We start from the raw sequence: 58854 nt of genomic DNA on the forward strand, positions 1-58854 counted from the left end.
ACGGTTACATTGAGTTTGGGACGGTTTCAATTTTGCCATGGATTTGCCGTACCACAGTTTTATAAAAGAAACCAGAGTACCTGAAAATAAATTGCTGCTGTTCGTGCTTCAAAATTCTATCGTGATGTGAATTTTAGGCCACAGCGTCTATAGACAGGTACGTATAGTTTGTAGCAGCCAGTGACGAAGTAGGAAGAGGTTGGCGATACTATGACGACCAATCGTCACAGTTTAAGCGCCCTACATAAAGGAATCAGCACTCTCTCACTCCAGTCCCTGTGTTAATCTTTAAAACACACACACACACACACACACACATAGACATGTACGTGCAGAGGAACCCGCTCACAGAGGGTTAAAACAACTGCCATGAAGAAATCAGATTAAAATGAGGTTGGATCTCATTTCAGTTTTTCTCTGTCACTTTTTTCTTTGCTCATGACCCATTTTTCTGTGCTGTTGCAGAAGAGACAGAGACAAAAAGAGGAGGGGGAGGAGGGATAACTTCAGTCCTCCACCTCGACATGAAGGCAGAAAAAAAACAGACAGACAGACAGGTAGGAAAAGAAAGTGGCAGACAGACAGCTTCTGCGAGTAAACAGCTCTGTATTTTGAATTGTGGAGAGGAAACACACACGTCTGAGCATTGTTTGTTCATTCAAGTCTGAAGATGTGCGTGAGTGTGTGAGTGTGAGTGTGTGTGCATGTGCCCGAATCTGCCAGATATGAGGTAGCAACTGAGCAGCTGATGTCCCCTCTGCACAGGTCAATGACTAAATTACTGAAGTGCACCTGTAAATAAAGTGTGTGTTTGTGGGGACTTTTACTTCCCGCTACTTTCAGCAACTCACCACCACTGATGAGTCCTGCTGTTTGACTCATAAACGCATAGCATTCGATCTCAAACGTCTCAATCCTCCTTCCATCAGAAGTCATTGATTCTATCTGAGGCGCGTCTATTTCAGGAAGTGACAGCAGATCATCGAAATACAAACATCCCGCCACACGCCGCCATTCAAACAGGTCAACACGGTCCATCATTCGGCATGTGAGTGTGTGTGTGTGTGTGTGTGTAGGAGAGACAAAGATAGTGCGGGAGTGAGAGACAGTACCTGTCGATGATAACAGGGTCTGAGGGTGTCTCATTACGGTTTCCGCAGCTCTTCTTGTCACAGCACCGGCTACGAGAAGAGAAGAGAAGACAGCAGAGACAGTGAGAAAAGAAAGTGAGAAAAAGTCCGACACAGGAACACACAGTACTTTACACAGCAGTTCAAATTTAGACGTTTAAATGGGAGTGCTACAGCATATCATGTGCTTTGTCTGTACTGAGCTCTGACTAAACTTAACACCAGATTCACCATAGCCATGTCGCCCAGATGCCCCGACCAATCAGCAATCAAGGAGTTGCTCGTGCGGTCAGACTGTCCTCCAGAGAAAAACAACACAATCGGCCGTTTCAAGAAGTGCCCCAAAATGACATCGTTTAACATTCAAGTGACAAACCACCTACAGCGGCTATGATTATGAAATCTTTCCCTTCGGGAGCAAAAGAGAAGGTCAGAGTGGACGAATGAGTCGACAAAACTTCTGACTTCAACACTGTCTGTTGTTTGCTTCCAGTTTCCCAACAACAGTCAACGTTGGTCTGTTTTAAGCACGACCGTTGTTGTTTCCTAGCCTTAACAAAGTATCTGTATTAACCCAAAGCATGATCTCTCCTTCAACCTTACCCAGAAGACTTTGTACCTAATCCTAACCAAACTTTTACCAAAGCATTGACGTGTCTAAAACATAACGGTCAGTGAATAACAGACAGAGGTCATGTTGATGTCTGTGTTCTCACTGCCTCATGGATAAGACGACCAACAGGACAATCTCCTGGAAACTGGATCTATTGTTTTTGGATCTGGAGCAAATCATCCTGTATTTAACCCCTGAAGACTAACCTAAAGGAGGCTGTTCAACTTCATTTTGAGATAGGACTTGCCACCAAAAACTCTGTGTGACAACTTCTACTCCATCCTAACTGTACTGACACACGGTGGAGGTGGAGGGTGGAGAGGATTGAAGAGGCCTGAGGCTCAGAAGAGGAGGAGAGGGTGGGATACACACACACACACACACACACATGTTAAAAAAGAAAAAGAAAGAAAGAAAACTGCCATGCGATCCACAATTCACACATATGTACTGCTAGTCTGTCAAAGCTTTCTTGCGTGCATCAATTATGAATAAAGGTGTAAGCAGGAGGGGAAGCATAAAGCCGGAGGGGGGGGAGGGAGGGGGAGTGGAGCGAAGATGAAGAGTGAAAGGATGAGCGTGGGAGGGAAAGCTAAAACAAGAGAGTAAGAGCGAGGGGAGGAGAAGGGGAAGGGAGAGGTTCGGGTGGGAAGAAGAGGAAGGGGAAACGTCTCAGGTTTCCCACCGTCACAGATGGCAGAGGTGGAAAGAAAGAGGCTGATACGTTACACCTCACACATTGTCTCCTATCGGCCGCTCTGCCTCTCTTTCTGCTCCCTCTGTCAGTTCCTTTCTGCTGCTCTATGAACTGGGTCAGCACACGGCCCCAGCACCAGCGAGGGGTTAGACGCGGGGAATGGGAGAATGGGGGAGCACGGGAGAAGAGGAACGCTAAGCCTGAGGAGGGGGAGGGCTAGGAGGAAAGGGTGCGATGAGGGTGAGGAGAGGAGGAGGTAGATGAGATGGGGAGATTAAAGGAGGACAGTAGAGGAAGAGGAGACGGGAGCGGAGTGGACGATGTTATAAATGGAGTTGGGGTGGGGAGGAAAACGAGGGGTGGGACGGGGGTAATGTAGCACTTATTGCTCTGGATCCTGGTGATCTAATCATCTGCTCTCTCCCCCTGCATCTCCCCTCTCTGCACACACACACACACACACACACACACACAAGTCTCAAAAGTGATTTGGAAATGCCATTTTCAGCGGTTCTATATGTGAAAATGTAAGTAAAAAATGTCTGCAAGCACTTTGGCTGAGGTAAGTTAACTGAAACAATTGGTCAGTTAATCAATTCGTGGATCAGTAGAAGAGGTTCCAGCTTCTCAAATGTGAGAATTTGCTGCTTTTCTCTGTTTTGTATCATTCATTCATTATCCAAACCGCTTATCCTGTTCAGGGTCGCGGGGCTTTTGTATTTGTACTGTTTTGTGTCAGTGTAAACTAAATATCTTTGACACGGCATTTGCAGATGTCATTTTCACTCCGTGTCAACGTCATGTAGCTTTCAATAAAGAGCTGGAAGCAGCTGGTGCAGAAACTGCAGCGACGCAGTGGGAAAGGGGACAACACTTTGTTGTGTACAAAGAGATGGATTTCAACCAACTTTTGTCCCAAACACATGGATAAAAACATCTATCGTCCATGACGCAGTGAAACCTTTCACGTATTCGTGCCAGAGCTCCAAGCAGGTTTGCGACACAGGTCTGCGGGTTGGCAGATTGGCTGGGAGCATATGGCTAATAGCACCACCATGACAATGAGCCACACTGATTAATGGACGCCCTGAGCTCTTTGTGTGTGTGTGTGTGTGTGTTTCACGTTGCATGTTGTGTGTGAGGCCCCTGCTGCAGAATCAGCATGTGAGAACACGAGGCAACGGCCGCAACTTTGACCTCAGCGGCTACTGCAGACGAGAAAGTGTTTACACTCGCTGCAGAAGTCCTACTTTCTGCACTGCTGCTCCCCCAGAGGACGGGTTTGAATATTGGAGGCCCTTCCACTGTACAAGTTCATACTGTACATGTTATTCAGAACAGTTTATTCACTGCTTCCCCCCACATGATGAACAACAATAACTTACGATAAAATCTGTATTTATTTATAAATTCCTTGTAAATCAAATCAGGTTTTCCAAAGGGTTTTTCCACAAAGCTGTGCAGCTGAGCTGACTGCCGATTATTCAGTGCGCTGTAGAATAAAATATTAGTGTGCCTGATTTCACGGCTAAAATCCCTGCTCGTGCATATAGATGAACCCCAATTTATATTGTTACGCTTAAAGTTGTTCAGTGACAAGGTCAGGGAATAAGAACAACTTAATTCATGTGCTAAATTTGAATTTTTATAACTGTGGTGCGCAGGAGGGAGCGTGCATATGCATACTGCTTTGTATATATGCATATGTGTGTGTGTGAGAGAGACCCTGCCTATATTTTATAGTCAGATTGTGGAGGAAGGCCCATTTGTTAGCCATGAAACAACAGGAGGGTTCAGATTGACAAATGAGTTGCTCTGTGTCCTAATTAACCAGGCGTCACACACACACACACACACACACACACACACACACACACACACACACACACACACACACAGACCACGCATGCATCCACACACACACACATTTTCTATTGTATAAGATAGGTTGGTAAAATGCCTCCATAAATAGATCCCTTTCCTCCCAACCTACTTCCGAAGAAATTCATCTTCAGATTATAATTAAAGCAACGACTCCGATAGCTAAAACTCATCTTCCTCAACAGATATGGCTTCATGTGTAAGTGTATGCACGCGTCTGGGCTTGTATGTGTGGGGGGGTTAATGAGGGTGACAAAATAAGAAATGTATGGAGCGCAGAGAGTTGACTGGTGACAACTTTCTGCAGATGAACAAAGTATGTCGCAGAAGAAAAAGAGGAGGGGAGCGGAGAGGAGAGAGGATGGAAGAAGTCGGACCTGGAACGACTGTGTGAAGACGGTTTAGAGGAGGAGGACGATTCGGGAAGAGGAAACAGATTTCATGCGCCCTTTCTCACCTGCACATGATCTCATGCGTCAGCAGCACTCTGCACATCTCTGGGTTCTTGTCTTGGCCCTCATAGATGATTGCCTGTTAAGAGAGACACAGAGATGTAGAGAGGAGAAGACAACACAGAGTTAGCTCACAGACGGCAAAAACTGAACAAACACTGAGCTCCAACCCAGCAAGTCGTCGACAGGCTGTTGGTTTCAAGTGGTACTGCCCCCTCGGCTGTTTTGGTCTTGGGAGACGACGATTCCTTCAGGCATATATTCATTTTGTATGCTTTTTCATGCCGAATTACTTATTTCCAGGAAATTCATGAGCACTTGTCTGTAAAACACAAGATTTAAAGGGGTGTTTTTGTGTGATTTTTTGTGGAGAATCTGTTAGTCGACAGAATCTCATGAGTGTTAGTGGACTAAGAACTTCTTTGGTCGAGGACAGCCCTTGTTGTGTGCGTATTTCATCATGGCAGACGAAGAATTCAGCTGTGGTAACAAAAATAAGTATTTTGGTGATTTAGAATGTGTGTGTTGTACGATTGACTCAAAATGTCCCATTTTACAGGAAATCTTGACGTGTGATATCCAAAGCTGTATGATTAGAACTGTCTTGGTGTTTAAGGTCGGGGGAAAGATAGTGTGTGTATTGTGTCGTTGTCACTGTGAAGGTGTTTTAACAACAGCTTTACACTGGGACACCTCTGTTAAAATGTTGTACAGCAAACCACTGAAAGAGGAGTAAATGATGCATTTGTTGGGACTTTTTAACTCTGAACTCTGATCTGAGAGAATAGAAATGGCAAATGTTTTTACGTGGGATTAACTCAAAATAAACTGCCCATGCTCATCCGAATGAAGGAACTTGTCACCAGCAGTTTGGCTCATTGATGTGTTTTAATAGACAATACTGGATCTCTATAACACAGAGGAATAAGCAAATGTTGTGCTTTTGCGAAACAGACAATTCTTGTTCGGATCAATTCATTGTTGGTTTTGATGTTTTCATGGAATTTGTTGACAACAACTAAAATATAAAACATCAATAAACACATCCTTCAATTTCTTTTGAAATAAAACCTAACCTCAAATCATAATTATTACAATTCAAAAGGAACATTTGTTTATAATCGAGCTTGAGGCAACAAAGCGCTGGCATTCAGCCCCTCCGAAGGATGCCCGTCATTGTCTGCATCAGTGCATGGATGCATGAAAACATATTTGCATGTTTTCAGACCACTGCGCTCTACATCTACCAAACTGGTGAGAGGAGGTGACTATATTGTGCAGCTGTGTGCTGTGGGAAAACACAACGCCGATGACAAACCGGGAGGAGTCCGATTCGTTTCACACTGTAGCTGCGGCGTAGCCTTCATCCGCCATGTTTTCTTTCACCAGGTGATGTTGTGGGTAACGGGGTAACAGGTTAGTTCCCACATCACCTCAAAGAACATGTCAGTGGTAACACCTCTACCTCAAATACACACCGATCGTCTCTGCACACACACACACCTTGTTCACACACGTTTTAGCAAATCCAAAAACACAACAGGAACGATATCTCCTCTGCTCTCATGCTGCTCAGGTCTAATGTTAAGCATTATTAAGCTGTATATTCACAGAGCAGTGGCCATAGTTTCTGCTCCTCGTGAGTCATTTCGGCTGCTTCCGTTATACAATCTTCCTGCTTCTTGCATAAAGCTCAGAATAAAGCGAAAGCACAAGTCACACACCACTAAGCTATCCATCAATCAAGACACGCGCCCCGTCTGTCTTTGGTCTATTCCAGTCTGTTTGATCTGCCGTTGCAAACTCTAGCAACGTCTCACCGAGTGACGGGCTCACTTCTCTCAGGGAGCGGTGAGGAACTTTCACGGTCCTCTCTGATAGTCTTCAGCTGAAGGTTCAGACTACCTGCTGCCATCAACTGAGCACTCGTTTGAGTCTCAAATGAAGGTCATGTAGCGGACAGTGAACGCTTAACAACTTGTGCTGATGATCAGGGATGACCCAAATTCTACATTTCAACAGTCCCAGACTCAACAATCAACGTCCTAAACTGATACGTTCTACACGTGGCTCTATTAGAAAGTATTTATTATAAAGTATAGCAGTTAACAAGCATCACTTCATTGACTCACTCTGGTCTGAGAGGTCCTGCTAGTTGTTCCCTGTACTTATATCGAGATCACCTGAGGTGTTTGGCCACAATCAGTTCAATTATTCAGTCAACATTTAACATTCGTCATCGGACAAGTGACTGTCTCTTGTTTATTTGATCAATAAATGCGTCGCTGCAAACCGCAATGCAAAAATGTCGGCGATTTAAATTGGCATACACACACTCTGAACATATCTCATTGTAAATTTGAAATCAATAATCATTGATCATCCTTCAGACGTTTGATATTGACTGAGACACCACTGTGGTAATGGTTTACATGTGCATGTGATGAATTGATGCTGTGGGAGCTGTATATTCACAGCTCTTCTTCTAATGTTTTAGAGTCCGAGGAGAGTTTCCTGGTCCTCTCTGTCTCTCCCTTTACTCATCACAAATCTCCTGAACTTCTCACGCCGAGCTCGTTTTGAGCTTTACACATTATAACGTCAACACATGCCACCACGCAGTAACATCAGCTGCTTATATGTTGGTGGTAATATCGCTCGCACGCTTATGCGCTAATGATAATATATGGCGCCGTGGTACCATATATTACATGGCGAGACTCAGTTAAGACTCAATATATCTTTGCATTCCAGTGGAGAAGTTTGACATTTGTAAAAATCAGATGATAAAGTTGTGCGAAGAAGTAGAAGTCTTTAAAAGACGAACTTACAAAAACATCTTGCCTGTGTTTAAGCTGAGTCCCACCAGGGGCCCCGGGGCAAGCATGTTCCACACGGGGCCCCAGCGTGAGCCGAGATGTAGACTGAGCCCCTCATTTGTAGAAACTACAACAGAACATGGTCCTCAGAAACTTGCATGGAGCTTTGCGGCATTAACAGCGGGCCGTGACAGTGGCTGTAAAGTCTCAGGGCCCCATTACAATATTGTTGTAGCCTAAAGCGTTTCACACTAACAGCTAGTCCTGGACCCTCTGTGTTTTTCTGGAATTGGAGCCCCGATTCGTTTCAGGGCCCGGGGCCCCTACCAGTTACAATCCTGGTGGTCCAGGACTGTACAGTCAATGCAGGCATGGGCTGTGTCTCTGTCTGAGACAGAGCTGCTGCTAAGCTAACATTTATAAAAGTTCTCCAAAAGAAGCTGTAGCTCCTCAATCCAGAGAGCAAAATAAACTGGTATCCATTCTGAAAACACTTCAACCGATCGAGGCTGAAGCGAAGACGCTCCGCTAAACACACCACTGATGTTGATCCAACAGACTTCTGATTTCTTTAATCCCTCTCCATCAAAAATTGAACAGTAATAATTCCCCTTTGATTATGGCTTAATGAAAGCACATGTGAGCGTGTGAACGGTGGGGAACGATAGAACAGACATAATCTGAAGAATAAATGTACTTTATAAGCCATAGTTCTGTCTATGATTAGACCCGCTCATTGTGCCATGGGAAAAGAGTGGGCCAGGCAGCTTCGTCTGGACCAACATGCATCAGTGCCATCTCAACCTCTATCAACTCCTTTCTTTTATGCACTTTTGCTCTTTTGTTCTCTCTCTCTCTCTCTCTCTCACACTCTCACTCTCACGCATTTATCTTTATGAACAGAATCAGGTCTGATGTCACTGAGCTTTCCTTCAAAATCACAGAAGATAAATCCCTTTATACCTCGTGTTTTTTTTTTTGCCTCTGCAAGAGACATTGACTGTAAAAAATAAAAAAAATAAAGCCAATATTGAGGAATTATCACATGAACCATATTGATACTAGGTATAAAAAAACAAAACCCAGACATTAAAACTGACATCTGAGGTTTCTAGTACCACTCGGTCTGCCCTGTTCGCAGCTCTAATCAGGAGCAAAACAACACAGAATAATTTAAAGAGAACATTGAATCCACCGTCTGTGGCAGGCTCTTGCGTACCTGTGTAACTTCCTTTTACCATAACTTCTCCAACCATCCCAGCCCATGTGTGTCTTCATCACACTGTCACCTCGCTCCGCTCTTGCCTTTCATCTGCCTTTTTCCCTCCTCTGCCTCCTCCCTCTCTCCGCCTCACCAGGCCTTTCACACAGCATCTCTGCCGCTCTCTCCTCCACCTTTGAAGTAGCGTGACATGCGCGGCGTGTAAACAAGGAGCCGCTAAGCAGGGGAACACACTTCCTCCTGCGTTAGTGTCAGGTCGACTCGCGAGCTAGTGATCCGACGGGGCCGCAGTGACAGACGCTTTATTCTCCGGGACAGAGTCGAGATCAACCGGCGCTCCACGCTCTGCTTCTGAAGACTAGGAGGTGCTCTCCTCCTCCATTTAACAGAATCAGTGCTGGCCCTCACACGCAGCAGGTAGACAGGCAGAAAGAGCAGGGTAACAGAAATGAGTGCCAAACGTTGGGGAAGGGTTTACTTTACTGGCAGAAGAATCACAATCAGAACTGTGACATAAACAGAATCCAGGATATGAGCAGTGGTACCCAGTACACTCAACACTGTTCAATGAAGAACCGATTAACAACCAAAGCTACAAAGTCTCCACTGTAAAGGTCCCATCTGACCATACTAAATAAACCCATGAGTAATTGATGACTTCAATAAAATACAGAGAGTCAAACTCTGCTGCAGGCTGATGTTGCACTAAGTTTAAGTTTACGTTTTAACATAATGTGTACCTGGAATTCACTATCCATACACCTCCAACCTCTCTTTTTTTGGGGGGGGGGATTATTATTATTTTTTTGAAGTAGGTAAATGCTATTGCTGCAACCAAACATAGGAAAACTGACCCGTCCATTCTCGTACTTTTAGTAACTTGCATGACGACAGATCTCAATGTGATTTGCAGGTTTTCTAACTTCTGGATCAGAAGAGGACGTTCGGGTTTCTCCTCAGATATCCCCAGGCCTGTTTGACTCCAAAATAAACCTTCAGCAGATATTCTGAAAACAGTAATAGCTTGGTTGTTGGGTAATGATGGAAGAATCCAGTTGGGATTTGAATTTTGGTGGAACTATACTTGTGTTTTTTGTTTTAGATCACAGTGTCTTTCACGGTAGAGTAATATAAGATAGACTACAGACAGTGTGTGTGTGTGTGTGTGTGTGGTTAGAGAGGCAGTGGCCATGACATCACTCACCAACTAAGCCAACCACACGGCTGTTTTGGTTTGACCACCTGTTAATGTTCCATTCCTCTACCGCCGGGAATCACACACACACACACACACACACATACACACACACACACACTTGTGAGCATGCTTTATTGCTCCATGTGCAGTTTTGCCGAAGTGCCTAAACACATATATAGATACAGCACTAAATACCTGAGCTGTTTCCCATTTGTTCATCTCTCCCTCTCACTCATATATAAAACCTCCACAAGCACACGGACACACACACTCTCTCTCTCTCACACACACACACACACACACACACACACACAAAAGCCTGCAGACGCCCACAGCTGCAGCACACACCTGGCTGCGTCAGCGTCTCGAGGAGAAATTACTTTTCCTTTTCAAATTTCAAAATCTCTTTATATAGGCTAAAAAAATGAAATAAAATCAGCCGTTTCATCTTTCAGACAACGCCGAGCATGCTGTATTTGTGTGTGTGTTTCAGAGGTCAAAACTCCCACTCATTCTTCTCTGGACTTCCACCGCAAGGGCCTACTGAGTGTGTGTGTGTGTGTGTGTGTGTGTGTGTGTGTGTGTGTGTGTGTGTGTGTGTGTGTGTGTGTGTGTGTGTGTGTGTGTGTGTGTGTGTGTGTGTGTGTGTGTGTGTGTGTGTGTAGCTGGCTCAACGCACCAAGCTGAAGCTTAACATTGTTATTAGGGAACAGTGTGGTCTCTTAGGCCTGCCAGACACACGCACACAAACACACACAGTATGTGTTGCAGCGTGGTAGCAATGTGAGACTATCAGAGCCTGCAGTCAAATTAGCAAGTGCTCAGTGCGTAGCATGACTTCTTGGCTCCTCATACCACACACACGACTTAAATTCTGAGGGCACTCATTGACATAGTGCATAAAACTCACACAGGCCTTTGGAGCTCTGTCCAAAAATGTCCTCACTCTCAAGGTCTAAAACTCAAATTGGTTCTGACAAAGATCGATGTACAAGCGTGCACACACAGCATCACAAACAAAAACAATAACAACAACAACAAATCATTCCTCATTCTAACTGTTTACCTGAGGAACATTGAGAACAAACACTCCAACTGTATGTCTTCTATGAGTGGTTCACTCTCTCTCTCTCTCTCATGAAGGTATACGCTCAAACAAAAACACAAACATTAAGAGAAAAATTGGATCGTATCAGAAAATGCTTGCTACTCGGCAAACCAAATCCCAAAGGTGCTGTTATATCTTTCCACTTCCTACTGTGAGCAGCAGAATTACGCCCGTTTCTCAACACCCACTCGCTGCCTCCTCGCTCTAATCACAGCGAGAGAAGTACAGGCAAAAAACGCCTGGAGCCATGTCGTGTGTGTGTGTGTGTGCCCCCCCACCCACATACGCTGTGGAAACACCCACCCACAGATTCTCACACACACACACATAAACACGCGTTTTTGTGTGTGCAAGTACATGCAGATAGAGGAGGGCGGCGGAGTACAGGCGGATCAACGGAGCAGCTCATTGTCGGAGAGGTAACAGGAGACCTCGGTGAATGAGCAAAAGAGAGTGTGTGTGTGTGTGTGTGTGTGTTAAAACATGTGTTTACCTGTTTGGTCATGGAGTCTATGAGTCGAACATAAAAGTCCTGCTCTGTTCTGATGCCTGTTGGGGAAAAAAATTTGAAAATCACAAATGAGAATTTGACAAGCAGAACAACATACAACACTGCATCAGACAATATGCCAAATGATAGACTCCTGCCTTACGCAACAAGCAGCTCCCCATCTATAAGGGTCGCAAGAAGATTAAAAACATATTTCCAACACAAAATTCCATGTTTCATTATTTTTTTTGACTTTTTACTAATCTTGATAATTATTTTTATTTCATAATTTAGAAAAATGAATTGAGGGAAAAATCATATTTAGTTGAACTGCTCACACATGCAACCTGACAGAGTTTAATTTGAATGGGTTTTAAGTTGGGGAACACCTGGAGCTTGTGTATGTGTGTTTTATGTCACATTTTGAAAATAAATGTTTCTTAACAGCTGTGGTTTTTTTCTATACTGCGTCTCGTCAATTTTGGATATTTCCAAATCACATTTGACTCAAAGGCCTTTGCAGTTTGGACAACATAAGATCCATCTATAGGATATCTATAGACCAAAACACTCTTTTCCAAACAACTGTGATTCAATCACCCAGCCCCTTACACGCCAATTCATGGTTCCTACAGTGGTGTTCAATGTCCATACCTTACAGCCAATATCACTGAATAAATGGTTTGTATATTACTTGCAACGTCCATTTCCACATGCAAATGAAATTAAAATCAATAATTCACAAATAGTAGCTGTAATGCACATGTCTTACTCTCAGAGGAGGCTGGGTGTCGTTTCCCTCCCAGCTGCAGACTGAGCTGATAGGCCTCAATACCACAATCCACAGCTTCCACCACAACAACATGCAACTGTCAAACAGCCCCCTTCAGACTGGACAAACTCATGTAGGGCCAGTGACAGTGATGAAGCCATAAAGCTGGCATAAATCACCCACCACGGCTGCTCTGAAATTGTGTCATTTATCCAGATATTGATCAAATTACACAATTGTGAAACAATACACTGCAGTTTCTGAGACAAACAAATTCTGCCTGTTAGCCCTCTGCTGCACATTTTTCCATATTAAATCGAAAAAGTCAGCTGCTTCCTGTGTACATTTTGTGTATTATGTTGCAGTAGGCAATCAAGCGGATTTGGTCTGATATTGTTAATAACTTTATATGTGTGTGTGTGTGTGTTGCACTCACCGTTACTGTAAAGAAGCTGCAGCCGGTAATGAATCCCGTTATTTGTCTTCTCTCCGCTAATCTCCTTAACACACACAGACACAACAAACATTGTGTTGATTGAATTTTTTAGGGGGAATTCAAATAAAAAGGCATATCTCTGAACATGCAAGCCCGTGAAGTGTACTTCCACGTTGTTGAATTATTTGCACCGGTCATGCGTTAAATGAAGGTGTGATTTATGTTCACAGCGGACATATTAAAGCAGGGCAGCCCTGTAATCTCCCCACGTGTAATCATGGGGTTATTGTGGCTTTTTAATTCCTCTGTAATTATCGGTTATGTTTGGAGGGCAAATAAACCCGGCACTGAATTCTCCCACTGCCGTTCAGCTAATTTAAACGGTGTCATAATTGATGAGGAGACCGGGCGGCCCGCCGTTGTTTATAGAGCAAGTGGTTGTGTTCAATCCGTAAATTAAAATAAATTCAAATGTCAACATTTTTTTTTCCCTGTTTGTCAAATATCACAAATAGATCGAAATACGTTTGTGAGTTCTAGAATGTGTATTGTGTTTCATCTGTGTCCAATTTTATCCTGAATATTACAAATAATAACAATAATAATAATGATAATAATAATAATGCATCATAAAGACAGCAAATAATTTGTTGATGAGTTACGGAAGCCTCAATATGTAAATGTGACGTTAAAAAATGTATCAGTAATATCAAACAGCACAACGAAATAATCAGGCCTTTAGAAAATCGATGTTAAAGTATCTTTCAGAATATTTAAAAATAGAAATAAGCGGAATACTCTGCACCGACCTTGTCTTTCTCAATGAAACCCACGAAGTTGGTCCTCTCGATCTCCACCGGCTGACCCTGCCGGTCGTACAGAGCCAGGACGAAGTGGAAGAAGTTGGACTTGCGCAGGTTTGAGGGCGGCTGCTTCTCAAAGTGAGCCCGGGCCAGACCCACTCCACTGCGGACACACATGCGGGGATGAGTCGCTGTTAGATGCTATAACGTCTTGACTTTGTAAAGGTAGAGAAAAATGAAGATCTATATGCAGTGAGTACATTTTTTTTTCTTCTTGATTTGACAATAAGGCTGATCTTTGTTGATCATGAAAGGCAATTTTATGAAAAAACAAAACTCCACGAATATTGGAGGCTGTTTTGAACCGAAGACAGGAGGTCATGATTGATCCTTCTCTGAAATAGAGAACAATGTTCCCCTTGAATGTAACCATGAGTGTGTTTAGAAAAGAGTGAAGATGGACAGTTATTGTTTTTTTCTCATCATTTTAAACCCCATTCATCTAGAATTATTCATCCGTACCTTTGCCTTCATGCTCATTAAACCTCATGGACAGAAGGCACGAGCATACAAATCTGTAGCAGAAACACATGTTGCCAGTAACTGTTTAGTGCGTTGTCTTCAAATTAAACAGGGCATTCAATGTGTTTGGGGTTTTTATATACTGCAAAAATAATCTTAAATTTCCCAAATGATCCTAGAAACACGTTAAATCCAAATATCTTCCTCTGGATCAACACAGCCTCGTGTCCTGCACGGACGGCTGCAGGGTCCAGACAGAAGGAAAAAAAAAGTCACGTTGTGTCGGTGTATGAGCAGGCACGTCCCCTCCACCCGGGATAGAGCTCACCTTTGGGCGGCCGTGTTGGCGTCCAGCACGCCGCCCCCCTGCATCCAGCTCCGGACAGAGTTCATGCCTCCCAGCGGCTCCTCCTTCAGGCTGCTGCCGCTGCGCTGGATGCTCTCCTGGATCCCAAACATGGACAAGCCGCCGTAGCTCGATTCCTGCCCCGCTGGTTCTCGGTCTCTCTCCGCCGGCCGGCTGCGCACTTGCTCTCCCGTCGCTCCTTCGCTCTGACTCAAGAGGAGCAACGTGGTTGCGCTCTTCGCTCGCAGGCTGCCGCTCGCGCGCACTTCGCCAGAAGTCCACGCAGTTGACCGATTATTCCTGTAATTCTATGTCCTCGTGCAGAAAGTGAGTGCTACAAACGGAATAGCGGGCTCCAAAAAAGAAAAAGTCCAAACACGTGTGTGAAACACCAGAAGAACGGAGCCCGGTGGGAAAGGTGTTTAAAAAGTCACTCCTGCATCTGCTTTGAGATCCACAGTTCGAGCTGTCAGACAGAAAAAGAGAGATCACTGGCACCCAGATTAGGTGTCATCACTATGTGACCCTTATTTCTTCCTCTTTTACGCACTTTGCGTTCTCTTCTTCTCCCTCAGCCCAGCAGTCCGGGACGTGTTGGGGAGGGTCGGTCGGTGGTGTCCAGAGCAGCACTGCTTCCTGCGGATGACTGCCGAGCTCTCGCCTCTCCGCTCCCTCTCTGAGCAAATCGCTTTGTGACTCTTTCCCAAAGGACTCTCTCTCTCTCTCTCTGAGAACCAAACACGGGCTTCTCCCGCCCCGGGGAGAGAGAGAGAGAGAGAGAGAGAGAGAGAGAGATGGGAAGGGGAAGAGGGGAGGGGACAGGACGGGAGGAGAGGAGAGGAGGGGAGAGGAGGAGAGGAGACGCCCCCAAACAAAGGCGAGAGCTGGAGTCAGGTCCGCCCCATGCAGCGGCCACGGAGCTCCTCTCCTCCTCTCCTCCTCTATCCGGTAAAGGGATTTTTTTCCCGTCTCTTCTCTGTAAATGTGGAGATGAATTATTGTGCGCACCACAACACTGACAATCGACCGGGAAAGTTTCTTTGTATCTCCATGCAGAGCAGTCGGCTGCAGACTGGCGCTCACCATGCTGGAGTAAGCAATAAATTGCTCAGTGGCACTTCAGCAGGGTGGACACTTTTTTGTTGTTGTCTGCAGAACAATCACGACTTCATTCACTCAAACAGTTAGTTTGCAAGAGACACCGAGTATCATGAAATATTAAATAAGGTAACACAACAAAAGAAGAGACTTCTGAATTTTGCAGTATTTGATTGAGGGCGTGGGAATATCATTTTCTTATTTCTAATATTATATTCATAAATATAGCATACAATACTAAACATTGATTCTGGGTGACAGTGTTCGGGTTTACTGCTTTAAAAAACTGCAATTGAAAAACAATTGATGTCTTTTGAATTGTGTATCAAACGGTCGTTATTAGAGTCAATAGCTGCATTTGGTAAATGTGATACGGAACCTCCGCCTGTACATTTAGATCTAAGTTGTATTTAGAACAACTGCAGGCTCAATTATAAAAGCCATATTTCATCGCCACAACATATCCCTGCTCCCCATTGTCTTCCCCGGGCCTGCTTATTGCAGGCAGGCGCCGCAAGACTCGCAAACAAAAGTGACAATAACAATAATTAGCTCAAAATAACAATGAACATAATTGAGGATAATTGCTACCAGATTTTCCTCCGCTTTGTCTCTCCCTCCAGCGACATCTGTTATTTGAAACTATTTATCACGCCGCCGAGAGGGAATCCAAACCAAAACACAAATATTAATAGATAATTCCGTGATCTCTTTTAATACAAATAATGCTCCAGCGTATTGATCCGTCGAGGTGCAAAAGGTCAAAACACTTTTGTATTATTCAGCCGGCTGTGGAAATGATTGGCAGGGCGAGCTGGCGCAGATCCAGGGTTTAATTCCCAAAGGTTATTGAAAAACGCTCTTGACCTTGATTATGGAGAATACGAGTCTTTTATGCTCCAGTTTCCTGCGTATAAAAGGAAGAGAGGCAGAGGATCAGCCGCATAGGACTGAAGCGGGCTCAGCTGAGGAACCCAATATATGTGAACGGAGGAGTGTTAAGAGGCTCTGGTGTTTGGATCGATGGGAGTGGGCTGAAAGCATTTGTATCAGTTTAATGAATATATATATATATATATATATATATATATATATATATATATATATATATATATATATATATTAATCTCTGCATGTCAGCTCTCATGGGCAGGGAAATGATGTGTCAAATGCAAATGCTTAAAATCGAATGAAATTTTAAAAAATGGATAAAAGCATGGAATATTAGAATGACTCAAAACAAACTGTCTGCTAAACTGTCAGGAAGGGAAGTTATCGATGTATTGACACCCTGAAATATTTGTTAATTTAAGTCCCATCAGGTCAGACTGAGGTGTGTGATTTTACAGGATGTGTATCAGCTAATAAGGGAAGATATTAATGCTCAACTTAACAAATACCATTAGTATAAAAGGGACACTTTGAAGCTCAATTGAGCACCATAGATATCCTTTAATCTACATTAATATTAACGTTTTAATATTGGAGATGTCAAACGCGAGATGAAAACACAGTAAATAAGAAGAAGAAAGCATAATTAAGGAACCTATTAATACAGAAACATGCACGCGCGCAGCAGTAGCCCCTTGAAGAGCAGGAACAACATGGCAGATTAAAGAGAAACACGATATAAAACCACTACAAACTCACGGTTGTACACAGTGAGTCCCCTACTCCTCGATGTGTGTGTGTGTGTGTGTGTGCGCGCGCGTGTGTGTGTCTCTCACCGGCGGTGGTTGGCTTCTGTATCGCTTCACACTCAGTCTAAAAACGAGACAACAGCGCCATCATGTGTGTGACACATCCTACTACACGCGCACTGATGCGCCACCAGAACGAACCTGGTACATCCCAAGTCTCTTAATTGCATCCCCGTTTCCTTCACTTGGGTCCTTTCCTTGCGTCTTAGTCCCTCCCAACAGGAATGCATGGAGGAAACCATGCGAGAGAGGAAGCGAGGTAATTACAATTAAGAGACTTGGGATGTACCCACTAGAACAAATTATTCCTAATACAAAATACATGCATGGTGAAATGTTACTCCATTTTTTTTTATACCTCTGTAAATATGAACGACATCACTAAGATCTCCTTCCTGTTAAAATGCTATCACCTTTTTAAACATGATCCATATTTGATGAACTGCATGTCATTTTACCTTGTATATAATACTAATATACAATAGTAATAATACTAGTACTGATTACCATGTCACACATGTCGACAAAAGTGCATGTTCATGCAGTTACACAATACATTGTAAACTCCAAATGAAATAAAGGCTGAATCCAAAGTGGATGGTTCATTTTATTTCTGACATTCAATTTTTGTAAAATAACCAAGGCAATGCCAGGCATAAAAAACACCCGTGGAGTGTTCTAACAGAATACACCTGGCATTCAGAGTCTTACAGAGCAGGTCCTAAATGTGAGCGTGGAAAAAATGAATTAAGACAAAAGAAGTAAGAAGAAAAATGAACAAATCTCTGGCGGGCATCTCGGTCAGAGCAGCCCTAAACATGATCAACGAACACAGTTTCAGATGAGGGATTGACTTCTTTCATATCGACTACAGGGATTTTTTTGTTCCTCCTGGTTACTCAAACTCAATGGAGGCAATTTTAAATGAATATACATTAACCGTTACAGTGTAAGAAATATCGGGACATTTAGGTCATATTGGCTTGTTTTTATAATGTTACTTTAAGTCAATGCCTTGTAATGCAAATAATGCATTTTAAAGACTGAAATTCTTTAGTTTGAAAATATGTAACATGTTAAACTGTCCTCGACAGTATTAAAAGATATGTCACAGGTCATTGCCTGGGGAGTGACGGCAACCGCTGCATCCACGTCTGGAATCAACAGCTGAACAGGCTTCTCTGCCAGTTATTTCCCGATTAACACCGCAATGCAAAAGTCCCATACGGTCGCCAATGGCGCTGATAAGAAAATGACAACGACTCGTTCAAGAATACAGAAAGTCCTTATGTTCACCTTTCAGAGGAACATGTGCAAAATACATCAAACTCTACATTTCATATCTTAAAAAAAGAAACGCAGTTAAACAGCGTTGGCCGGGTTCGATCCTACATTGATTATGTATTCATTCTCTGCCCTGCGGCCAACGCTTTCCAAACGTCAACAAGTAAGTCATTCATAGTAATAAGACCTTTAGTAATAGTGGTAGTAAGTAATACTTTGAGGGTTAACTAGTGCGTCTCCTGTCCGTCTGCGCCGTTGCTGATCCCACTCCTAACAGAGGGCACCGGAGCGATCACACCAGCTCGAGGACGCGTCATACAGACCGGAGACGCAGTAACACTGGCTGGTCTCAGATCAGGAGGGCTTGGGTTCTCCGAGAGCTTCTTAGAGAGAAGTTCCTCTTTGTTCACAGGCATGTAAAGTAACAAAGAACACCGAACCACTCGGGAAGCTTTGGAGGAGTCAAGCCCCGATCTTATTCATATATCAACACTCCTCTGGTTTAATATAGATGCCATACAGAGAAACATATATACATATGTGTGTATGTATGTATGTGTATATATACATATATACACATACATAGATATACATATATACACACACACACACACACACACACACACACACATTACACACAAACAGATTGGGCTGTTTCCTCGTACACAAATGCACATCAGTGGGTATTTGGTTGCTCACAGCCACAGAACAGCTGTGGAGCGTTGCTAGTATAAATGACATTAGTGCAAAGACAACCCCCCCCCCCCCTTTCCTCCCAAGAAAAATAAAATTGGTAGCAAGGATAGAGCACATTGGCGAAAAACAAAACAAATGAATGCTGTGGTTATAGTGGCAGCGTGCAAGCTCTACATATAAGCGTGCATCAGGACTCGGCATTCTCAAGTTTTAGTTTTCAATAAACTCTTCAACACACACACTGCTCCCGGTCCGGCTTCATTAGCTGAGCAAAGGAGTCGACAGAACTAGTGTGCTAACATGTGGAAAAAACCTAAACAAAAAGCTCTACTATCAAGTGACTCAATCTGCTGGTGGTAACATTTCATGGAGTGAAGTGACTGAGCAGCAGGAGGATAGTGATGGTCAAGGTGCTTCGATGTGATTCGTTTATAATCAATAAAAAAAATGGCTGGAGCGAGGTGATTGGCTCCTGCGATGATGATGAGAATGAGTCTCAACCATCGCTGGCTCGTTGGGAAACTTGAGTGTGGACTGGTTAAATGCGTTTGTGAATCAGCCGAGCTCAGCAAGGTGAGTGCGGGCGAGTACCATGAATGTAAAGTAAAGCAGACGACTCAATAGTTTGTGGGCTAATTCTCCCAATGCTGAAAGGTTCAAATACAAACTGCGGCCTCTGTTATCTCCCTCCTCCGTCTTTCTCTCCTGTATTCTCAGTCCGTCTGCAGTGCAGGGCTGTCCAATAAAGCATAACGTATTAAATGATCTTAAAAATAGCATCTCTTTAACAGTAATACAAAAGTTTGGCGATGAGGAGTAGAACTGTTTTTTTTTTTTTTTTTGCTGGGACCAGCCAAACAAGTTTGAATCAAATATTGAAGACATATAATCGAGAAATGAATTAGTTCTCCCATGTGAACCCTTTGATTTGTTCACACACTTAAGTAGACCCCCACCATGTATCCTCTGCTTAGCGCCAGGCTTCAGGTTACGTGACGGCCTCAAGAAGCAACATTCAGTCTCTGCTAACGCTCAGTGTGTCCACCAATACACAGAGCGACTGTCATCCAACAGTGGAAACCGAAAACAAAAAGTCAGAAATCTGTAACTTCATGAAACGACCATCAGCCGTCGCTGGCCCACCGGGACTCTCCAGACCTCCGACCCGCTCCTCGTTAGATCATGGCACGTACAGGACTACAGACAAAACCCAAACACTAAGACAAGTACAGCAGTGAGAGCGACGCTGCACAAACAAAAAGGCATGATGGGAGCAACCATCACATGAAATGAGAGGGACATAAGCAGGACTTTTAGAAATGTCATCATCGGTCTAAATGTCTGATGTGGTCCTTTAGTTTCATTCAGGATTTCACATTTCGTGGACATGATGTCGACCTACCAATTAGTTTTCCAATGAGATCACTGCGTTGCTGTTCTTGTGTTGAATGGAGAATGAAATCATTGCTGGCATGAAAGTTAAACACATTTTTAAATGCACTGGTCCAAGACAATCGCCTGTCTTACTGTTGAGCGATGAATGTCTGTTGAGAGATTGTTTTGGTTTTTACGAGTTGAATTTTCTGACATGATGGGATAGCCAACCGCTGGATAAGTAGAATATAGGCAGAATATTAGCAGATAGAGTATTTAGATTGTGTGTTTATATGTGCATGCACGTATGTGGTGTGTGTGTTACAATGAGGCTCAGAGGCTGCATGGAGGAGGCGAGGTGGGCTGCTCAAGCTGCCATGATGGACCAGCAGGTGACTCCTCGCTGTCGAATAAGAAGCATCGGCTTAGTTGAGGGGCGGGCTCGGGTCGAGCCGGGGTCATGTCTGCCTGGACCACCGGCTGTGAGGGGGAGGAGTGGGAGAGAGATGGAGGAGAGGAGAGCATGTCCGTTGTGGCAGAGGAACAGGTGGAAGACAAAGAAGGCTGATCCGTGAGCGACTGCTTCTGAGATTCAGTCACAAGTGGGGAAGGGGACGAGGAAGCGGATGATGGAGTCTGGGCCAGGTGCTGGGGACTAGAGGGCCCACCAGAGGAGGAGCTTTCTCCAGCTGACGTGGCAGGTCCATTACCTCCCTCCTGCGCCGCTGTTCCCTCCCTCTTCGCGCCATCTTTCGGCTTCTTATCCACCGCGGCTACGTCTTCTTGCCCTGCGGGGCTCTGATTGGCTGCCGGGGCGTCTTGGTTGGTGGTTGGCGATTGGCTCTTTAGTTGCGAGTGGCAGAGGGGGCACGTCTCCTGGACATAAAGCCATTTCTTCAGACAGCCAGCATGGAAGAAATGACTGCACGGAGTGATCACAGCGTTGTTCATGTCCTGGAAGGGATGAGCACATAAACATCGTTATGTTTCCTTTGACATTTCATTAGCCAAGCTTTAACTTGAAGCCTTGAATGTATTCCTGGCCATGCACTCTATTAAGATAAACCACAAACACACGAAGCCAGTTCCTACCTGGTAGCAGATAGCACAGATGTCGTTGTACTGTTCCAGCTGTGTGTTGCTGGCCGTGGGGAGGCTTTTGATCTTGTTCACAGCATCTCTCCTGAGAAGGAAGCTCTGCCAACCCAGCTGGGCTCTGAGCCACACGTTATAATACGAGTGGACCAGGATGATGGTGCTGCCCATCACACTCCACTCCCCGAACACCGTCTCTGACACGCCGTAGCACACCACACACACCGCGACCTGGCAAGGGAGGTAAACACACGTCAATGCCATCTAAGCAATATTGCGCGTCAACAAAGAAACCGCCTTTGTCACATGCTGCTTTCTCATTTGTGCTCCCTCGTGTCACTCTATATCGTGTGTTCATGCGTGTCCACTCACCAGGAACTCCAGCAAGCGGTACGTCCCGTTGACGCAGTAGATGACTTCATCCATGTTCTCGACTGGAGCCTTTTGAAACTCCTCCACCATGAAGAGAATGTAGATCAGCAGAGTGCCGAGTACCTGAGGGCGACGTAAGAGAGCGTCTTCAAGAATCCATCACAGATGCTTCATCATCAACAGGTAAAAGTGGGTAAAACAGGTGAACTTTAGAGACAGGACTTATATTATGCTCTGTCTACAAATTGAGACAAATCAACTACATCTATAGCAATGTGATGTTCTAACAGTGTGTTTGTGTGTGTGTCTGCTTGTGTGTTACCTGCAGTGATGTGAGGATGGAGGAGGAGATGATGATGAGTAGCCAGAAGTCCATGTGGAAGAACTGACAGATCATATAGGCCATGTAGGCTGGAAAGATCAGCAGGAAGAGACACAGAGACACCGCTCTGAAGTGTTTCCACAAACTCCTAAAGGACAGACGGAGGTGGGAGATTGAGGATTATAAAATCGGTGATGAAAAATAATTTAAAAAAAAAAGAGATGTAAGCTGAATGTATTTACTTGTCTCTCGATGCTCCCAGGGCCAGGACTATGGGGTCAGCTATCTCCAGCATGGACTGCAGGATAGAAGCAACAACGATGAAGAGGATGATGGAGAGGAGGAAGGCTCGGTGGATGACTTGAAGCTCGATGAGGCCCGTCTGGACAGCGAGGATCAGCAGGGTGATGCCTTCTGTCATCCCTCTGCACAGACAGACAGTAGAACAACCATGTAAAGGGATTGAGAGTAAAGCAACATACCAATAGACACCCTCAACGAACCAACACATGCTGACGGATGCACAAACTGACCTGTGCATGGTGTTGTCATTCATAAAGGCTCTGTAGCCTTGCAGGTAGAACTTGCAGAGTGTGAGAACTCCCAGAGCGATGAAGGAGACGGTGAAAACCAGACCCAGAAGGGAGTATGGTGTACTACAACACTCTGCAATACTGAGGACATGGAGAAGAGTCAAGACAAGGTAAGCAAACACTCGTTCTATATTCCAAGTAGCTCCATCATAACCTGTTCACATATGAAACATATCTGTGGTATTCAATCATTAAGGCCCCACACAGCCTGACCAACGCTTACGGTCCTACCTGGTGAGAAAGAGGAAAAGGAGCCTCTCCCTTGAGGTAGGCTGGTCTCTGGTGCTGAAGTAGGAGTAGATCTGCAAAGCGAACAGCAGTAGCCAGAAACACATGAAGAGTACTGGAAGGACCAGCTGGTTCCAGAGAGACATACCCAACGCAAGCAGCCCGTACACTTCCACCACCTGGGGGACAGAGGGTAGAAATAAGAATAACATTAATATTACATGTGAGGGAAATCTCTCAGTCATCAAAAAAAAAAAAAACATTGGCCACAAAGCTACTTCATTACCTGGGCCAGCTCCCTGTAGGCCGTCTTGGCCAGGTTGTACGGTACCAACAAGTTAGAGGCCAGGAAGTAAATGACCTCCAGGCCAGTGAAGATCATGGAGAATTTATTGATGAAAACAATGGTCTCTAGAGGGACCAGACACAGTCTGGCCACCAGAGGGAGCAGGTGAGCAGAGAACAGCCAAATCCTCTTGGTCTGCATCACACAGGAACATAGCGTACACACCACCAGCTGACCTGAAAGAAGATCAGAGAAGATAAACCGGAAGGAAGACACACAAACCTGTGTGTGTACACACAAACCTGTGTGTGTACACACAAACCTGTCTCTGTCTCTGTCATTTTTACTTTCTCAGGCTTTCACTGTGCGGTAACATCAGCACTCAGTGTGGTCTATTTATAGCACAGGAGACTCTATATCTACTCTCCTATAGACCAACTCCTAACGTTATCTATTTCAACATGGCCGAGCCTTCGCAGTACAGGGGGATCAGTAAGATTCATGCCGAGAGCGACGAGGTGATGTGACCTTAAAGAGATGCTTTTTCAATTTAGTTGCTCAGTATATTGCAGTACTACAAGTGACAGGAGATCTACGTCATTCTTTCCATGCTTTGAGACTTTCCAGATGCATGGGCGACCACGACGGAGAGGGGAAAGAAACATCAATTTGGAATATTGGAACAGTATCCCGTGAGCTCGGAAAGGAGCCGCTGAACTACATCAGCCTGCCTATGTTTGGGTCTGTGCACGACGCGGCCGTGCCACGTCATGTATACTGCACCAGTGTGTCTTATTATACCAATGAGTGCAGTGGTGAATCTGTTAATGGAGAGAGGTTCCAGGTAGACAGGTCCTTCGTAGCCGGAATCCAGTTCACTGCGGACATAATCCCTGAGAAAGAGAGGTCAAAATGTTCAATGTACAGGGAAACCTATTGTGACTGATTCTGTACCACTGACCTGTAGCTCAACACAAGAGATGTCTAGCCTTTCATCTCAACCAGCACAAGGACAACTCACACCAGCTGGTGATATACACTGAGAGCAAATGCCTTGAAAAGGATATCGTGCATCATAGCTTACAGTGAACGCTCACTAAAGATTACGGTGCCCTCGTCAATCCAACAATGAAAACAGTGTGGCATAAATATAACCACGTATACTGGTCTACTTGTGTGTGTGTGTGTGTGTGTACCGTGAGACTTGGTGACCAGCAAACAGCAGCAGGGCCGTGAGGACATACAGGTAGAGTTTAACCAGGTGCTGACGAGGCAGAGTCAGGAGTACCAGGCTGAGGATGTAACCTGTGACATAGACAAACAAAAACACACACACAAAAAACAAAAAAACAGCAAAACCAGCATGAAGTAAAAAAGTGGCGATACACGAATTACCAAAGAATCTCTGTTGCTCCCCGTTTGCGTTTTCGACACGAAAGTGATACACTTAATGTGTACGTATGTGTGTCATCGCACCAGTCTACTTCCTAAAACCGTGGCCAAAAAAACTCCTCAGTGCATAGCAATAGTTCCTTTGGTTTTACTGCCTCTCTCTCCCTCCCTTTTTTTTTTGTCTGTCCACCCACAGCGCCCATCAGCACATACCAAGCATATTGGCTCATTAACCAACTGCAGCAAAGTCTGCGCACACACACACACACACACACACACACAGAACACTGTGCTTGTCGGTTTTCTTTTAGCTCGGTCAAATCGCAGTCTGACTTTGCTGAGTCACCGTCACATCACTGTGACTGTCCATCAGACTGTGAGACCTTGTTTATGTCTTCACAATTGGCTCTGTGGCAATCTGGTTCAAGGCTCTTTCTCCATGTAGTGTGTTCTGGGATGCGTTCTGTTAAACGGGGCTACGCTTGTAAACCGTGTCGCTACACAACATTTGACTTCGGTGGAAATTACTTGTTACAAAACAAGCATCCATCCAGCAAAAGAGTTCTATCCGGGGACACGGCGAGGAAGGTTGGTTTGAAAGCCACGTTTCGCCGCTAATGAGGAATGTGTTCCTCCCGACTTTCCCCGCTGAGGTTATGTTTTTGCCAGCTTGTCTGTCTGACTGTCAGCAGAATACGTCAATCAGTTATGGATTTCTGTAGAAGTTGGTGGATGAATCCACTTTGACACAAGGGAGAATTGTGGTGAACCAAAAATGGGATTTCCACGATCACAAGACTATTTTAGCTGAACTGCACTGTTATGAGATGCAGACTTTAAAACTACATTTTACTTAAAAGTTAAGTGAACACGAGCGACACCATCGCAGACACTGTTACTAGGAATCAGGGGGGAATGGTGTTAACTCCAACTTGCATTTTTATCTCTTTGTGAAGCTTTTCACTGGCAGGTGAAAATAAACAGAAGTGCATGGGGAATTCGTCAACAGACCATTGAGAAAAATTGGACAACAGTTCAGTGTTGATGAAGGTTGGCACTCTGAAAAAGCCTTTTTCTTTGTTCTCTTTCTGTTTTCTTGCACCAACTAAATCCTTTCCTTCCGTTTGACAGCGTTACCGACACACTTAACACTGTTTTCACACCAACTCTGATTGATAATGCCACTGCTGGGGCAAGAACCGCACAGCTGGAAGAGAAAAACTTGTTTTCAGGAGACATCCATCTTTTTTTTAAAATTAATTCTACCGAAGGATAAATCAGATTTGAGTTTTGGCCACACTCCACGTGTCGTCGTGCCAAACAATCCCTCCTGACTGTGCTGAAATCAGTACCAAGCGGAGCCACATGGCTTACTGCCTACCACCATGTCTGTGCATTCTGAAACTGACTGAGTTGGTACAAAGGCCTGACTTTGTTAAATGGAGGGAAAAAAGAAAAGAAACCATGCAAATCCAACCAAGAGAGGTAACATCGTGACTGCTGGCTCTGACCAACTGATAAAGCCAGTGGGAAAGGAGCTACTTAAGCTGATTGTCAAATAGCACACACACACAACACCTAATAAAGGTCACGCTAACATTGACGGGCCAACGGCCACAGCTGTTTACACACGTTACATGCAAATGTGTAAAATGAGCAAAGCATTTGTGTAATGTGTTTGTTTTACACTAATCCTCTAAGAAGTGTTTATACAGGGGGAGAAGTATTTGTACTGGGACAGACTGTGTGTGTGTGTGTGTGAGAGCCAGCCAGCCAGCCAGCCAGCCAGCCAGCGAGAGAGCGAGAGAGGCACCAACACTGACCTACGTAGTGCAGGTAGAGTGCCAGGTATTTGTACTGGAACAGGGGGTTGTTGGACAGGCTGGACCGCTGGATCTTCTGGAAGAAGGAGCTGACGTCCCAGCGGTAAAGGACGTCCAGCAGCATGATGCTGGGAACACGCAGGCCCACATTGAGCACCGCCTCTACGCGGCCCTTCACTGCCATGGCCTCAGCTTAACCTCGGATCGGCAGGCAGAACTGACCACTAAGACGGGATGTTGACAGTGGGCGCACTGCGGAGAAGAGGGACAACGCACAAACAGATGTTGAACAGGATGCACGGGAGATAGGAAGCAGTGACATAGGAGGAGAAGAAAGAAGATGAAAGATGGAGGACTGGGCTGGGGAGTGACGAGAGCTCACAGGGAGGTGGAGAGAGAGAGACAGATCAAGATGAAAACAGCCTGTCATCCACAGGCAACAGTGAAGTGCATGTCAAACAAACGAACTGCTGACTATTCCATGACCCAAGAGTGGCAGTAAAGATAAACTGAACTACCCAGCGAATGTTCTCCTGCATCTGATAGTTTGAAATGTATGCATAACATTTAAATAAGCCTTTTGATATTTTTGGGATATCTACTAGTTGCATAATCACTGAAAAACAACATTATAACTTATACAAATGAAAACTAATTTGGCAGAGACAAATCGTATTCATCCACCACGTGATCAGTTACATCATCAGTCGGTGAAGTCAACGATACTAAACACCACTGACATTACATTCACTAATCAATCCACATTGAAGCTCATGCGGAGGTAAACAGGCCTTTCTGTTTGCTTCACACACCAACCGACTGCACTAAACGTCACTGAACTAGCAACAGTGGAACAAACTCTTTCGGGTGCTGCTTCATGTCAGGCTTGATGAATTAGGCACTCACACAAAATCTGCTTATTTCATATAAAGTATGTTTCCTCATTTGTTCACACACTGTTCTGTTTATTTCTACAGCATACATTTAATAGTATTTCTTTTCTTTTTTTACAAAACTGTCCAGTAGAAGGCAACGTTGGTTACAGTATGTGAGATTTTATTTCACAATATTGATATAGCCTGTACATTTTAGAAAATTCAAGTGAGAAAACATTTATTTACAAAACAGATGGGATAATATAAAATCATATTGATCCAGATGTCCAATATTGCCATACAACTGTGGAGCTCATTGATTCGCAACATCACCCTCGCGCAAAGGCCAAATATAAATTTTTAGATATTTATGGGGTACCTACCTCTTTATGGAAAAATCTCTAATGGTTAACATTAGAGGGATAAAGGGGATTATTTTCTACTTTTATGTCAGTCCTTGCATTTGACATTTGTTCATCTTTCTGTTTCTACCATCTATCACCAAACTGCAACACTGTTTATACATGCATGTCCTCAAAGAGCAAATATTTCATTTGCATATAATCAGCTTACATTGAAGAGACTATACAGTTCCATATTTGTCAATGAAAATTTAGGAATGCCATTGTGAACTTATACCGTACTTACTTCACACTTTTGTAATCTACTTATTGTGTTGGAGTCAACATTAACTTAACTGCACAACAGTCTAGATGTTGTATTGCTAAGTTATTTTCATTCCCCTCTACTTAAGTATGTTACAATTATATACTTTGCCTTAAGTAGGAGTTAGTGTTTTTCAAAATTATATATATATGTATATATACATATATATATATACACATATACATATACCTATCTATATATATCTATATATATATAATCAATTCAATTAATAATTTGTATAATTGTCCATTGTCAAGTCTCTATTTGAGCATGTGATAGGACGTTGCTGTGTGTGTGTGTGTGTCATAACTGGTATAACTAGCGTGCATTCAGGCCTATCATAATAGTGTGGACTGGGGCCCATCGTAACTACTTTAAGCCACTGGTGGCACTTACAAGACAAAGTTTCCAATCCCGTTACGATGCATGGGACTGGAGTTTCCATCCATTAATATTCCTGTATCCCGGGGCCCTGATAACTTACATAACTCTAAATTCACCACGACTATTACCGGCCAGAGCGAGAGATCACTTCGCAGAAACCACAGCTTATATAACGCGGACGTCTAGCACTGTATTATTAACGTATATGTCGTAATCCACTAGCCGCTGCGGGGCATGGTGTGGTTGGGTTTGGTCTCAGGTGTATTGATGTTAATTGTTTACTGAAACATCTTCACTACAGAAGGTTGTGGATGAGTGAGTGCGGCATCGATCGTGGTATGAACTCTAGTAACCCCTCCGTCTTGACGGAAGAAAGACAATCTCTTCTCTTCGCTCCGCCGCAGAAGGACTGAAACACATTGCTAACTAGCCTTGGTTTGTACGTTGCAGTAATACATCATGGGGCTGATGAAGCTAATGAACGGGTTCGGTGCGATGTGTCAAAGTGGTAGCATAGCTTATAACAGTATAACGAGCAGAGATGATGAGCTGCATCGAGCAGGCAGCAGGCACAGAGCCAACAATTCATGCTAACGTAGTCAGCTAGCATCCGTTAGCGACTGTCAACAACCGAGCTCACTCCAACACAACGGAGAATAAAATCACACCCGACGCCTTGGTTAGCTTCTAACGCTGTCGCGTTAGACACCGCGGTCACATGCAAGCAGACGTTGAAGATTAACGTAACAAACTGTAACGTTAGCTTAGCTTAGCAGGAGGACTGGTAACGTTAGTTCCCGAGCTAGCTATGACGTCCTGCCAAAGGCTAACAAGAAGAAAAGAGAGAGAACTTACATTTGAAGAAGATGTTCGCAATATGTACAACGTTTTTTGGGATGCTTTTTCGGGTCGGATATCGACCATTTTAACTCGGCACAGCCCGAGTTAACGGTCCTCTCGATGGAAGCGCCTCACGCTCAAAGGAAGCGGCCGATCCGCTCATCTCACCTCGCAGCCATTACCCCAAAGTACCCGAAGAGGCTGCGCATGCGCAATGTAGTTCGTCCCATTACATCTCTTGGCCTCGTGCTTGATATATCACTGGAAAATAAAGCTAGTTTGGCTCCTACAGAATGCACTTTGACCTTTATGAGGCATTGTTTTCCTTACGAGCCCTGGATATTTATCAAGTAAACGCTTATTTGATTTGTGAATGTGACCAGATGGTGGGTGGAGGTCAATCCCTGCTATAGGTTATAGTGATAGTTATGTTCAATGCAAGAGACATGATGATATTGTCACTGCTTTGGTGATATTGTTAAAGTGTTTATTTACTGTATACAATGTAAGTGTTAAATCTGTGAATTATAGTGTATATTTTAATATAATATGGGCCGTAAGAAGAGGCGTAATACTAACTAATGGGAATCCAAATCAACACTCAAGGGATTAAAACATGACCCTAAAAGTAGGGTTTATTAGCAGGTGATATGCTCTGCTGTCATGAGACTCTATGACAGGCAATTTAACTGGAATATACTGGAATATATGACCCTATTTCATTCACTGCACTAGAGGTGGTGTCCTTTTACCAGGATAATGTATGATACCTGTATCACTGCTACTTTTGCCCGGATTTGTAATTTAGGGGTGTTTGTCAAATGGATAATAATGTGCGCAAAATCTGTTTTTCATAAAAGTTCTTTAGTAACTATCTCATCTGATTTGACATTAAGCTACATAGTCCATATATATATATATATATATATATATATATATATATATATATATATATATATATATATATATATATATATATATATATATATATATATATATATATATATATATATATATATATATATATATATTTATATATATATATATATATATATATATATATATTTATTTATATGTAAGTATGTATGTATATGTACATATGCAGGAAGTGTAAACACATTTGTGATCAATCAGAGAAATGGTCTGAAAAAATAAATAAGCCGCACATAATGTTGATTTAGTGGTATAAAGCGTTATTCTCTTCTCTTTACTAGAAGTCGGTGGAAACTATTATCAAACAGGTTTATGTTAATCTATTATAATATGGTCACTATGGTAACAAAGGTTGTTTTTTTTTTTCCCCTACGTCACTACCGGCGGCAAGATTCGGGACGCAAGGAAGAACAGAGTGTGCGCCGCTCGATGAATGAAACTGAACGGCAAACTTCACTGATTCATTCAACTTTCAGAGGGAATCTGACAGCGTTGGTCCAGCGTTACATGACAGCTTGCTCTCCCAGGTGAGGACACCCAAACCGTGCAACTAGCCTCGTCAGCTAATGCTAGCTAGTTGTCTCGTTGCCTCGCGCGTTGCTAGTCTAGTGTTAGCCATCTCATGCTAAAAATATCAACATCATAGACCGTCAAAGGGACTGCTTCGATTAGGTGGCATTTTTGCCGATGTGTCTTGAATCTCTCTCTCTCTCTCTCTCTCTCTCTCTCTCTCTCTCTCTCTCTCTCTCTCTCTCTCTCTCTCTCTCTCTCTCTCTCTCTCTCTCTCTATCTCTCTGCAAGGTGGACGCGTGCATGTTTGTTGCTCTAGCTGGAAACATTTTTGCTTCGAAGTGTGTGCACTCGTCTGTGCGCGTGCATACCTAACTCCAGCTGCAGCCGAGTGTGTGTGTGTGTGTGTCTGTTTGTGTGTGTGTGTGTGTGTGTGTGTGTGTGTGTGTGTGTGAAGAGCCCGTGTGTGCCATGGCTGTATCAGTGATCATAAAGTGGGGAGGTCAGGAGTACTCCATCAGTTCTCTGTCTGAGGAGGACACGGTGATGGACCTGAAACAGTCCATTAAGACCTTGACTGGGGTGCTGCCAGAGAGACAGAAACTACTGGGACTCAAGATCAAAGGTGAGCGGGCATCTGTGGTCACAACCTGGTGGAGCTAGCGTAAAAAATAACATATGATATCCAAAACAGGTGGACAAGATATCGGGACATTATCTCCCTTTGTGCATTTGCATTATTGTTAACTATATCTCAGTAACTTCTCTCTTGAGTGAATCTCACACTCTTCGCCTTCTGTTCTTTCTCCAGGTAAACCTGCAGAGGATGAGGTGAAGCTGGGCTCCCTGAAGCTGAAGCCCAACACTAAGATCATGATGATGGGTACCAGAGAGGAGAGCCTGGTAGGTGGTGGGGGGCTTCAAAGATATCAGCTTGGGACTAAGGACTAGTTGCCCAGTCAACTGGCAATGTGCCCGAGTGACCGGCTAATTTGTAGTTTAATGAAACATGACAGTTATTGAAAGAGTGACAGTATGAGCATGCTTTCTTACGGTCACTAACTAGCTTTAATCATGTGTTCAGTAAGTGGGTTGTTAGGTGATGATGCTGCTGCTACTTGTTGACGATGGTGTGATCTAAAGTCTTAGTATTTGCTGATGTACTGTGTTGTGTTAGAGATTCCCCTTTGCTGATTGGCAACTGTTTTGTTTTGTGCAGGAAGAGGTTTTAGCCCCTCCCCCAGAGAATGATGATGTGGTCAATGATTTTGACATTGAGGAGGAGGTCATTAATGTGGAGAACAGGTTAGTTATTGTAACAGTGTGTTTGCGTGTGGCTGCAAGATGACATTTGTGAGAGGAAATGTATCCGTGTGTGTCTGAGAGACAGATGTTGTTCTATGTTGTTCTTCTAGAGAGGAGAATCTGGCAAAGATCGCCCGCAGAGTGAAAGACCACAAGGTGGAGGAGATGAACCTTCCCAGAGAAGGCAAAAGGCTTCTGGTACTGGATGTGGACTACACGCTGTTCGGTGAGTTACAGTGACGCCGACATTTGTCTCGATCAGAATGTGACTGGGAAACCTTGCCTTAAATCATAGCACGCTAATAGCAAACACTGTGCGTTTACTCCAACTGCACATTACACAACATTTACTTTGATACTGCGTCTCCACTGCTTCTTCTCCTTGTGTGTGTGCACGCATATGTTATATGTGAGGTTCATAGGGTTGAGTCTTTTATGAACACATTTAAAATGTTGACAGCCTATCAGTTGCATTGATGTCTGCCACCTATGTGTGTTTAGATCACAAGTCGTGTGCGGAAACGGGTCAGGAGCTGATGAGACCTTACCTTCACGAGTTTCTGACATCAGCCTATGAGGACTATGACATTGTCATCTGGTGTACGTATCTCCTTGTCTGTTCTTGTGAAGGTCTGAATTTGGATTGAATGCCATGCATCACTCTGGATGAGTAGGAGGATGAACTTGTCTTAACTATCGGCCACTGGACCCCCTCAGTAGGACAGTTTTGTTGTTGTTTTTATCTATTAAGTTTCTATCTCATGGCCATTTAGTTGTTTATTTCCTCTCTGTGCTGCTACGCAGCAATCAGTGCTTGTAGAATACACGTCTTACACACATGCTTTCTCTCCTCAGCTGCTACAAGTATGAAGTGGATTGATGCCAAAATGAAAGTAAGTATTCCACTTGTTGTGTTCTTTGTGTCGTTGCTCAAGCTCCACTACTGCTAACATTACTGTACTTTACCCCTTTTTGCCAAAAGATGGCAGTGTTAATCAATTTAAAACACAGATCGGAGCAGAAAACAACACTACTGCCTGTGTGTGTGTGTGTGTTTGTGTGTAGGAGCTGGGGGTGACAGACAACCCGAACTACAAGATTACCTTCATGTTGGACAGTGCAGCAATGATTACGGTACATACCCCGAAGAGAGGGGTTGTGGAGGTTAGTACACACGCACACAGCGGATCATAAATGAAGATATTGCTGTGTTTTACTGCTGCTGTTATTACTTTCACCGCAGAAGAAAGCATCTATATATACATGTAGTTGTGTGGTGCAGTTTCCTTCCCTTTTGTTTAACTTCTGATTGTAGATTGTGCCTTTATTTGCACTGTATCCTCATATGCAGGTGAAGCCCCTGGGAGTGATATGGGGGAAGTACGAAGAATTTTACAACAGGAGGAACACCATTATGTTTGACGACATCGGACGAAACTTCCTCATGAACCCACAGAACGGACTGAAGGTAGGCGGGCCCGCATTATCGTCATTGCTTTCGACCTTCACCTCTTCCTCATCATTGTCAACGTTAAGCACAGGTTTTGCTGAATCCTAGTGTGTGTGTGTGTGTGTGTTAGATCCGACCCTTCATGAAGGCCCATCTTAACAGAGAGAAGGACAGGGAACTCTATAAACTGGCTCAGTACCTCAAAGAAATAGCCAAGCTTGAGGACTTCAGCGGACTCAACCATAAGCACTGGGAGAGGTAGGCACACGTATGCTAAGCAGTAATGACGTGTAGTTTAGTACTGACACAACGCATGCTTGTAGCACCTACAAATATGAAGTATCATCAGTATTATATGTACTGAATGTGTCTGTGTGTGTGTGTGTGTGTAGGTACCTATCTAAGAGGCAGCATCACTGAGGAGGGACTGCATCCTCGGCAAAGGCTGGACACTACGATCCCATCATCCAGTTCTCTCACACACACACAAACGTGGCTATTACAAGCAGTTTATTACAGACAGTTTATTACAAACCGTAATACAAATCCTACAATAAACCTGCAGACGCCAACTCTCAAAGGCTCAGGATTGAGATGGGCTTCCCAATTTATATCTTTGCATGTTGTCTCTCACACATTTTTAATTTTTTTGCATTCATTACAATAGTAACAGCAGTCACCACCCGTCTGTGTGGTGATCATTATGGATGCATCGATATCGGATATCGGGCTGATACTGAATCTATTAGGTTGTGTTCATTTACTCTATATATTACATCCTGGTTATTCCTGTTTAAGTTTTGACCAATTTGTTGCTGCATTTAAACGGTTTACACTTGAATTGTAGTTCCTGTTACTTTTGAGGATTTTCTTTTTTTTTTCTTTTACCAAGTTGTAGGTGTACGATTTATTATTCTATTAATAAATAACAATTCTGTAAATGTACATCTATGTATTCATCTGTTATTTTGTTTTACAAAGTTAGGAAAGCAATGTTTGAGTCGAGCCTAATGTTGCATTACACATAAAAGGACGAGGCCGGTTTCTTCCATACGGCGGGGCACAGAGTTTATTCTGGTAGTTTACACTGGTATCGGATCAGTACTCGGTATCAGCCGATATCCAAAGCCCAGGTGTCGGTATTGGGACTGAAAAAGTCGGATCGTTGCATCCCTAGTCATCACAAACTACCCCAAGGTTTGAGGCCACAATGACCCACAAACTCCTACAACCTCAGTCAGGATATATTTGGGGGGGGGGGGTTGTAGCACTACAAGGAAGTTGCTTGTCTTTCACTAAAAAGTCAGCATACTTTGACGATCGAGCCTCTCTGCCCTACCATGCAAGTAAAAGACGAATGCAAATATTCCATCATGGTTTTAAGGTCAATAAGTTTCCCCCACCCCTGTACGAATGTTGCCTATTGTTATATATACTGAAGAGATTGAGATTAACCATCAAAAAGCCAATATTCTTCATTTGAAATGATTCAAAATCATTGAATGTGAAATTCAACAGAGAAGAATAAGTTGAACTAAGTTAACATATAAGAGGTTTACAGGAGTACGTCTTGCAAGTACATTTTGTGCAACGAGTATTGAAGATTTAAAGTGGAAAATTGGAAATGCAGATAATATTGAGAGCGCTTGCCCAAGATAAACCTATAAAGTCTGTGAGCATCAAACCGATGCCTGCAACCTTCACAGTCGGGACATGTAAAAATATGCAATAATCCTCAAAGCTACTGGGACGTCAACAGCCGAGTTGAGATCGAGACGGTTTTGTAGCAAAAATGCTTTCACATCACGCAAAATGTGCATTATCTGCTTTGTTATCTTTCCGGGAGCCGCTTCATTAATGAGTGTTTTCATCACATCCCTGATGCCCTGGCTGTAAATATGACAATAAACCTTTTTTTGTACCTAACTTACTCGTGTTCGCCAGCGTTCTTGAAGTCATTTTGAAATGAGGAGTAACATCGTTTTCAAGAATTACCACTGTATATAAAATACATTTGAGGTGTTCTACAACAAAATGCCAGAAGTGCAGTATATTAATATGTTTATCAATTTATTATGACATTTTAACAATCCTTTTAGCAACAATTGTGCAAATATAGTTGTAAATAACATCACAGAGGGCACAAAGGAAGGAATAATTGATTTCAATCATATTATAAAAGGTCCATCGAGATCAATAAATACTGTACAGGTATGCATTCACTCCGAAAGCACCCGTTCTTGTGCATTGCAATAAAAAACGAGAGTTGGAAAAATGATTTCTTGCAAACTTGTGCTCTTCCATCCTTTACAGCTTCGGTCCAGTGATGCAGACCACGGTGTCTTTATTTACTCTGGAGACGGGACAGGTTGGAACAAAACAGTGTGGATCAGATCTATGTTGGTGGCATGACTTGATATGATTTGGATAAATCATAATGCTCTCATCGAATTAGGTATTTGGGGACAAACCCCCGTCAAAACAGTTGTAAATGGTCCAAGTGATATACTTACGTGCAGGAGCTCCAGTGGCTAAATGGCCCGTTGGTGTATTTGTCCTGAGCTCGCACACAGAAAACATACTTTGGGGTTTTCAAGTTGACCTCATACTTAGTTTCCTGAATGGTGTTAAGCTGCACAAGAGAAGAGACCACACATTAAAGACAAAGAAGTGTGGTTCAACTGGAAGTCAGCAAATGTGTTTTTACATGTAACTTGAATCGGATCTACTGTATGTCATGCACATATTGATTACCATTATGTGGCGTTCACTGCCACAGGATGATCCTTTGTGGACCACCTTCACCTGGAACTGCAGGCCAAAGTAGGTGGAGGGCTTCTCCCAGGAGTCAGGGTAGCTCCAGCTGAACATCTTCCCATTACTGATGCACAGGTTAGGGAGTTGATCCGGCCTCACTAGATATGATGAAGGGGGGAGGAATGAGGTGGAGGAAGGGGGAAAAGAGGAGCGTAAAAGTACAATGAGAAGGATGCAGCAGGATCGCAACAGAAGGCAAAGACAGAAGGCAATAAGGATGGATGGATGAAAATGAGGCCACGCAATAGAAGACAACCACTTACCAATCTCTCTCAGGTAGAAAACCTTTGTGTAGGCCTCGAGGAGAGAAGCGCTGCGTATGTAGATGGTGAGGGAGATGCGGTGCTGATCTTCTTTGTATGGGCAGCTGGCGTCCTGGCAGTGAATCCCTGATCCATCAGCATCCAGCTCACAGGAAATAGTTTCCATATTACTAGATTGAAGAGAACGTGGTTGGTACAATACTCCAATCTCGAAACAGGATGCAGGATACAGGATTAATGAGTATTTGTATTTTGTCCTCACCGTTCTGCCTTCACCAGGAGCACAGAGGTGTCGGCTCTCAACCTCGTTCTCCTCCAGGTGCAGTGGAAGGAGCCTTTATAGTTCGGTGTTGAACAGTGAATGTGACCTGAAGGAACAGAAACACTGTTAGCACTCTGAGTCTTTCTCTTTGTGTCGAATGCTCTTGTGAACAATTTATCTCGACATGTTTGTGTTTCAGAGCACTTTATTTTGAAGGTCCCTAGCATTTAAACATCAATAAATCATTGCATATGGCACAAAGCTGGTAGTACAAACAGTTCTGACAGTATATATTTGTATGTAATTATATAAAAGTATAACCATGAATTGGACAAAGACGCTATGTCTATTTTGAATGTGTTCTCCCCTTTAGGTAACTTATTTCGATTGTTGTGTTGACTCGTTCCTTTCTCTCTCTCTCTCTCTCTGTCCACTTGTGCCTTACCTTCCCATCATCACACTCCCTCTGGTCCTCCTTTTATCTGTTTCTTTTTACATGTGCCCCGCCGTTCATCTTATCTTTTAAATGTTGTCTGCTTTTGGGCAACAGCCTCTGTCTATTTTTTCCCCCATGTCTCCCACATTCCTTCTTAACTCGGCTCTAAAGTGACATCCGTCTGATGTCCCCTCCAGGGAAATACCCCCATAGGTCCAATTACACAACAAATCTTTATCTCTCTCTGTTTGTCTTTCATCATTGTGTGCCTTCTTTGTTCTCCTCCTTCCTCTCTCCCTTCAGCTTTCCTATCTCACCCATGTCAGGGGATCCTTCTTCCAGTATGACAGTCCTGTTGTCTGGTTGGATCAGGATCAAAGTGTGGTTGAGGTAATCTCCGCCTGGACCGAGGTGACAAGTGTAGTTTCCTCCGTTCATGTCCTCCACTAGAACCGTGACCTGGTTCCCCTGCAGAGCTGGTTCAGTCGCCTCGCCTGAGACGAGGGGAATAGTTCAACGTAACGATGATGCCTCAAAATATCATAAAGACACAGAAAAATCTGACTGAAGTATTTTAGTTTTTCAGATAATCTCATATTTGTAAGATTGATTACTGTATCAAATCTGCACAGGTACTATTAGAAGTACAAGTGACAGTAGAAGCAGTATTACTTGTAGTAACAGTTGTATTACCATCTTTCTTCCAGACCACAGGCTGGTTTTCATAAGCTTCTCCACAGCTCAGAGGAACATACACCATGGTGCTCTCCCCGTCAGACACCCTCAGGACCAGAACTAGTTGAATCACAGACAAGAAAACACACATTCACACAGACTGACTTGAATCAGCATTTACTGCGAAGACACAAACGGAGAGGAAGATTCAGTGGAGAAAGGAGGAGCTACCAACCATTATCCATCAGGGTCTCTATGTTGTCTTGGTTGCTGATGGAGCTGGCGTAGCACAGTCCAGCATACAGGACCATTAGGAACAATGCACGCATCTGGAAAAAAAGGACAATAAGGGCAGGTACATTAACAGAGGGAAGTTTATATGCTTAAAGCCCGACCTGCTCAGCTGATTCTAATGTCATATAAGGCTGAGACTCTTCAGGATGCATTGATACGATTGTTCAAAAACAAAACAAAAATCCCCCAGATCTGGAGACGAAAGGTTTTTCACCAACAGGTTCAAACTTGTTCGTCACCCAAACAATACAAGGGCATTTTAGTAAAGTAGCTATCCTAAAATAAAAGCAGTAGAAGGTACAACACTTTTGTCTGAAATATAACGGAGGAAAAGTAAAAGGAGAGTAATTTACAACAAAAAGATTTTGCAACTTCTTCTGAAGTAAAGCATACAAGTACCTCTCAGGTGCATTTAAGTAATTGTAGTACTTGAGTAAAAGTAGTTCTGACAATGCCATGAGGAAATCATCTCATTCAAGATTTGAAGAGTTTGCCAATTTCTTTCAATAACATTTTTACTTTAAAAGAGATATTTATTCAATATATTTGAATGAAGACCTACTTAATAAAAACAGATAACCTTTATAGATAACTTGAGATGAATATAGTAGATCTTACCTTGACAACTGGACTTGATCCAAAATGTTCACAACTGCAAGGTGACCTGATGAGGATGCCAGAGAGGTGAGGTTGCTATTCTCAGTATGTGTTCAGTTATCTGCATGAACTCAGCATGCTGCTGCTTGTATTTATGCAACAGAAGCAGAAGGTAAAAAAAAAAAAAAAAAAAATCCCTAACAAGAAGAGGAACTGCCCCGTCAGTGCATGTGTGTGTGTGTGTGTGTGTGTGTGTGTGTTGACTTGAGATCGTGATGTTGTCCATCACTTGGAAACACCGGGACAAATTGTATTAATTAAGAAGCAAAGGAACAGATCCCCATTATCGTATTTAAGTTTCCTCTTTGTCATGAGGAAGATGACAAAAGCCCAATTCATGATATATCATATTCCATTGTGAAATGGCGTGTATGTAAGTGCAGCCACACAGACCAATGTGGAGGAAGTTCGGGGAGGAAAATAGAGACAGAAACCTCTGTGAAAGGGAACTGGAAAAGATCAGGTTTGTTTGCGCATGACAGTGTGCAGTGGTGTATCACTAAAAGTCAACAGGTACCCTGGAAAATGGTCATAAAAGTAGGAACGAGAACAAGAAAGCAGAGCGTGATGAAACTTCCATTGAAGTGGAAAAGAGAATAGAACCACTGTGATGAAATAAAATAGTTTCACATGTGAAGGGGTCCCACGAGGGAAAGCTGGATTTGCTTTGTGACGCAAACGTTCTTTGACCCATGTAGAAAAAGAAATATCTCATCTGGGAAGTTACCTGCGTGCTATGATTTATGAGAGGAGTTTCCATCATTCATTGTGCTCCCATTGTAACCACTAACATTTCACCATGCCAGAGCAGGTATATCTGTGATGATAGCCAGCAGACCATTTACTATAACTCTTTCCTAATTATAGTTATGGAGGTTTCTTTTGATTCAACACCGCTCTGCTCAAAAGGTAATAGATGACTATCGCTCATGGCTGGTGTGCGCTGTGGTTTCTGAACAAAAGTTTGTGGCTCAGAAAGAGCACCTAATTGAAATGAAAACTTTTGTAAAATGTATGATTATAATAACATTCGCGCAAAAAGAAAATGACATTTTGTGACTGATACTCGATCAGGTATGCTGTATAAAGGTACTTACCCCCCAAAAAGCCACAATTATGAGGACTTGACATGTAATGCCACACTGACCTTATGTTGCATTCACTTACCTTCTGCCAGTCACTCATGTACAGCGTGACCTTTCACATTCAACAGCAGGAAAGTAGGCCATTAACTCTCCTTCTTCCTCCACAAATAAAACTCAAATGCTTAGTTACACATGTTAACGCCATTCAGTGGTTCACGCTACTGAACCTCATTCCACATTCACTGGCTGATTGACGTTTGCATATTTGTTCTCAGGCTGGGAATGCCAGTTGGCAGCACTTCATTCAAACACAAAGCTTACAGTGGCTTCTTCTCTCTCGACGGCCTCTCTGCGTCATGGGTTTCTTTTTTTGTTCAAGGAATTTTCCATGTTCTGTCCGGCTGGAATGAGGCGATTTAAAGGAGCTATAGGTGGATCTCTTACCTTTGGACAGAGCCCAGCCAGCTGTTTGCATCTGCTTCCAGTCTCAATGTTAAACCTAATGTGAACCTATTGCTTCAACACATGCTGCATGGGCACTCTGGCCAACATACATGCCGATGCAGTTGCGGCTCTTTTTTCTGCACGTTAACACTTTGCAGCAAAACTGCTTTCCCCTACCTTTGATATACATTTCCTTCCTTTAAAGCCAACTCTTATTCTTGGCCAGGCCAGTCAGGCCTCAGGTTTCCCCTGGTTGCCTTTTGAAAACAACTCTCCCCATTAACCACTGGCTTTATTTGAACAGAGTTTTAACATTTTGGTTTGTGTACAAATTTGACCAAGATATAAGGTGTTAATTAGTGAGCGACAGAGGTGCTGGTGGGACTTATCCTTACCGTTAGACAGCGCCAGCCTACCCGATTCCAATCTTTATGCTAAGCTAAGCTAAGCTATCTGGCTGCTGGCCACTGATTGGTATTTATTACACAGACATGAGAGCGGTGGCGATCTCTTCACCTTACTCTTAGCAAGAAAGCAAATAGCATAGTGTATTTCCCATAATGCCAACTGCAAGAGAATGTAAATCGCTCTGTAATTGCTATAGCGCTATAACGTTTGTTCCACCTCTATATCAAAATATGAACACATTCAAAGCAAATAATTAGACAAGAGACTGAGGAATAGAAACAGTGATCAATTTGAATTAAAAACATTTTATTTTTAATCAAAATATGCAACTGTGTTTCTGACGTTTTATCCTTTTTGCCACACAAATAATTGTGGTTTTGTCTTGATCATATACGAACATCCACGCACACATACGCTTATGCACACACACTCACACACACACACACAGGCTGACTGACTACTTAATGTTTATTACATGATTGTTCTGTGAAGCAGAGTGAAATAAAGCATCTGATCCAGCGGCAGCTCGTAACACATCGTCATGCCCCCCCGACACATCTGTTTACGAACTAGCAACCTTTCCTTACAGCGCGGTATACTGGCTCAATCCCCAAATGACCTGTTTGAATAACCGTCACGATTGTTTTAGCGTCTTCTTCCTTCTGAGCGTGTTGAATTGTATGGTTGTGAAAATGTATTTATATGTAAGTATAACCCTGTGGCCTCAGAAACAGAATTCTGCCAACCCAAGTTTTGCCAGAGAGCACAACTTGAGCGGAAACTGAAACACAGAAACGTTTGAACATCAGTGTTGCTCAGAAAACCCTTTGTATGCCGTCTGACATAGTTCTCTTTTTGTTGTTTGGTTTCCATGGGAACAGTTAAAAAGACTTCAAAAAGGTCAAAATATCAACGTGTAAAACCAAAAGGAAGAGTCTTTTTCTCAATTCAAGAGTTCGTTTTGCTCCGGCAGACAACCTCTGCCCGAACAAAGCCCATCTCAGCACAAACTAAAAGAGAAGAGTAGAGGAGAGAAGAGAAGAGACGAGATGAGAAGAGAAGAGGAGAGAAGAGGAGAGAAGAGGAGAGAAGAGGAGAGACGAGAAGAGACAAGGAGAGACGAGAAGAGGAGAGACGAGATGAGACGAGAAGAGAAGAGACGAGGAGAGGAGAGAAGAGAAAAGGAGAGAAGAGGAGAGACGAGAAGAGAAGAGGAGAGAAGAGAAGAGACGAGATGAGAAGAGACGAGAAGAGGAGAGAAGAGAAAAGTCAGAATCAACTCTCATTCTTTATTTTCTCCCTTGTTGTCCTCCTCCCCCTCTCTCCGGGCTTCCAGGTTGGGGCCGAGTTAATTCTCGACGGGCGTCGGCTCTTGCGACAGCGCTGCCACTCCTTCCCCTGCCGCCGGCCCGGAGGCCTCTGGTGTGTGTCCTGTCGTCGACGCCGGCTCGGACGGTGGCGGCTGGCTGAGGATGACCTGCACTACGTAGTCCCTGGAGATGTTGAGTTGGTCCAAGCGCAGCCTGTCAGTCAGTGGCCGACCTGAGAAGAACCAGCGTTGGGTCGCGGCAGGCACGCCCTCCTGACTGTGTAGACGGCGCTTCATCATGCCCACCGTGTCCGTGGAGCGGACCGCCAGCCGGAGGTCGCGGCCCGTGGAGAGCCGGAGCCGGAGCTGGCACTCCCCTCCCGAGCCGGCGTCGCTGGCGCTGCCCGTGGACGGCTCGGCTGCGGCGGAGTCCGGATCCGAACCGTCGGGCTCATCGGAGCGCTCTTCAATCATGTTGACGGGAGGAGAGAGGCAGTAGACCGGCAGCTGGTATCGATTCCCCAGTTCATCGTAACATTCAGTCAGAGCTCCTGGAAGAATGGAACAATCTGTCAACACGTTACATAAATGTCAAAGGATTGTTTTTTTCCTTTTTAAACTGTTTATTTTTACAGTTGCGAGCATCATTCCTATCAGTTACGATAACATCATCTGCAGCTTCATTGAAAGTGTGGTGGGACACAACATCTAACCCGTGAATATAACCTTTCAAAGGAAGGAGCGAGGTGAAACACCGACAGGTTACTTCTCGATTTGCTGAAATGATCTGCTGTACTTACCGCAGATATTTTTAATGCATGGTGTGTGTTGTTATAGGAATTACATATACAACTTCAACATTAGAAACCATCATCGGCAGAAGGTTACAGCTTACTGTAACCCACATACCAATATGAACGGAACAGTTATATTTAGTACACTAGGTTCATGTGTGACTGGGAAGTTCCACTACGAAGCAATTAACAACTGAAGTGAACATTTCAGGTAAACCCTCAACTGTCCTTTCGTTATGATGAACGCTCTGGATAAGGAGCGCTTTCCGGTGCCTCGCTCTGCACGAGCTCGACAACGTTTTGGCACAGTTGTGTTGTATCTAAATAGCTGTTTACTTTTGTATATTTTCACTGCGTTCTTAATCTGAAAGTCACACTCGCGTAACGTTGTTTCCGTTCAACAAAGCCGGAGCCTGAACTCTTGTTCACATTTGGCTTAAATAAGACGGAATGGAGAAATGAGAGTCGGACTCAACAGAAAACAAAGACTGAGTGAAAGCAGGACAAAAGGGATTTGGTGAGTACTTTAAAATACATGATGTCACTTTTGACCTACTGTGATTCAGACACAGAGTATAGAGTTGGATGAGAATGGGGGGGGGGATAAGATGTAGTGAAGAGGTCACAGAATTCCACAAACAGAAACTTAATACAGTGGTGATTGGAGGGGGGACCCCCCCCTCCCCTCCCCCCAGGGGTCCTCGAGGGGATTTCAGACAGGTCACCCTGCACAGTAGTGTGTCACTACGTTGCACACCTGAAAACACCAAGTAGTTTTATTGTGGGTACGGGTGTTTTGATCGCAACCTTTGCTTGCCTTATTTTTTTTTTTAACCTTTAAGAGTAATATATAAGTGTGCGTAAAATCCCAATTCATCAGCCAATTCATCCCAGATGTTTTCTCTTTCTAATGGTTTTTAAAAAATTTTTATATTGTTGCCCTTCAGACAGTTTTTAAAATTAGAACCAAATAATTAAAGACCAGGGTGACACACAAAGCAAGAAGTCTCTTCTGTAAATAATTAAACTTCTTGTACCTCTCTTGTATTGTTAAATGACTTAACTGAGGCGCAAGAGAGAGAGAGAGAGAGAGAGAGAGAGAGAGAGAGAGAGAGAGAGAGAGACAGTGAGCTTTGTGGTAAGCGAGACTGAGATGAGTCAGCAGAAGCCCACAGGATGTTGCTTTCTGCTCGACACAGAGCGAATGTGAGAGGGAACGAGAGCTTCGCTTTGTTTCCAAAACTGAAATGTGCGGTAATGTGGAGAGAAAGTGTGCAGCGCCTTACAACAACAGCACTCACCAAAAAAACCCTTGGTGTGAAAAGAAATACAGAAGTTATTTCAAACCAAACAACAAGGAGGGGGGGGGGGCACTTTACATGTCCGTCTGACTTCATTTGAACATCTCGGTTTTATAGTAAACTCTGAAGATCCAGTGGTGATTTGAATAATCTACAGACTGCCCAGGCCCGACAGTGTTTTCATCCAAGAGTTTGTTGGGTTACGATCCCATTTTACATTAAAGTGTGACTCAGGCTATAAAGCAGCCCACACACTCGCAGTGTTAAACCCTTGATCTGGTTATTTACGGTGGTCTCTGCCCTGCAAACTTTGAAACTAAGCATATCTGTGTGTCTGGTCACAAAGCAGTGTAAACTACAGGTGACCGTGTTTTTGCCATCAGGACCCTTCGGCTTTGGAACGAGCTGCCTGAGGAGGTACGGCTCACAGAATCAGTAATCTCTTTTAAATCACTTAAAACACACTTTTTACAGACCGGCTTTGATGTGATGTCATCTTTTTACTGCTTTATTTTATTATTGCTATTACACAGAGGGCTCTTCTCATGTTTTGTCTTCATCTCATCTAATCATTTATACATCATGCACAGCTTTTTCACAGCGACGCGGCCATCTGGAGTGGTGTGAAAATGGTCGGGTATGGATCATAACAACGGCTTGTACATCCTCAGTCTGGAGTCTTCCGGTTTCCCTTTTTGAAGAATGAACACAGACTACTGCCACCTGCTGGTACGGAGTTATTTCCTCTCACCCAACGTGCTCGTTCGCCGCTGTCTGCGGTCTTCACGGTGTGTTCAAGTGAAACAGTTTTTTGGCCAAGACAGACACAATGTGAGGCAGTCGGCCTTTGTTGCTGTGTCTGGGCCTTCAAATTCCTCTCATGTCACAGTGAGGTACCAGCTGACACGGCTAAATATGTGAAAGCTCTCATAGCCGATGTAAAAAAAAGGCTAACATCTATAAAACTAGACAGATGTTACACATGGGTCACTGACATTCTACAAACATCATGTGGATATGATTCTGTCCGTATAGCTCACTTGCTTTTTCTTCTTCTGTGGTTTGGCTCCACATTAGCGTTTAGCTGCAGAATCCTAATTGGTTCCAGGTGGTGCTAATGCTTTTTGGCTTTCATTTAGTGTTTGGATTGAAAAACAACCCTGCAAGGGGGGGGGGGGGGGGAGATCGGCCTTTGCACACCAAATTTAAGACGAGCAAGAAACATCTGTTGCTGCAGGGCTCTTTCGTACGGCCACCCAAAGAGGAGCTTGACTGGTTATGGCTGAAACACGAAGCTCATAATGACGTGAATCAGTGAAGATGACGTTATTGTTTGATGGAAATCCAACATGTTGACCAACAGGCTGATGCAAATGGCTCCCATCTTCTGCTTCACAGAGTCACGTTTGAACACCGCAGATCAGGTTGGTCTCCAATCCAATTAGATGCACTGAAGAAGGAGCCCTACAACTGATGCATGTCTAATGCTGCGTTCACACCGGTCGCGTTGATTTTTTGACGCGCGTCGAGATTACATACAAAGTCTATGCACAGACGCGATGAGACTGGCGCGCCGCGATTTTGCGATGGCGCGGCGCGTTGGACGCGTTATTGCGGCGCGGTGGACGCCGCAAAATCGCCAACGCGCGAGTTGAAATTTTTCAACTTCTGCGAAATAATCGCGTGACGCTGTGGCGCGATAGCCTATCAGCGTTGAGTTGCTCCCCCTGTCATCACTGACTTCCTGCCGTTGTTGAATCAGGAAATAAATCCTGTAGCCGTCTGTGTTCACCCAGAGCTCTACGATACCTCATATCAACAGAGACCGGACCAAACTATGTGTATACGTACATGTGTGTGTGTAAACCATATGGCACAAACAATGAATAGACGCTGCCGTATTTACGTCTACGTGACGTTATTGAGTGCTGGTGGAGCTGCTACGATGTTAGCATAGCCTAGCACCGATCCATCAGAGCTCCATTGAGAAGACCAGTAGCCTACAAATCGGTATCATTACGCAGTTATTTCGGAGTCCCTTTTTGTCGGTTTATTGCCGTTGAATCACAGCCAAATCAGTTTATGTTGTGTTCCTACAGCTGTAGTAAACAGCGACCTGTGGCTTGCTAGACACAGTGAATACAGCTCGATACAATCCACAGAGCTCCTCTGAACAATATTATGAACCGCGTTGATTTTTTGACGCGCTGCAAAATCGCATCCAACGCACCGTCGTTCACACCAAACGCCGCCAAATCGCTCCGTGCCGGAGAGGGGGCGTGGTTTATTGTCCTGGAAGCCGTTCACCTGGCCGCCATTTCTTTCCGCTATCAACCGTGAAAGGAATAAGGACAATTGCTGCTTTGTACGTGTTGTGGAAGTCCCTCAAACGTCGGAATGCCAAACGCCGTCATGTCTGGTTCATAATATTGTTCAGAGGAGCTCACAAACCCTAACACCCGACATCGTAACACTACTTTGTGAGGGCTTTGCAAATAAAATAATGTTATAACTGAGTTCAAATCTTTGATCAGATCATAAACTATTCTTTAAAAAGATACACGGTGGTTTTGAGAATCGATACAATATCACAAAAAATAATATTGCGATACTCAATACTTAAAAAAAAAGTTCTTACATCCCTATCTGCTGATTGTCTGGAGGGACAGGTGAATCAGAGAACGCCACCAGAGACAAAATGCGTCCCCATCCAGAACAACACAACAATGTCTTTACAAGAGGAAGGTAACCATTCCTTTCCTCAGTTGAGGTAATATGACTCTGAAATTATACGAATTAGGAATCAAGAGAATGACGCACATCCAGAAATAGAAATGACTGATGACTGTGTGGAGCTGTTGGGCTTCTTGAGTCTGAGCCAACTGTATTGATTCGTTCTATGTGAACGCTCTCCAGTCAGTTTTAGAGGAGACACTGTCTTCATACGTACCCGAGTGATTACTTCATTACATCCTACCAAGGACACGCCTCTCCACCTCTCCACCTCTCCACCAGTGTATTATTTATTGATTCCTCATACAGCGCAGTATATACCTCCTAATAGCTTCAGTCTCAACTCTACAATGCGGCCGTTGAGCTATACTTCAGCATCTGTAACCCCTTCTAACTGCGGGCTGAATGCTGTAAATGCTTGTTGTTGCTTGGAATCGGCTCCATATTGATTAAACACTCAATCGCTGTGTGCAGAAGCCACTCACACAAGCAGAGAAGAATAGTCCTGTGTGGGAAAGTTTACTTCCGGTTTTTGAAACTTCAACATGAAGGTAGCTGCATGAGCTTAAGATGGATGTGTTATTGCCTCAAGCTGGACAAACACGGAGGCTGTTCTCAAGCTACCCACCAAAATCTGTGTTCAAATAGATTCGAGGACAGAATTTGTACGTGCATTTGCAACATCATGTGTCATTTGCTGTTGACATCTGGATCTGAAGACTTGTTCATGATATTTGGCAGGTGGGAAGGAAGCAAGTCACCCTCAGTGTGTCCCACTTTCATGCTACACACACTAACTGTATGCAGCATGAACTAATGGATTCACACTGCTTCTACTGCTCCACATAGTTCATGGTTTTACACAAAGAACGACCAGCCGTCCAAAACTCAAAGATATTCAATTTGAATTCAGTATGAAAACGAACAGCATCAAATGCTGACTTTTAGGAATCTGGAACCAGCAAACGTTTGGCATTTTTATTTAACTAAATTACAAAGAATTAGGAACGTAGGGGCCATGGCCGTCACTTGTCTAAAGTTTTAGGCCCTTGCTTAAAATCTCTTAAAATTAGGGCTGAACAGTTATAATCCTGATTATTTTAACACATATTGAGATCACGATTATTTATAATAATTGGTCATTCTTTTTTGGGACAAAAGATTTTGACTGCACTTTCACATTTAAATCTAATCAACACATATTCGCATCCAAAGAAGACTTAAAATAACGTTCATATCATATCACTCCAGCACTCCAGAAAGACTTTCACAGGTTGCCACTGTAGGTTTGTGCGTGCAGCAGCATGACAGCGCCCCAAAGTGAAGCCAAATCATCTGGATCGCCCCCCCCCCGGTAGGTGACTGTTAGTATAGGAAGTGTTTGATTTGCTGTGAAGCGGAATTTTCTGAATGGAGCATGCGTTTTAAATATCTGCGCTTGTTGCAATCGCAATTTATTCACGGGAAGCCCAAACTGTGATCTGGCACCAAAAAAAAAAAGAAAGAAAAGAAGATCGGCAGCCTCCAGAAAAGCCTCAAACTGTTCTCTACAGCTGAGTTCCTGAGCTTCAGTTTCTCTAGAGAGAACTTAGCAAAAAGGGAGGTAATCATCAACCGTCCTACATCAGGTACCGTATACAATATACCAAAACAAACACCACGAGGTATCTGCTACGTCTACCACGGTGGAATTGTGTGTTACCGTGCGGCAGTGTGATGCTGGCCCCGTCGAGGATGGCCTGAGCCAGCAGGTGGTCGTTGCTCTCAAAGGCGCTGGCCGCGGCCCGCAGCGCATCCCAGATCTCCTTCCGGCCCTCGAACGCTGGCGCCGTATCCCAGAACTCATCTCTCTTGCTGCGCAGCTGGCCTTCAGTCATCGGGTAGTCACTTTTCCATTTAGGCCGTTCTCTCTTCAGGGGCTGGTTACGCCCTAGAGTCACTGGAAGGGGGGAAAGAAAGATAGAGGAAGACAGGATGGTGGGAGGAAGGAGAAAAAGAGATACACAAGAGTACGAATGTGAGGGTGGGGTAAATGGAAAGATGTGAGGAAAGAAAGGAAGATGGAGATGGACGGAGGAGAAGAAAAACAGAAACAAATGGGGATGTAGGGAGGGGAAAGTAGATGGAGGGAAGTGGAAGATGACAGTCAGAGTGAGAGAGAGAGAGAGAAGGTGGGGGAATACACAGAGGATGAAAATGAGAAGTAGGGGTGAAGAGTAAAGGAGAAAGAAGGAATAAGAAGAGTTAGGATTCATCTGAAACAAAGCATCAGTTGTTTTGTTTTTTTAAAGACTGCTCACAACTAAACTCAGACGACAGATTCAACATGAGCCAACACACCATCATGTGATATATAGACATGGAGCACACACTTAAGACTGAGCAGAACCGGAGCTAGCCGTGTTGTGTTACTCAACCCACTTACAAGGTTAGGGTTATAGCATCTAACAGTGCTCCATCTGCAGCAGAATGGCTGATGAATAACACCATCTGGATCAATAGCGAAGGGGACAACAGGTACGGGGAAGTGTGTGTGTGTGTGTAACACAGAGACAGAGGAGAGGATGACGGATCAAGGTGTTGAGTTACACCTGCTGCTGGTACACATGTTCTCTGATGATCACATGACACAGTCTGATAACACCAACCTTCAACTGACTGTTTGTAGTAAATAGGAGCTCCAACTGACCTTTACACCTACATTGACTTTTTCCCCTCTTTGGTTGGATATAATGATATAATTCACCAGTGTACAAGTTATGAGAGTATTCTCTTTTTAAAAATGGCTCATAAAACCACCAGATTATTGTACTCAATCGAGGGACGAGGGTAAATGAGGTCCTCGGTTGCCAAAATAAGAAACTTAAGTTGTGCGTGGGGGGATATTTAGATGTCCCAGCAGTACACTCGAACAGTTAATAGCATTTATAAACATCATTAGCGACACATGGCAATGTGAAACCTTTTTATTTTCCTCTTTAAGTCCATTCTTATTGCAGGTTGAATGCAGTCTACATTGGTACAGAAAAACAATCTTATTTGTAACATTAAAGTGGCGTAAAAGAACATACAATTATAACTATTTGGCAAATTGTATCCACATCGATGGGCAAGGTAGTTGAACAAAACAAAACAAAACGTGTTGGGAAACAAGAGCACAAACCAAGAGAGCAATAAAAGATACATACTCTGCTGTTCATACTTCTGCATTAACCTACTTTCCAGCTCATCCATCTGCTCATAATTTACAAAGCATTATCATAAACACGGGCCTACTTGGCTTTCTTTCAGTAATTCCTCAAAACAATTAGTGATGACGCTTGAACTAGATGAACCTAGTTATGACACCTGCTTTGGTGAAAACAGATAAATTGACATGTGTTCGGGTGTAACTGCCTCGTCTCTGTCCTCATCGAGCCGGGTGTCAAGTAACAGCTGCTTGTCTGCATCTTGTTTTAACACTGCGTCGCTTCTTGTTAGACTACGAACTCTCCTCCACAGATACAGGGATCTCTGGAACCTGTTTACGGGACATCTAGACGTCCAGGATGTCGGGGGAGATGACCGAACACGGCGTCGAGACGGATGCAAAAAGGAAAACATTAAGGAAACCAGGCTAAAGCTCAGCATCACAAAGTGACCACGCTCTGTCTCCAAATCTGTGATTAAAATAACTCAGTGGCCAGAAGTGGAACCCCTTTTTCAGACCAGACACGCAGGAAACTACAGCACAAAGTTGTCTGCAGCACCGTAGCGTGATACAAATTAAAAGTGACAGTATCAACAGAAAAGATCTAGTGGTAAAAAGCAGTGTACCCTAAGCATATGTTTTTGTAATAATGGTATAACATGCCCAATAACCTTAGGTATTGCATGCACTACTGCTTAAATACTAAATAAACTAATCTGCTGCAGTCTTCTGTAGTCTGACATTACTCTGCTCTGCTCATAGTTGATCTCGGGCCTTGATCACAGTGAAAAACACACTTCCTTCATCATGAGGGTGAAGCACCCTTTAAGTTTTGACACCTCATCCTCCTCTCTCCCCAACACTTCACAGCACTGAACATGCACCCAACGCCTCGCATTACACAAAAGACTCCATTAAAAAACCCTCACATGTTTCATCGGTGCTGCGTGCATTCAGATGACAGTCCGGACGTGAGTGAAATCAGACTGTATCGCTCCCCATGCAAAGCCATTGACGTCTGTGACCCATATTTGTTATGCAGAAAAGCTAGCAAGCTAACGAGGCTACATTTTAGCCGGCTAGCTCAGTCAAAAGACCAAAGAACAAAAGGGAGGAAAGCGTCGCACAGTAAGCCCCCCCCCCCCCCCCCCCCCCGTTTTTAGAGTAGCGACGAGGCGTCGTTTCTCGCTTCGAGGCCCGCTGTGTGGAGGGAGATACCCGGGGGGAGCTGCCGTGTCTGTGTCCGGCTCTGTCTCTGGCTCGGGTATAAAGGAAGAAGACCTCCAGCCAGGACAACATGCAAAGAAAAGCCCACAGGAAGCCCCCCTAAAAAAACAAAGAAGCCACGCTCGTACGCACTGCAATAGGTTGATAAGCGCTGCGAGTTACCTCCAGTGCCGTCCGAGTTCTCGTTTAAGCTGCCCGAGGAGTCGTGGTGGCTCCCGACACAGCCACCCATGGATGTTTCGGCAGAGCAGCCCGGGCTAGGTAGCTCACCCCCCGGCCCACAGCTAGAGCTACATCCACTAGCCCCCCCTCCCTCCCCCTCTCTCTCTCTCTCTCTCTCTCTCTCTTTCTCTTTCTCTCTCTCTCTCTCTCGCTCTCTATTTCTTTCCCCCCTCCCCTTCTTTACTTCCTTCCCTCCCGTCCCTTCTCCTCGTTTCCTCGCGTCCTCCCTTTTTCTCCTTCCCTCCTCCTCCTCCTCCTCCCTCCTCTCAGCATCGGCGGGGCACAGCAGGCCCCCGCATCTTCATCTGTGGGGAAGGCGGAGAGAGAAAGAGCCACAGAGGGGCTCGCATCGTCACAAGGTGACCGAGAGAGGAATGGGGGAGAGGAGGAGAGAGGAGGAGGAGAGGGGAGAGAACAAAGGAGAAGTGAACTGTAACGTAGGAAGGATGCAGTCTCCTTTAGGGCAGCACATGTTTTAGACTCAGTTGATGATTATGTTTTTTGACACGTGCTAGACTCGTATGTTTGTGTGTGTGTGTGCGTGCGTGCGTGCGTGTGTGTGTGTGTGTGTGTGTGTGCGTGTGTGTGCGTGCGTGTGTGCAGAGAAGCTGGTTGCTGTCCTGAAGAAGACACAGCAAATCACTTAACCTTTTTCGTAAATGCCAAGGAGGACTCCTGCTGTTAGCCTACTGTTGGCCTCAGTTATTGAAATTCATTCACTAGAAGGCTGGGTCATCTATTCTATTCTATTCTATTCTATCTTGGATAGTAAGGCCTTCAGGGATTAGACCATCAGTAGTTTTCAGGTTTTGAACACACACACAGACTTTAAATGTGTTGCGTGCTGTAGGTAGATTGATTTCACAACACAGAGTGACAGAGTGTTATTGCGCTATCCTCTCATGCATGGTATGGGGCAGATATATTTAATTTTTTTGCCGATATGAATGTGATTTGGCAACACAGACAAATGTAGTTGTTGTGCTACCAGTTCTTCCATTTCAGTCTGTCTTGCAGATGCATTTTTATTATACTATCAGTAGTTTTTAGGTGTAAACACATTTGTTGATTTCCAGATTTCCCAACACAGTGATGTCTTTAATTATATTCTCTTATGCATTGTATGGTTCAGTGGTTGGATTATGTAGGCGATATAAATCAGATTTTACATCACATAGTGAAATGTAGCTACCTATTCCATTCCGTGCTATTTCAGTCTGTCTTGCAGGGAGGCTTTTTATTATCGTACCAGTAATTCGGTTTTAACACACAGCAGATGTTTTCAACACACCGTGAAATTAAGTTATTGCTCTATTCTATTCTCTCCGTTTCACTTCTGTTCTGTTTCATTATTTTTTACGTTGTAATCTTCTCTTCTCTGTCAGAGCAGTGCTACTCACTTTATTTCTGCATCTGAATGCAATGTTACACCAGATGGACACTCTCCCGCCTGCTCACTATCTTTAGGACTGTCCTAAAGAGACTTGAGTGTAATTTGACACACTTGCGTATTCATGTACACACAAACACACACATACACACACACACACACAATAGCAACGCGATAGCGAGGTTACCGTTTCAACAAAGCTGTGTGGAATTACAATTACTTCCCATTGCTAGGAACTGAAAGAAGACATTTAGGCAGCAGAGAGCTTACTTAGAAACCCTTTAGTCACATGACGTAATATGATGTAACAACTCAGAACACACTTGACATGTTGCTGCATATTCTGTGATCAAGGTCACAGCAGGAGATTCAGCACGTTGGTTTTTTATTATCTTCTCTGCCTCGTCTCCCATTCATGACGCAAGTGATTGAACATTGCTTTTTATAGCAGGATGTTTTTCTTCAGGAGGTGCTTCTGGCTTTCGCATCAGGGTACTGATTGTAGGGAATGCTGCCTTTTTTGGCGACCAAGGAGTGAATTTAAAGCGAGATCACTGAGGCTTTATAGAATCTCAAACCACCTTGTTATGGGCATGTCCTGAAAAAGTTACACGGAAACTTTAAACTTTTAAACTTCCAATTAAAGTCCTAGACTAGTGTCACCAGTAAGCTGTGAAATGGCACCGCATGGTTCAAGGCAAGAATAGGCTGTTGACCAAACAGACATGGAAAGTGTGATAAGTTTATTTCTGAGATTTACAGTGACCTCTAATTACTTTCTTTCATCCGACAGTATAATTAAATTGCAAATATCTATAATAGCAAAATGATTTGATGTCGATAACACACAACAAGTGTAGTTAAGATATATTGCCAGCAGAAAGACGCGTGAGGTTCAATGGCAGTTATAAGACACTCAAGACACACTGTAGACAGTAGCAAGGTTTGAAAAACACAATTTTGTTAACTTTTGAAATACAGACTTAAAATGTTTGTCCCAGATGTTTGAAATTAGATTTGTTTGAAAACCTCAGATCCATCTGTGAGTGCATGCAACTTATGCCACAGTATATAATATGTATAACATGGCAGAAGTAAAATTACACAATTTATCTCTTTGATGATTGCATGGATTCCTGCAGATTTCCTTGTATGTTATGAACAAGAATTTGACAAATTATCCTTATGCCTTATGAATCAATTAAAAGTGTTTATGTAATTCAACTTTCACTTTTAAAGTGTGATCAGCCAATCTTTGATTGCCTGATATTTGCAGAGCTACAGAAGATTAAATAGTCTTCTGCTCGTATAGGGTTCAGCCAGTAGATGGAGCCAGAGAGTCTGAACCGCAGACTGAGGTACCAAAATACTGTATGTGTGTGTGTGCGTGTGTGTGTGTGCGGGGGCGTGTTTTTATGACTTGCGGGGACATAAATCAGTTTCACACTAACATTGTGGGGACTCGTCTTTCTTATGGGGACAAAATGAACATCCTCATAATGTTTAAGGGTTAGGCTAGTAGCAGTTATAGTTAGGGTAAGTCTCCAGGAACTGAATGTAAGTCAAGTTAACCAAAGTCATGAAAACACGACTGTGTGTGTGTCAGAGAAAGACAGAGAGAGAGTGATGGAGGCTACAGTTCAGAAACATCAATTATAGGCCCTTATTGGTTTTCCAATGCGTTATATATATATATATATATATATATATATATATATATATATAATAACGTTAGATATTTTTTCTTGCTGGTTTTGAAATTTTCTTGCTGGTTTTGAAATTGAATGTGTTGCACCTCATGGTGCTACATTATAAGTACATTAAGGCCTAAGGCCCTATCAGCACTTTCTTGTCTGGCATCATGTCTAACGTTGATCATCTACTGTATCATTTCCGTGGGATATATTTGGCACCATTCATATGCAAAAAACAAACAAAAAAAACATCAAGCAGTCTAAAACCTGTCTAAAGTCATAAAACCTGCCAATCAGGCAGGTTTGACCAGATACCAAGATTTCATGCTTGTATCATAATTTGCACGATTAATCTACTATCTGCCCAACTACATAAAACATTACACAATCATTTATATCAGCATTTTAAGAGGATTTATATTTTTTATTGATATATATATATATATATATATATATATATATATATATATATATATATATATATATATATATATATATATATGGTTACATATCGTGTCATTTATTTGACTATTAAACTATAGTTTGTTGTATTTATGAAAATATAGAACAAGGCTAAAGACAATTCTGCAGCAGCTGAGGATTCGCTCTTTTTCTCTCATCTCCAGCGAGACACTTTTCAGCACATGCTGTGTGCTTGTTCTGGAAGCATACATGTAAGCCAGCATCGTTGGCAGTCTTTTTGGAGAACATCATGCGAGATATCTTCTTCGATCGGCGCAATTTCCCTGCTCTTCTTTCTATTTCCTCGTCTCTCCCCCGTGTGTCACGGTGTGTGTAAACCTCGCTCGAGTCAGGAAACTTGTCAGAATACTCATATTGAGCTGCATCACCTGATGTGCCCAGTCGTGGGCCGCGGCCCCATGGTTAAGAATCACTGGTGTAGAGGGCCCGTTCCTAATTCCTAACATCTGTGCACAGATTCATTAAGTCTGCTGTTTTATTTTCTGGCACAAACTGCTTTGTCGGAAAATATCAATATGAACTGCTGGGACTTAACAAGAATGCAGACGGCAGCATCATTAGAGGATGAAAAAGATGAGGGTATTAACGGTTTATGGTTAAGTCTCTAGGACATTAATGTAAGTCAATGTAATGTCCCAAAAAGTCATAACACACGACTGTGTGTGTGTGTGTGTGTGTGTGTCAGAGACAGACAGAGAGTGATGGAGGCTAAAGGTCAGAAACATCCATGTTCTAAAGATTAAGTGTAATTATAGGCCCTTATTGGTTTTCCAACAGAAGCTCGTTATTGTTTTCTCTCTCGCTTGTTTCGAAATTGAATAAAACGTGTTGCGTCATGGTGCTACATTATAAGTACATTAGGGCCTAAGACCCTATCAGCACTTTCTTCTCTGGCATCATGTCTAACGTCGATCATCTACTGTATCATTTCCTTGGGATATATTTGGCACCACTCATATGCAAAAAATCAAAAAAAAAAAAAAAAAGTTGTTCACTTTGGCTGCTGCAGCATCAGCTCAGATGTCTGTCTCCTCTGCAGGCCAACAATCAAACATCCTTTTTCAGGTTGAAAAAAATAACTTTTCAGACACTGACCAGCTTTTCACAGAGATTCTTCTTCATCTGACATTTCTCTCTGATCTTCGTCGCTGTTGTTTCTTTCACTGTCTACCCCCTTTTTTGTCCGAGGCTTTCTTTCTTCCTTATCTGTCATCTAGCCAACAGAACAGCTGACACGGAGGTCAATAGGTGTGTCATTGATTTATTTATAACTGCCTGGCTCTTGCGCTGGCCCTAAGTCGTCAGCCGTATATCTGCCCTTTTATCAATCTGAAGCTGACGTCCCAATTGTCTGGCCATTTGAAGATGTTCAACTGCCCCATCTGTGTTGAAGATTGGGTCGCTATCGGCCTATTGATTTACTACTATCTGTCAAGCACAACCACCCCAAACCAGACCTATATAACGGGAGAGAGTATTTAATGATGATTAGAGAAACTGGGCCGTTTGGAGCTTTTAAAATCATTCACATCCAGCTGTGTGTGTGAAGGAGGCTGGCAGCCGGCACACACTTGATTATCCTGCCATTGATTTAAATTTGCAAACGGCAAAGAAATCTGAGATGAAGCATGGGGCGGTGCCAACAAGAGAATAGGGAAAAATAGACTTTAAAAAAGATGCATTGTAAAATGTATCTGCATTAGTGTGGATATGCTCTATGATCCTCTTTGTGGTCCTGAAGTGTGTTTTTGTAAATCATGTATACTTTTATTTCACACGTACTGTTGTTGTTCTGAAACAGTGTTTTGTGGAAATCTACAAAATCACAAACAACATTTACGATGTCAAGTTCTGAAGAGGTTACAGGAAAGACCAATAGCGAGCAGCACAGCACCAGCGTTCAGCACAACATGCTTTTAAACTCAAACGGCATGAGACGGCAGGCGATGATGTTGGTGTAGTAGAGGGACGAGGAGCAAACAGCGGAGAGTGATACCAACTCACCTCCTGTGCATAGAGGACCCGTTCCTAATTCCTAGCATCTGTGCACGGATTCATTAAGCCTGCTGTTTTATTTTCGGGCACAAATTGCTTTGTGGGAAAATATCAATATGAACTGCTGGGACTTAATAACAAGAACACAGATGGCAGCATCATTGGAAGATGAAAAAGGTGAGGGTATTAACGGTTTAAGGTTGGGGTAAGTCTCTAGGACATCATTAGAAGATGGAAAAAAATGTGACCGAATTACACTTCGATGGCTGCATTCGCAGATGTTGATCAAATATTTGCAAAAAGACACGTGAAAGAGATGTGAGAGCAAGTTAAATGTGTGGTTTGTTAAAAAACAAACTCAGCAAAACAACGTGCAACAGTGTGTATGGCTGAAATTAGCATCGAACCAAGTCCTTTCTGTGAGGCGTCATGGGAGCAGCATGATGTCATACAGGTGGCTTTTCAGAGCAGACACACGGGGCATTTTAAACTGAAAAAAATAACTGAAGCCAAATGCAGGACGCTTCTTGAGGAGTACCTGCTTATGAATGTCTGCAGCAAGAAAATGATGATCTAACATGACAATGACCGTAGCATCCAACCAGCTCAACACTGCACTGGCTCTTGAACAATAATGTTGAAGTCCTTGAGTCCAAGCCCAGACTGAATCCCTTTGATAATCTACGGACCGACTATTCACTGGCATTATGAGCTGTTCATGGACACACCTTCCTTTACATGTACACCAAGCTGGAACAAATATGTGAGGACTAATGTTTATAACCTATCCTAAAATCCAGATGTGCTAATCTCATGCAGAAGAAGGAGAGCTGTATGCATTGCTAAAACCAAAGAGGGGTCTGCCAAGTGTTTAAACAGCTGAGTTCTTATTTATTTACAGGGGATTTATGAGAAGATTCTTATAATGTTTTGGCTTTGTGGGAAGTTCTGTCAGGAATCTGAACTGTAATCGGCTTTGAACTGAGGCTACGGCTCCACATAATGCAGAAGAACTCAATGGTTTACTGTGTTCCTTCTGTAGGTGGTGTAATGTAATATAATGGATGCCTTATTAGACTCTTGGTCTATATGTTAGTATTACCATCAAGAAGGGCAGTAGCCCTTATTCATGAGACCATAACAGACGTCCACTTTGAAGAACCCCAGTACCTATACATCAGCACAGCTGCAGCTGTACTGTGTTTGACTCAGTCGAGAGGGGGGAGGGAGAGAAAAAGAGAGAGAGAGAGAGAGAGAGAGAGAGAGAGAGAGAGAGAGAGAGAAAGAGAGAGAGAGAGAGAGAGAGAGAGAGAGAGAGGGTGGGGTGGAGCTGACCTCCTCTTACTAACTTTGGGCATTACTGCTGCTGTACTGGTGGCTTCGTATATCTTATCATTCCAGAGTCTGTCTCTCCTGCTCTACGTGTGTGTGTGTGTGTGTCACACACAAAGCCCACACAC

At 43.5% G+C, this 58854-nt stretch overlaps 5 protein-coding genes across 7 annotated transcripts in view; 1 reads left to right on the plus strand and 4 right to left on the minus strand.

The window, feature by feature from the left end:
- Positions 1–14638, minus strand: part of LOC306788099 (transcription factor COE1-like) — an 87024-nt gene extending 72386 nt beyond the window's left edge. Inside the window, exons 1-6 of the mRNA XM_079283446.1 lie at positions 14472–14638; positions 13628–13784; positions 12819–12882; positions 11614–11669; positions 4779–4852; positions 1113–1181 (exon numbers count right to left, since the gene is read on the minus strand). Coding sequence (XP_079139572.1) covers positions 1113–1181; positions 4779–4852; positions 11614–11669; positions 12819–12882; positions 13628–13784; positions 14472–14602 — 551 coding nt within the window. The 5' untranslated portion in view covers positions 14603–14638. The remainder of the gene's footprint in view (positions 1–1112; positions 1182–4778; positions 4853–11613; positions 11670–12818; positions 12883–13627; positions 13785–14471) is intronic.
- A 3238-nt stretch (positions 14639–17876) lies between these two features.
- On the minus strand, positions 17877–29696 carry LOC306787796 (RING finger protein 145-like). Its single transcript, XM_079283077.1, has 12 exons — positions 29533–29696; positions 26753–27004; positions 24734–24842; positions 24339–24430; positions 23538–23773; positions 23255–23430; positions 22964–23104; positions 22673–22855; positions 22431–22578; positions 22109–22231; positions 21734–21967; positions 17877–21595 (listed from the first exon to the last, which is right to left on the minus strand). The coding sequence occupies exons 2-12, from the start codon at positions 26934–26936 to the stop codon at positions 20975–20977; spliced, it is 2247 nt and encodes a 748-aa protein (XP_079139203.1). The 5' UTR covers positions 26937–27004; positions 29533–29696; the 3' UTR covers positions 17877–20974.
- A 1153-nt stretch (positions 29697–30849) lies between these two features.
- ublcp1 (ubiquitin-like domain containing CTD phosphatase 1) lies at positions 30850–34726 on the plus strand. 3 transcript variants are annotated; one of them, XM_079283106.1, is made up of 11 exons: positions 30850–30977; positions 31280–31585; positions 31772–31863; positions 32180–32265; positions 32376–32491; positions 32767–32865; positions 33121–33158; positions 33331–33429; positions 33617–33733; positions 33846–33973; positions 34108–34726. In XM_079283106.1, exons 2-11 carry the CDS (start codon positions 31432–31434, stop codon positions 34133–34135), a joined length of 957 nt encoding a protein of 318 aa, XP_079139232.1. In that variant the 5' UTR covers positions 30850–30977; positions 31280–31431; the 3' UTR covers positions 34136–34726. The 3 variants fall into 3 exon arrangements, 2 of the variants coding, with proteins under 2 accessions (XP_079139232.1, XP_079139231.1); XR_013772564.1 differs by having other exon boundaries at positions 30895–30977; positions 31252–31585; positions 33824–33973; XM_079283105.1 differs by having other exon boundaries at positions 30895–30977; positions 31252–31585.
- A 1280-nt stretch (positions 34727–36006) lies between these two features.
- il12bb (interleukin 12B, b) lies at positions 36007–39152 on the minus strand. Its single transcript, XM_079284236.1, has 9 exons — positions 39081–39152; positions 38404–38497; positions 38187–38288; positions 37811–37987; positions 37058–37163; positions 36796–36965; positions 36470–36630; positions 36229–36347; positions 36007–36068 (listed from the first exon to the last, which is right to left on the minus strand). The coding sequence occupies exons 2-9, from the start codon at positions 38495–38497 to the stop codon at positions 36023–36025; spliced, it is 975 nt and encodes a 324-aa protein (XP_079140362.1). The 5' UTR covers positions 39081–39152; the 3' UTR covers positions 36007–36022.
- A 2193-nt stretch (positions 39153–41345) lies between these two features.
- On the minus strand, positions 41346–51905 carry ubtd2 (ubiquitin domain containing 2). The gene is made up of 3 exons (XM_079283175.1): positions 51773–51905; positions 48896–49132; positions 41346–42916 (listed from the first exon to the last, which is right to left on the minus strand). The coding sequence occupies exons 1-3, from the start codon at positions 51840–51842 to the stop codon at positions 42405–42407; spliced, it is 819 nt and encodes a 272-aa protein (XP_079139301.1). The 5' UTR covers positions 51843–51905; the 3' UTR covers positions 41346–42404.
- Between the last annotated feature and the right edge of the window lie 6949 nt (positions 51906–58854).

The sequence above is a fragment of the Melanostigma gelatinosum genome (assembly GCF_949748355.1).
Source record: "Melanostigma gelatinosum genome assembly, chromosome: 14".
NCBI classification, from domain to species: Eukaryota; Metazoa; Chordata; class Actinopteri; order Perciformes; family Zoarcidae; genus Melanostigma; species Melanostigma gelatinosum.

Bases quoted from the DNA above. Each gene is read 5' to 3' on its own strand.
- LOC306787796 (XM_079283077.1), bottom strand. From the start codon at position 26,936: ATGGCAGTGAAGGGCCGCGTAGAGGCGGTGCTCAATGTGGGCCTGCGT. The intron at 22,856-22,963 runs GTCAGTTTGTGC...CTGTCTGTGCAG, and splicing joins AATGACAACACCATGCACAG to AGGGATGACAGAAGGCATCA. The intron at 21,596-21,733 runs GTAGGAACTGGC...CATCCCTTCCAG, and splicing joins TCTGTGCTATCTGCTACCAG to GACATGAACAACGCTGTGAT.
- ublcp1 (XM_079283106.1), top strand. From the start codon at position 31,432: ATGGCTGTATCAGTGATCATAAAGTGGGGAGGTCAGGAGTACTCCATC. The intron at 31,864-32,179 runs GTAGGTGGTGGG...TGTTTTGTGCAG, and splicing joins GTACCAGAGAGGAGAGCCTG to GAAGAGGTTTTAGCCCCTCC. The intron at 32,492-32,766 runs GTGAGTTACAGT...ATGTGTGTTTAG, and splicing joins TGTGGACTACACGCTGTTCG to ATCACAAGTCGTGTGCGGAA.
- il12bb (XM_079284236.1), bottom strand. From the start codon at position 38,497: ATGCGTGCATTGTTCCTAATGGTCCTGTATGCTGGACTGTGCTACGCC. The intron at 36,631-36,795 runs GTAAGTGGTTGT...CATCATATCTAG, and splicing joins TTTCTACCTGAGAGAGATTG to TGAGGCCGGATCAACTCCCT. The intron at 36,069-36,228 runs GTAAGTATATCA...TCCCGTCTCCAG, and splicing joins AGCCACTGGAGCTCCTGCAC to AGTAAATAAAGACACCGTGG.
- ubtd2 (XM_079283175.1), bottom strand. From the start codon at position 51,842: ATGGGTGGCTGTGTCGGGAGCCACCACGACTCCTCGGGCAGCTTAAAC. The intron at 49,133-51,772 runs GTAACTCGCAGC...CCCCCCTTCCAG, and splicing joins GAACTCGGACGGCACTGGAG to TGACTCTAGGGCGTAACCAG. The intron at 42,917-48,895 runs GTAACACACAAT...CCATTCTTCCAG, and splicing joins CAGCATCACACTGCCGCACG to GAGCTCTGACTGAATGTTAC.